This window comes from Helianthus annuus, chromosome 14, assembly GCF_002127325.2.
Source record: "Helianthus annuus cultivar XRQ/B chromosome 14, HanXRQr2.0-SUNRISE, whole genome shotgun sequence".
Taxonomy (NCBI): Eukaryota; Viridiplantae; Streptophyta; class Magnoliopsida; order Asterales; family Asteraceae; genus Helianthus; species Helianthus annuus.
In genome coordinates, this window is record NC_035446.2 from 45,433,722 (window position 1) to 45,505,810 (window position 72,089).

Here is a 72,089-nt window from a genome sequence, read left to right on the forward strand (position 1 = left end):
TATGAAAAGTCATAAGTGTTTAATTAAGCATTCGCGATCCATGCTCCACAACGACCTGCTCGTCCCTGTGCAAGCTCCATGTATCTAACGACCTGCAAGGCATGTAACAGAGGATCAACAACTAGTTGAGCGAGTTCACAGTTTATAGTTCGGTATTTGTAATAGTATAGTAAGCATTGTATTCGTTCATTAAGTCATGTATCGTAATAGTGCGTATTGCGGCCCTTCAGGCATGTATGCGAAGATCAGGGAAAGTTCTCAAGTATTCTAGACTAGGTATATTTGTATCGCGGCCACCCGGCACCTGTGCGAAGTTTAGCGTATAGTTCCCAGCCTTCCTAGGCATGTGTGCGAAGATCAGTCATAATATCGCGGCCAACCCTGGCGTGTATGCGAAGATCAGTTCAATTAGTATCACTAGTCTAGCAGTATCTTAACCAATCACCCTCCTCACCCGAGGATCATATCACCACGTTCCATTATAGATAAGTACCAGTAAATAATCAAATCCCATTCCCACCCTGGGAACCCCATGCCTTGGCTGTGTGAACACACCTTGGTTTGCTCGGTATGCTAGGTTATGCACTCACAAGTAATCAGTCAAGTCCTATTGTGTGTACATGTAATAACTCAGTTAATGTTCGTAATGATACGCAGGTAATCTATGTCACAAAGCGTTTGACAGTTAACATCATGAATCACATAAGCAGCTAATCACATTCATGCAAATCAAGCCTTACATCAAGAGTTTTCTCAGTTTGTTTTGACTTAGTTATTCGTTAACAGTCCGGGTAAACTTAACTGTGTTACAGCGTTGATCAGACTTATTAGAACTAACATGCATAGTTTAACTCAGTTAACAATCTGATAGTGTTAAACACTTAACAACTTGACAGATAATAACAGCTCAGATCATATACAATAAGCATTTAAAGTTCGGACATGATTAAGCATTAGAAAGGTCGGGCCCTTGATTAAACTATAACAATCGGACTTAACATGGATCACCAAAAGTCGGACAAGTGTGATATCCCTAAAACTCGGACCATAGGTCTTGGGGTTAAAGTCGGACACACCCAACAAAAGAACTCGGACAGGTGGAGGGGGTTTGGGGCCAAGAAACTCGGATAGGGGACCTTCACAAGATCGGACAAGAGGGAGGGGCTGCCCCTTTCAAAAACTCGGACCCCCTTTGATCCAACAAAACTCGGACAAAGGTTTGGGTTAAAAACTCGGACCAAATGCCTTTATTCTTAAAAGCTCGGATCACACATTGCACATGAAGTTCGGACCTCAACTACTATTAAAAGTCGGAACCTTATGCTTCTGATAAAAGTCAGACTTCATGTCCTTTTCAAACCTCGGATCATATGAAAAACAATATTCGGACCATGACTTAAAACTCGGACACATAAGCCTTATCATAAAACTCAGATCAACACAATCTTAAAAGGTCGGACTCTACTTGCAATCATCATAAAATTCGGACTTCAAGTCCCCTTAAAACTCGGACCTTTTACATTATTAAAGGTCGGACCACATAATACATGTTAAAAGTCGGACATTCACATCAATTAAAAACTCAGAATCGATTGAACAACTACGATAACATCTAATAAAAAGTTACGTCTTTACATAATCAGGAAACCCTAATTTCTCTGTATTGCAGACATCGAAACAATCATCAACCATTCTATCATTTCAGTCCACTTACATTCATCAGGTAGTTTCACAACGGATACACAATCGATCATAAATCATTTTTCAATCATAGAACTCAATCAATAACCACAGAATTATCATATGAACACTAGGGTTTTAACATCAATCAATTAATCAAAAATTAACATCAAACCATGATTAAACAATTACCTTGATTGATTCTAAATGGATTGGAAGATTAAACTTGTTGCAAGAGGCTTGTGAATCCAAGAATGATGAGAAGATGGTTGTAGAGAGGATTAGAGAATGTGAGGGTACGTGTTTTGATTCTTGTGATGATTAGTGAATGATTAGGGAAAGAGATTAGGGTTAAGTATGATTCAATTTCACTAATAACTCTTTACACCCTTTATTATTATATTTTACAATAGTGCACATCTCAATTAATTTCACAGTTTCACCACCCAGTTTATGCATTAGACAAGTCTTTCACAAGTAACACATAACCAAGCACATTCACACAATACACTTCTTTGTATCAAAACGCTAGAGTTCCAAAACGAACTAAATGTGCAAATAAACTACTAAACAAACAATGAACGTGCAATAAATGCGAAAAAGAAATCTTGGAAATTCGAGTTGTCACAATTGAAATGGTCCGAATTTTTTTGTGTGTTCCATGCTATCCGACCTTTATAACCTAGATGGGGAGTCCGACTTTTTATTTGGACATAGGGGGTCCGAATTTGTGAAGGGGAAGCCCCCTTGTCCGACTTTTAAAGGTGATAGGTCCGACTTTTTCATTGTGCATGGGCTGTCCGAATTCTTTAAGGGTGTGGAAGGTGTCTGAGTTTTGTAATGGTGAAGGGGGTGTCCGAGTTTTAAGAGGGGCAAGCCCCTTGTCTGATTTGGTGAAGGGAAACCCCCCATGTCCGAGTTTTGATTGAAATAGGGTTGGTCTGAGTTATTTAAGGGGGGTGTAGGTCCGAGTTTTTGGTTGTAACACATAGTCCGACCTTTTAATAGTGAAGCATGGCCCGAGTTTCTTAGATAGGCATGGTCCGACCTTTTTACTTGTGATATAGTGTCTGAAATTTCATCTTGATGCCTTGTCTGAGTGTTATGCTTTGGTGGTGGTCAGAATTACATATGTTATGTATAATCAGAACCTTACAAAGTAATGTATGAAACGAGTTACTTGTAAACACCAGTGTATAGAGCTTACTGTATCTTCTGTACATTACAACATGCTACTGTATGCTACTGTGTGTGACGGTGTGATACTGTAGATATGAACAATCTGTGTCACATTATTCTGTACACGAATATCACACGAATCACAAGTGTTTAGACATCAAGGACTTATAAACCCTAATTGAATGTAAACACTTATCTCGAATTTATGTGCAATGTACCCTAGGTCGTGTGTAATGGACTTAAACATTAATTAACTCTAGAAGCAATAACATACCGAGCAAACCAAGGTGAGTTCACACTCTTACTAAGGCATGGGATTCCCAGGGCTTGGGAATGGGATTGAAGGAATGAGATTGAATAGATTCGTACTTACACTGTTACTAGACTACCTACCATCATCCTCGGTTGTGCAGGACACATACGTAAAACCTACGTATACGTTTACTCATCATTGTCCTCAGGTTGCGAAGGACACTCACGTAAAACCTACGTGAACTTATACTCACTACTGCCTCGGTTGTGTCAGGCACTTACGTAAAACCGACGTAAACCCCCGCGTACCCCTGTCCTCGGTTTGTGAAGGACACTTACGTAAATCCTACGTAAACCTTGTACGTACTACTGTTCTCAGGTTAAGAAGAACACTTATGGTTACAAATAGGCTAGTGGATATACAACACGGGAAGCCCCCCACCAATAGAGCATACTACCGGCCCAGTAGAGCCACATGTTACAAACGAACTTCCTATTACGCAACTACTTTCTGTGAACTCGCTCAACTAGTTGTTGACCCTCTGTTACATGCCTTGCAGGTCGTTAGGTACATGGAGCTTGCACAGGGAGGAGCTGGTCGTTGTGGGCACGGATCGTGAATGTTTCGTTAAACACTTTATAACATTTCATACTTTATTATGTTGGGATTTATTTATACGCTTCCGCTAAACAGTGATAACATACTTATATTTTGAACACCTTTCATATTGGTGGTTGAATGGCATTTACTTTTACTTATTAATTACATGTTCAATATGATTGGGGGCTTGATCCTGGTCAGTCACGCTCCCAAGCGGTGATACTCCGCAGGTGGATTTTGGGGGTGTGACGGATTGGTATCAGAGCCATTGGTTATAGAGAACTTGGTTTTAATAAGGGAAAAAACGTTTTTATTAAAACCAGACTATAACCAGTACAGTGCTCAACGATCCACAACAACGCCTCGCTCCACATGCAAGACTCAACATCCTTGGTAATAAGGTTTATGTTTATTGCCTACATGCTAGAATTACATAGAACTTTGCTCGTGGTATGCTTAGATTACATTGCTCACTATTTGTTATTGCTTGAGAACACTTGTGTGCTTACACTCTTCTGTCATCGCACTATTCGCGAACCATTCTCACTTATTCTACTTTTACTATGAAGATCATGTCTGGACGTGTGAACATGACTCAAGCCCAGTTGACGGCTCTTATCAATGAACAAGTAGTTGCGGCACTTGCAGCTGCACAAGCAGGTAGTATACCCTGCGGATGTGATTCACACTAGGATCTTTAGATCCTACATTAACTCTTGTGTTTAACTTTGTCCTATTTGTACACAATAAGTCAACATGCCCCACAACCTGTCTGCACATTCAAGAACTTCATGGACTGTCGTCCAAGCACATTCAGTGGTACAGAGGGAGCAGTGGGACTACTCCATTGGTTCGAAAAGCTCGAGTCGGTATTTGAAATGTGTGAATGCCCTGAGGCTCGCAGGGTGAAGTACGCCACTGGCACGCTGGAAGGAATTGCGCTAACTTGGTGGAACGCGCAAGTTCAGATTTTAGGGTTGGCAGCTGCTAATGCCACCCCTTGGAATGATTTCAAGGAACTGATTAAACGTGAATACTGTACACGGGATGACATCCACAAGATGGAAGATGAGTTTTACCATCTGAAAATGGTAGGGTCGGAAATCGAAGCTTATACTAAACAGTCGAACGAGCTGACAGTTCTGTGTCCAACTATGGTGGACCCTCCAATCAAGCGCATTGAGTTGTACCTCAAAGGGTTAGCGCCAGAAATTCAGAGCCATGTGACATCGGCTAATCTTGACAACATCCAGGCTATCCAACGCCTCGCTCATCGCCTCACGGATCAGGCAGTGGAACAGAATAAGCTGCCTAAACGTATCAGCGCTATTGCCACCGTTACCACTTCTGCTACTCCTGCTACCCCCAGTGACAATAAGAGAAAATCGGAGGGGGATTCCAGCAAGGGATCAGCTTCAGTTCAGTCACAGGCTCAGCAACGAAAGACTGACAGTTATCAGAGTCCCAGTCAGCACTCTTCAGGCAGTCACAGGCAGGGTGGATATCGAGGGAACCTTCCAAGGTGCAACAACTGTAACAGACACCACAGTGGCCAGTGTAACAAGGGTCGCTGTCAAAGATGCCTCAAGATGGGTCATGAGGCCAAGGATTGTAGGAGCCCTCGGCCTGCGAACCAGAATCAGCAGCAGCCACAAGCACAGCAGAATCAGCAACAGGGCAACAAGGGATGTTTTCATTGTGGCGCAGAAGGTCACTTCAAAAGACACTGCCCTCCGTTAAACCGAAACCAGAATAACAACAACAACAATAACAACAATCCGGGCAATGGCAACAACAACAACGGTGGGAACAACAACGACAACGAAGCAAGGGGTCGTGTATTTGTGCTGGGGAGGGGTGAAGCGAGAAATGATCCCAACGTAGTCATGGGTAAGTTTCTTCTTGACGACTTTTATGTTACTGTATTGTTTGATTCGGGTGCGGATACAAGTTATGTGTCTTTGAAAGTTAGCCAAATGTTAAAACGTGCACCAACTCCCCTAAACACCAAACATGTCGTAGAGTTAGCTAATGGTAAAAGTCTAGAGGCCACACACATAGTTCAGGGTTGTAATCTTATCCTCGCTGGTCAGACTTTCTCCATCGACCTCATTCCCATAGTTCTGGGTAGTTTTGTCATCGTCATTGGCATGGATTGGTTATCCAAGCAGCAAGCAGAGATCCTATGTAAGGAGAAGATCATTCGTATTCCTCGTTCTGGTAAGGAACCCCTCGAAGTTCAAGGCGACAAGAGTGGTGCAGTGGTTGGCATCATCTCCTTCTTGAAGGCTTAGAAATGTTTACGAAAGGGGCACACTGCCATTTTGGCACTAGTTACTGATGCAGCGACAAAAGAGAAAAGGATAGATGATATCCCAGTTGTACGCGAATTTCTTCAAGTATTTCCTGAAGATTTACCTGGTCTACCGCCTCATCACCAAGTCGAGTTTCAAGTCGAGCTAGCTCCAGGAACAGCACCTATAGCTCGCGCACCGTACCGTTTAGCTCCAACCGAACTGGAAGAACTGTCTAAGCAACTACAAGAGCTCTTGGATAAGGGCTTTATTCGTCCTAGCTCTTCGCCTTGGGGAGCTCCAGTACTATTCGTGAAAAAAAGGATGGCACTTTCAGGATGTGCATTGATTACCGCGAACTAAACAAGGTCACAGTGAAGAACCGTTATCCTCTTCCTCGTATTGACGACTTATTCGACCAGTTGCAAGGGTCGAGCTACTACTCCAAGATTGATCTAAGGTCTGGTTACCATCAGCTGAGAGTCCGGGATGAGGACGTCTCTAAGACAACATTCAGAACTCGCTACGGCCATTACGAGTTTCTAGTCATGCCATTTGGGCTAACAAACGCGCCTGCAGTTTTCATGGATCTTATGAACAGGGTGTGCAAACCCTATCTAGACAAGTTCGTCATCGTTTTCATCGACGACATCCTGATCTACTCCAAGAGTCAGGAGGAACACGAGCAGCACTTACGTCTTATCTTGGAACTTCTTCGAAAGGAACAACTGTACGCCAAGTTTTCAACATGCGACTTCTGGCTTCGTGAAGTCCACTTCCTAGGCCATGTGGTAAACAAGGATGGGATTCATGTTGATCCATCCAAGGTAGATTCGATCAGGAACTGGCTTGCACCGCGTACACCAACGGAAATACTCCAATTCTTGGGTTTGGCGGGGTACTACAGACAATTCATCAAAGACTTCTCAAAGATCGCACAGCCACTTACAATGCTGACACAGAAAGGTGTTACCTATCGTTGGGGTAATACACAAGAAACGGCTTTTCAGTACCTGAAGGATAGACTATGCAGCGCACCTATTCTCTCACTGCCAGAGGGCATGGATGATTTTGTGGTCTATTGTGACGCATCGATACAGGGGCTTGGTTGTGTATTGATGCAGCGTGATAAAGTTATTGCCTACGCCGCGCGGCAACTCAAAGTTCATGAACGGAACTACACGACGCACGATTTAGAGCTGGGAGCTGTTGTTTTCGCGCTCAAGATATGGCGACACTACCTGTACGGTACCAAGTGCACTATTTACACCGATCACAGGAGTCTCGAGCATATCTTCAAGCAGAAGGAATTGAACATGCATCAACGACGATGGGTCGAGCTGCTTAATGATTACGAATGTGCCATCAAGTACCATCCAGGCAAGGCCAATGTTGTGGCTGACGCTCTCAGTCGAAAGGATACTTTACCTAGGCGTGTACGAGCCTTGCAGCTTACTATTTAGTCTGATCTTCCTGCACAGATACGAGATGCTCAGGTGGAAGCATTGAAACCAGAAAACGCCAGGGCTGAAGCTTTGCGTGGCTCAAGACAACAGCTAGAACAGAAGGAAGACGGCGCCTACTATGTAACAGGACGTATTTGGGTCCCACTATATGGCGGTTTACGAGAACTTGTGATGGATGAAGCTCATAAGTCTCGCTACTCGATACATCCAGGTTCGGATAAAATGTACCACGATCTCAGAACTACATACTGGTGGCCTAGCATGAAGGCCCACATAGCAACTTACGTCGGCAAATGTTTGACTTGTGCGAGAGTCAAGACGGAGTACCAGAAACCCTCAGGCCTACTTCAGCAACCCAAGATACCACAGTGGAAATGGGAAGAAATTTCCATGGATTTTGTTACTGGCCTGCCTAGATCCCAGCGTGGGAATGACACTATTTGGGTGATTGTGGATCGACTTACAAAGTCTGCTCATTTCTTGGCTATCAAAGAAACGGATAAGTTCTCTACTTTAGCAGACATTTACTTGAAAGAAGTTGTTTCGAGGCACGGAGTGCCAACCTCTATTATTTCGGATCGGGATGCACGATTCACTTCAGAACTATGGCAAGCAATGCACAAAGCTTTTGGCTCTCGATTAGACATGAGCACAGCTTATCACCCTCAGACGGATGGGCAGTCTGAGCGCACTATCCAGACTTTAGAAGATACACTTCGGGCGTGTGTTATCGATTTCGGCAACAGCTGGGAAAAACATCTTCCTTTAGTGGAATTTTCATACAACAACAGTTACCACACCAGCATACAAGCCGCTCCATTCGAGGCATTGTACGGACGTAAATGCCGGTCACCTCTCTGTTGGGCAGAGGTGGGGGATAGTCAGATCACAGGTCCAGAAATGGTAGTTGATGCTACTGAACGAATTGCACAGATACGACAACGCATGGCGGCGGCTCGTGATCGCCAGAAAAGCTACGCTGATAAACGCAGAAAACCGCTTGAGTTCCAAGTTGGGGATCGAGTGCTACTCAAAGTCTCACCCTGGAAGGGTGTGGTTCGTTTTGGTAAACGAGGTAAGCTCAATCCACGGTATGTTGGACCTTTCGAAATCACTGAAAGAATAGGCAAGGTAGCCTACAGACTAAACCTACCAGCTGAACTCGGTGCAGTTCACAATGTTTTCCATGTGTCGAATCTGAAGAAGTGTCTGTCAGATGAGACCCTCATAGTTCCTTTTAAGGAACTCACTATCGACGAGCTGTTGTAGTTCGTCGAGGAACCAGTTGAAATCACGGACCGGGATGTTAAGGTCCTCAAGAACACTAGAATACCTCTTGTTCGAGTTCGTTGGAAATCCCGTCGTAGCCCAGAGTATACCTGGGAACGAGAAGATCAAATGGAACTCAAGTATCCCCGGTTATTCGAAAACCGTGCAACCACTATTGAGGCTGAAGCTACCACTACAGAATTTCGGGACGAAATTCCAAATCAACGGGGGGATGATGTGACACCCCAGGAAAACCAGTAAACGATACAACATACCTAGCTTCCTCAGTAACTGCATGCTAAATTTCGGGACGAAATTTCTTTCAAGTTGGGGATAATGTGACAACTCGAGTTTCCAAGATTCCACTTTCGCATTTATTGCACGTTCATTGTTTGTTTAGTTGTTTAATTGCACAGTTTGTTTGCTATGAAGCTGTATACGTTTTGATTCAATAAAGTGTATTGTGATTTTACATGGTTTTGTGTTAAGTGTTGACAAATGTATGAACTTGGTGGTGAAACTGTAAATTATATTGAGATGGGTGTACTTGTGTAAAAGATGATACTTAGGGGTGTATAGAGTAATTAGTGAAATTCTAATCATTCTTAACCCTAATCCCTTTCACTAATCATCACCCAAGAGTCAAAACACGTACTTTCACATTCTCTAATCTTCTCTGGCAATCATCTTCATCATTGGCAAGCTCTCAATCATCACTCTTGATTCCACACTTTATCTAGAATCAATCCAAGGTAATTGTTTATTGATTGTTTGTTATTATCAATTCTTGATTTTCGTGATTCATGTAAACCCTAGTTCTTCATGTGATGATTCTGTGTTATTGATTGAATTCTGATTATTGTGAAATGATTTAGATTAGTGTATAATCATTTGCCTGATGTTAAGATACAAGATATGTTAGAATGATTGATTGATAATTGATTTCTGCTCTGGAAATGTGTGAATTAGGGTTTCCTGATCGTACAAACAAAAACGTAACTGTTATATTGAACTTGGTTAATACGCTTGTTGTTAGTCCGTATATTATGTCAATAGATTATGTCAGGGGTTTTGTGAAGTCACAAAAGTCTGAACTTTGCAAACACATGAGGGTCCGAATTTTAAGTGATGATTAACTTTGTCCGAACTTTGTTTGAGGATTGAAATGGTCTGAATTTTTTTGTGTGTTTCATGCTATCCGACCTTTATAACCTAGATGGGGAGTCCGACTTTTTGTTTGGACATAGGGGGTCCGAATTTGTGAAGGGGAAGCCCCCTTGTCCGACTTTTAAAGGTGATAGGTCCGACTTTTTCATTGTGCATGGGCTGTCCGAATTCTTTAAGGGTGTGGAAGGTGTCCGAGTTTTGTAATGGTGAAGGGGGTGTCCGAGTTTTAAGAGGGGCAAGCCCCTTGTCCGATTTTGTGAAGGGAAACCCCCCATGTCCGAGTTTTGATTGAAATAGGGTTGGTCTGAGTTATTTAAGGGGGGTGTAGGTCCGAGTTTTTGGTTGTAATGTAACAACTGTCCCTAAAATCGATAATTAGGACGATAATTAGTCAATAAGAAAACCCTAATTGAGATACCCAAGTAATTCTGCATTAACCCTAAAATTTTCAGAAGGATCGAAATCAGGATCAGGGCCCCTAAAACTCAAGGGGGCAAACCCTAGTTTCATATTTATCTAAAATTAACGTTGCACAGTTCTGATTAGTTGAAATGTTGAGTCACCAAGGCCAGTCCCGAGCTAGGCAGCCTATAAATTAGACTTCTTAGCTTACGGACCGTAAAGGGTCAGGCTTACGGTCCGTAAGCAAGGCCAAATTTTGGCTATAAATAGCCGACCTTGGGACTTGCACAGGGGAGTTGAAACGACGTAAATTGTCTCTGTGTACGTCGAGTTAGAGCTGTTATACTACAATTAAACACACACGATCACGAGGTGCTGCCGCAATCAGGGTAATAACTCGATCGCTATTACGATTCAACGTCTGATCGATTATAACTATCCAACGATTGTCCGAGTGCTGCTCAAATTGAGCTTATACTTTGTTATTCACTGTGATTTCAACTTGAATGTTTGAGTGCTGTTCGAATTCGGACTATGCTCTGTCATTCGTTGTGAATCCATTGAATTATTAAGTATCGCGCTTGATAATAGTTGTGAGGGTTTAATCTCGTGAATTGACGTAACTGCTGAATTAGTTACTAATCCCGTTTGTGTGTGCATTATTATTTAAATTAGGTTAAAAGGCTAATCAGTAAAGCTTATACTCTGCTCGTAAATCTGCCATGTGAGTCATTCATCTTTTATAAACTCTTTTCTCACAGTTTGTGAGTCAACTGTTTTACAAAACTCCAAGTTATTTTTAAAGTTATAGTTACAGTGATTAAGTCTATGTAATCACCAAGTTACAGCCGGTATGTGGGGTTTTGTATACATTACTTGTTTCCCGTCACACTTGGACAAACGGGTGGCCAAGGGGTGATCTGACCATAGTCATAGGCACCATTGGACAAATGGGCTAGCCAATGGATGGTCGAGTGACAAATACTGTGGGTAGTTGGTTTGATATCAGAAACATTGTAATTCCCCTTAATACTGTAGATTATAACAAATGTGTCGTTTTCAGCAAACTGAATGATTCACTCAGTATTTCCCCGCTGACAAAACCTTTTTCAAACATGTTTCAGGTGATCTGGTATGAGCAAAGAAAAGTGCCGGAGCACTCCCAGCTTAGAAAAGTGGCTCAATATAAATAAATAAATGAACATGTTTTGAAAATAAAGATTTCCCTGAGAAATCACATTACTGTAAATTTCGGGAATTTATCCCTAAGTTATGAAACGAGCAGTTTAAATTATTGAAAGATCCTGTTTTAAAAAGACTTCCGCTGTCGCCTAAATTAAATACCACGGGATTCCTGTCCCGCGGCTCCAGAAACGGGTCAAACCGGGTCGGGGGCCGTGACATGTAACACATAGTCCGACCTTTTAATAGTGAAGCATGGCCCGAGTTTCTTAGATAGGCATGGTCCGAACTTTTTACTTGTGATATAGTGTCTGAACTTTCATCTTGATGCCTTGTCTGAGTGTTATGCTTTGGTGGTGGTCAGAATTACATATGTTATGTATAATCAGAACCTTACAAAGTAATGTATGAAACGAATTACTTGTAAACACCAGTGTATAGAGCCTACTGTATGTTCTGTACATTACAACATGCTACTGTATGCTACTGTGTATGACTGTGTGATACTGTAGATATGAATAATCTGTGTCACATTATTCTGTACACGAATATCACACGAATCACAAGTGTTTAGACATCAAGGACTTATAAACCCTAATTGAATGTAAACACTTATCTCGAATTTATGTGCAATGTACCCTAGGTCGTGTGTAACGGACTTAAACATTAATTAACTCTTGAAGCAATAACATACCGAGCAAACCAAGGTGATTTCACACTCTTACTAAGGCATGGGATTCCCAGGGCTTGGGAATGGGATTGAAGGAATGAGATTGAATAGATTCGTACTTACACTGTTACTAGACTACCTACCATCGTCCTCGGTTGTGCAGGGCTTGGGAATGGGATTGAAGGAATGAGGTTGAATGGTATTTACTTTTAGTTATTAATTACATGTTCAATATGATTGGTGGCTTGATCCTGGTCAGTCACGCTCCCAAGCGGTGATACTCCGCAGGTGGATTTTGGGGGTGTGACATGTGATCGGTCGGGTTGTTGTGCGGTTCAAATTACATAAGTTCACATAACATATCAACATAGCATGTAACATTTATTCATAAAAACAAACACATCGATTAGTCACATGGAGTTCATACACGTTACATTAGACACAAAGACATGTTCTGAAATACGAGTTGTCACATTATCCCCAAGTTGAAAGAAATTTCGTCCCGAAATTTGGTACGTACTCACTGAGGCAGCTAGTTAAGTTGCATGGTTTTCCTGGGGTGTCACATCCTCCCCCCGTTAATCTGGAATTTCGTCCCGAAATTCCGTGGTAGCTTCAGCCTAAGAAGTGGTTGTACTGTTTGCGAACAATTGGGGATACTTTTGCTTCATTTGGTCTTCGCGTTCCCAGGTGAACTTTGGGCCACGACGGGAGTTCCAACAAACTCGAACAAGAGGTATTCTCGTGTGCTTGAGGACCTTAACATCCCGGTCCGTGATTTCAACAGGTTCCTCGACGAATCGCAACTGTTCGTCGATAGTGAGCTCCTTCAGAGGAACTATGAGGGTCTCATCTGACAGACACTTCTTCAGATTCGGCACGTGGAAAACGTTGTGAACTGCACCGAGTTCTGCTGGTAGGTTTAGTTTGTAGGCCACTTTGCCTATTCTTTCTATGATTTCGAACGGTCCGACATACCGTGGATTGAGTTTGCCTCGTTTGCCAAAACGAACCACACCCTTCCAGGGTGAGACTTTGAGTAGCACTCGATCCCCAACTTGGAATTCGAGTGGTTTCCTGCGCTTATCCGTGTAACTTTTCTGACGGTCACGAGCCGCCGCCATGCATTGCCGTATCTGTGCAATCCGTTCAGTAGCATCAACTACCATTTCTGGACTTGTGATTTGACTATCCCCCACCTCTGCCCAACAGAGAGGTGACCGGCATTTACGTCCGTACAATGCCTCGAATGGAGCGGCTTGGATGCTGGTATGGTAACTGTTATTGTACGAGAACTCCACTAACGGGAGATGCTTTTCCCAGCTGCTGCCGAAATCAATAACACAAGCCCGAAGCATGTCTTCTAGAGTTTGAATAGTGCGCTCAGACTGCCCATCCGTCTAAGGGTGGTAAGCTGTGCTCATGTCTAATCGAGAGCCAAAAGATTTGTGCATTGCTTGCCACAATTCTGAAGTAAATCGTGCATCTCGATCAGAGATAATAGTGGTCGGCACTCCGTGCCTTGAGACAACTTCCTTAAGATATAAGTCTGCTAGAGTGGAGAACTTATCCGTTTCCTTAATAGCCAGGAAATGTGCAGACTTTGTGAGTCGATCCACGATCACCCAAATGGTATCGTTCCCACGTTGAGATCTAAGCTGGCCAGTAACAAAATCCATGGAAATTTCCTCCCATTTCCACTGTGGTATCTTGGGTTGTTGAAGTAGGCCTGATGGTTTCTGGTATTCCGACTTGACTCTCGCACAAGTCAAGCACTTGCTAACGTAAGTTGCTATGTGGGCCTTCATGCTAGGCCACCAATACGTAGTCCTGAGATCGTGGTACATCTTATCTGAACCAGGATGTACTAAGTATCGAGACTTATGAGCTTCATCCATTACAAGATCGCGTAAGTTTCCATAATGGAGGACCCAAATGCGTCCCGTTACATAGTAGGCGTCGTCTTCCCTTTGTTCCAACCGTTACCTTGAGCCGCGTAGGGCTTCAGCCCTAACGTTTTCTGGTTTCAATGCTTCTACCTAAGCATCTCGTATCTGGGAAGGAAGACTAGACTGAATAGTGAGCTGTAATGCTCGCACGCGTCTAGGAATAGTATCTTTTCGAATGAGGGCGTCAGCCACAACGTTGGCTTTGCCGGGATGGTACTTGATGGCACATTGGTAAGCATTCAGTAGCTCAACCCATCGACGTTGACGCATGTTCAATTCCTTCTGCTTGAAGATATGCTCGAGACTCCTGTGATCGGTGTAGATAGTGCACTTGGTACCGTACAGGTAGTGTCGCCATATCTTAAGTGCAAAAACAACAGCTCCCAGCTCTAAATCGTGCGTCTTGTAATTCCGTTCATGGACCTTAAGTTGGCGCGAGGCGTAAGCAATGACCTTGTCGCGCTGCATTAGCACACATCCAAGTCCCTGAATGGATGCATCACAATAAACCACAAAATCGTCCATGCCCTCTGGCAATGAAAGAATAGGTGCGCTGCATAATCTATCCTTTAAGTGTTGGAAAGCTGTTTCCTGAGTATTGCCCCAATGATAAGTGACACCCTTCTGTGTCAGTAGTGTAAGCGGCTGTGAAATCTTTGAGAAGTCTTTGATGAACCATCTGTAATAACCCGCCAAACCCAAGAATTGGCATATTTCCGTTGGTGTACGTGGTGCAGGCCAATTCCTGATCGAGTCTACCTTGGATGGATCCACATGAATCCCATCCTTGTTTACCACGTGGCCTAGAAAGTGGACTTCACGAAGCCAGAAGTCGCATTTTGAAAACTTGGCGTATAACTATTTTGTTCGAAGGAGCTTCAAAATAAGTCGCAAATGCTGCTCGTGTTCCTCCTGACTCTTGGAGTAGATCAGGAGGTCGTCGATGAAGACAATCACAAACTTGTCTAAATAAGGCTTGCGCACTCTGTTCATAAGATCCATGAAGACTGCAGGCGCGTTCGTTAGCCCGAATGGCATGACAAGGAACTCGTAGTGGCCGTAGCGAATTCTGAATGCTGTTTTGGAGATGTCCTCATCCCGGACTCTCAACTGATGGTAGCCTGACCTCAGATCTATCTTTGAGTAGTAGCTCGATCCTTGCAACTGATCGAACAAATCATCAATACGTGGAAGAGGATAGCGATTCTTCACTGTCACCTTGTTGAGCTCGCGGTAATCAATGCACATCCTGAAGGTACCGTCCTTCTTTTTCACGAATAATACTGGAGCTCCCCAAGGCGAAGAGCTAGGACGAATAAAACCCTTATCCAAGAGCTCTTGTAGTTGCTTAGATAGTTCTTCCAGCTCAGATGGAGCTAAGCGATACGGTGCACGAGCTATGGGTGCTGCTCCTGGAGCTAGCTCGATCTGGAATTCGACTTGGCGGTGAGGCGGTAGACCAGGTAAATCTTCAGGAAACACCTGAGGAAAGTCGCGTACTACTGGGATGTCCTCCAATCTCTTCTCCTTCGTTGATGCGTCAGTAACAAGCGCTAAAATAGCGGTGTGGCCCTTTCGCAAACACTTTTGAGCCTTCAGGAAGGAGATGATGCCAACCACTGCACCACTCTTGTCGCCTTGAACTTCGAGAGGTTCTTTACCAGAACGGGGAATACGAACAATCTTCTCCTTGCATAAGATCTCTGCTTGCTGTTGGGATAACCAATCCATCTCAATGACGATGTCGAAACTACCCAGAACTATAGGGATAAGATCGATAGAGAAAGTCTGACCAGCGAGGATAAGATTACAACCCTGAACTATGTGTGTGGCCTCTAGACTTTTACCGTTGGCTAACTCAACGACATGCTTAGTGCTCAAAAGTGTGGGTGTACGTTTGAGCATTTGACTAACTTTCAGAGACATATAACTGGTATCCGCACCCGAATCAAATAATACAGTAACATAAAAGTCGTCGAGAAGAAACTTACCCATCACTAAGTTGGGATCATTCCTGGCATCGCCCTGCCCCAGCACAAATGCACGACCCCTAGCGCAGTTGTTCCCATCATTGTTATTCCCCCCGTTGTTGTTTCCGTTGCCTTGGTTATTGTTGTTGTTGTTGTTCTGGTTTCGGTTTAACTGGGGACAGTGTCTTTTGAAGTGACCTTCAACGCCACAATGAAAACATCCCTTGTTGCCCTGTTGCTGATTCTGTGGTGCTTGTTGATGCTGCTGGCGATCCTGAGTTACAGGTCGTGGGCTCCTACAATCCTTGGCCTCATGACCCATCTTGAGACACCTCTAGCAACGACCCTTGTTGCACTGGCCACTGTGGTGTCTGTTACAATTATTGCATCTTGGGAGGTTTCCTCGATATCCACCCTGTCTTTGATTGCCCGAAGATTGCTGACCAGGGCTCTGATAGTTGTCAGTCTTTCGCTGCTGAACCTGAGACTGAACTGTGGCTGAACCCTTGCTGGAATCCCCATCCCATTTCCTCTTGTTGTCACTGGGAGTAGCAGGAGTAGCTGAAGTGGTAGTGATAGCAGTAGCGCTGACACGTTTAGGCAGCCTGTTCTGTTCCACTGCCTGATCCGTGAGGCGATGAGCAAGACGCTGAATATCCTGGATATTATCAAGGTTAGCCGATGTCACATGGCTCTGAATTTCTGGCGCTAGCCCCTTGAGATACAACTCAATGCGCTTGATTGGAGGGTCCACCATAGTTGGACACAAGATGGCCAGCTCGTTTGACCGTTTCGTATAAGCTTCAATTTCCGACCCCGTCATTTTCAAATGAAAGAACTCCACTTCCAACTTGTGGATGTCATCACGTGTGCAGTATTCCCGCTTGATAAGTTCCTTGAAATCATTTCAAGGAGTGGCGTTAGCAGCTGCCAGCCCTAATATCTGAACTTGCGCATTCCACCAAGTCAGCGTAATTCCTTCTAGAGTACCAGTGGCGTACTTCACCCTGCGAGCTTCAGGGCATTCACACATCTCGAACACAGACTCGAGCTTTTCGAACCAATGGAGGAGTCCAGCTGCTCCTTCGGTGCCACTGAACGTGCTTGGACGACAGTCCATGAAATTCTTGAAAGTGCAAACAGGTTGCTGAACGTGTTGACCTATTGTGTATAAGAATAGGACAAGGTAAAACACAAGAGTTGATTTAGGAGTGTAGGATCTAGAGATCCTAGTGTGAGTCACGACTACAGGATATACCTTCTGCTTGGGCGGCTGCAAGTGCCGCAGCAACTTGTTCGTTAATCAGAGCCGTCAACTGGGCTTGAGTCATGTTAACGCGTCCACTCATGATCTTCACATCAAGGGAACATAAGTGAGAGAGGTTCGCAAAAAAATGCGATGACAGAAGAGAGTAAGCACACAAGTGTTCTCAAGCAATAGTGGTTATGTGTATCTAAGCATACCATGAGCAAAGTTCTATGTAATCTAGCAAGTAGGCAATAAAACATATACCATATTACCTAGAATTTTGAGTCTTGCACGTGGAGCGAGGCGTCGTTGTGGATCGTTGAGCACTATTCTGGTTATAGTCCGGTTTTAATAAAAACGTTTTCCCCATATTAAAACCAAGTTCTCTATAACCAATGGCTCTGATACCAATCTGTCACACCCCCAAAATCCACACGCGAAGTACCACTGCATGGAGGCGTGACATGACCAGGATCAAGCCACCAATCATATTGAACGTATATGTAAATAGTAAATGTCATTCATTAAAATGAAAGGTGTTTTCAAAACCAAACATAAACAAGTGTGTAGTGGAAGCATTAATGTAAAAATCCAACATAGGTATCAAGTTCTCAAAATGTAGATGTTTAACATGGAACTCAACCGTCCATGTGCCCACAACGATCGCGCCTCCCGTGCAAGCTCCAAGAGTACCTATGGTCCTGCAAGGCATGTAACAGAGAGTCAACAACTAGTTGAGCGAGTTCACAGTAAGTAAGTTCGTAATAGTAGGTCCGTTGCATCACCATGCGTTATTAACTAAGTCAATTGTATGTTCATTTAGTGGGGGCTTCCCTTGTATGTATGTACTAGACTAGAGGTAACCATAAGTGTTCTTCTTAACCCGAGAATAGTAGTACGTACAAGGTTTACGTAGGTTTTACGTAATGTCCTTCTCAACCCGAGGACAGTGGTACGCGGAGGTTTACGTAGGTTTTACGTAAGTGCCTGTCACAACCCGAGGCAGTAGGTTTTACGTAAGTGTCCTTCGCAACCTGAGGACAGTGGTAAGTACAAGTATACGTAGGTTTTACGTATGGGTCCTTCACATCCGAGGACGATGAGAGATAGTCTAGTAACAGTGTAAGTACAAGTATTTGTTCAATCCCATTCCTTCTATCCCATTCCCTACCCACCGGGAATCCCATGCCTTGGTATGAGTGTGAACTCACCTTGGTTTGCTCGGCAGATACACGAATGGTTTCTTGAGTTATAAGTGGTCAACCACGTCCTAACATGGTTACCATACAAGTCAGGTTTTGGTTTCAAGTAATGCACGTATGTTTACACATAGCCTTACAAGTTACGAACACGTATGGATCATGGCAAACACGTTAACAGTCATGAAACCATTACAACTTGTGCGATTCATTAAAGAAACCCAAATAATACCCAGCCCAACATGTTGTGCGATCCACAACATGTGCGATCCATCATAAACCTGGCCCGACAATATAAACAGTCCAACAACATACTCGGCCCAAATAATAACAAGTAGGGGTCTTGTGCGATCCGAGTGACTTGTGCGACTGATTAGTCTTGTGCGAGTGGGATCTTGGGCTATCCGGCCCAGTAACATCAAAAGTTTACTCGTGTGTGTGTGGTCCAACATATTGTGCGATCGGCACCAGCTTGTGCGATCCACAATATGTTGTGCGATCATGCATAACCTGGTTGTACATTGTGCTTATCTACTTGCATCCCTGTTGTGCGATCATGTTGTGCGAGTGGTCTTGTGCGATCAGGTCGGGTCCCGTGTGACCTGATCTTGTGCGACCGAGAGGTTTGTGAGTTTGATTAACTAATTCCCGTAATTCATGCAATCAGTTACACAATTATCTTGTAAATCAACAGTTTCCTATTTTCCATTCAATCAACTAAATCATCATTAACAGTTTCCCCACATGCACTAATCGATCAAACAGGGGTTTTATCTTCAAATCCTTATGAACCCAAATGGTAGTCAAAGCATAATCAACAACCATAATCATCTTCGCTCAATAACACGGCTCACGATATTGATTTCTAGCATGCATCCTAACAAGTCTAACACAATCGATCATCCGAATGCAAACATATTACAGCCGATAAACATACATCTGATTCTGAACATCATACGATTATCAAATCTACATTGATTTAAATAAGTTACACATGCGAACCGATTTTCATGAACATCAAACCTCATCATTCAATATACAAACAACAATAAGAACACTAACCGGTTATAGATGAGAACAAGGATTGATCCGAACACAAGAGCTTCGGTGGAGGAGGGTGTGTTTGTCGTCGGCTTTGAGAGGAGAGAAAGAGAGGATAAGGTTTGTGTGTGTTGTGTTTTTGTAACTAATGAGGAGTAAACCCTTTTCTCCTAAGTGTTACGTGTGTAAAAGAGAGTGGGCCGGCCCACCACGGGCTGCCCTTTGGTCCGAATACAGGAAGTACGGCCTAGCTGGGCTTGTGTGATCGATCAGGTTGTTGTGCGGTTCGAATTACATAAGTTCACATAACATACCAACATAGCATGTAACATTTATTCATAAAAACAAACACATCGATTAGTCACATGGAGTTCATACACGTTACATTAGACACAAAGACATGATCTGAAATACGAGCTATCACAAGAACACCGTGCTTATATGGATCGATTTGAGGAGCTCAGTTTGTTGTGTCCCACTATGGTTACCCCACTAGAGAAAGCAATCGAGAGGTATATCGATGGTTTACCCGATTCCATACAGGATATTGTGACCGGCGTTAATCCTACTACCGTCCGTCATGCAACCGAGTTGTCTGCTACCCTGACTGAGTCTCAAGTCAGAAAGGGTAAACTCACCAGCAAGGGTGATAAAAAGAAGTCGACGGATTCTGACAAGGAAAAGGGTAAGGGTAAGAAGCAGGGTGAGTCTTCTAAAAAGTCAAGGAAGCGCAAGGCTTCCCAAAACTTTGTTGTCACCAATCAAACTGCTCAAAACCCACCGACTCAACCTCCTGCAAAGAAAGCATATGCTGGTACCGCACCTCACTGTGCTCGATGTAATGGTCACCATGTTGCCCAACAGGCCTGTAAAACGTGTGGTAGACTTGGGCATTTGGCCAACATTTGTCGTTTTGGCCAAAATCAAGCTGCTCAGGTTCCAACACAAGCTCAAGGGAATGCTGTGAGATTCCCACCTGGTTCGTGTTTTAATTGCGGAGAAATGGGTCATTTCCGCAACAATTGCCCGAGATTGGTAAATGCGAATGCGAATTCGAATGTCAACGTGAACGCAAATGTGAATCCCACTTGTGGACGAGCATTCAATCTGAATGTGCATGAGGCGAGGGCGGACAACGAGGTTCTTAACGGTACGTTCCTTGTTAACAATCAACTTGCGTCTGTCCTTTTCGATTCTGGTGCCGATAGGAGTTTTGTTTGGTTATCCTTTGAGCCTTTACTTGCGATACCTAGAACTAAACTAAGGAAGCCCTTATCTGTCAAAGTTGCTACTAGTAAACCTCTCGTAATCGATTCTGTTCTTCGTGATTGTCAATTAAACTTCGATAACCATTTTTTTCCTATTGACCTCACGCCGATGCAACTTGGGAGCTTCGACATTATCGTGGGAATGGATTGGTTAACCAAACATCATGCCGAGGTTGTTTGTTTTGATAAGATCATTCGTATTCCTCTTTCGTCTGGTGATGTTCTAGAGGTTCGTGGTGAGAAACCATCTGGTGGATTGAAACTCATGTCATGTATGAAAGCTCATAGCTATCTTCGAAAAGGATATGTTGCTTTCCTGGCACATGTCACCGAGGAGAAAGGCAAGAACAAGAGTATTCAGGATATTCCAATTGTTCGGGACTATCCAGAGGTGTTTCCTGATGAACTGCCTGGTTTGCCTCCAGTTCGTCAAGCCGAATTTCATATTGATCTTGTACCCAATGCCAACCCGATTGCTAAAGCGCCTTATCGACTTGCACCGTTTGAGATGCAAGAGTTATCGAAACAGCTTCAAGAGTTATCTGATAAAGGATTCATCCGACCGAGTTATTCACCTTGGGGAGCTCCTGTCCTCTTTGTGAAAAAGAAAGATGGATCATTTCGAATGTGTATCGATTATCATGAGCTTAATAAGCTTACCATCAAGAATCGATATCCCCTACCTCGAATTGATGATCTCTTTGATCAGCTGCAAGGTGCTACCTGTTTTTCCAAGATCGATCTGCGTTCTGGGTATCATTAACTTCGTGTATTCGAAGAAGATATTCCCAAAACTGCTTTCCGCACGAGATATGGGCACTATGAGTTTACTGTCATGCCTTTTGGTTTGACGAATGCCCCAGCTATCTTCATGGACTTAATGAATAGGGTTTGTAAACCTTATTTATACAAGTTCATCATTGTGTTCATCGACGATATTCTTATTTATTCAAAGTCTCGAGCCGATCACGAGCAACACCTTCGTTTGACTCTGGAACTCCTGAAGAAGGAACAACTTTTTGCTAACTTCTCCAAGTGTGAATTTTGGCTTAAAGAAGTTCAGTTTTTGGGACATATAGTCAACGAGCAAGGTATTCATGTGAATCCATCCAAGATTGTTGCTATTAGAGTCTGGAATACACCAACGACACCCACAAAAGTTTGTTCTTTTCTCGGACTTGCTGGGTATTATCAACGGTTTATTTCAAACTTCTCGAAGATCGCAGTTCCACTCACTGCTTTGACTCAGAAGAATAAGCCTTTTGAGTGGGGACCCAAGCAAGAAGAAGCGTTTCAAACGCTGAAATAGCTGTGCAATGCTCCTGTTCTATCTTTGCCCGAGGGAAACGATGATTTCGTTGTCTATTGCGATGCATCCAACTTAGGCCTTGGTTGTGTTCTTATGCAACGAGGTAAAGTTATAGCATATGCGTCTAGACAATTGAAAGTTCACGAGAAGAACTACACGACTCATGATCTCGAATTAGGAGCTATAGTCTTTGCTCTAAAAATCTGGAGACACTATCTTTATGGCACGAAGTGTGTGGTTTTCACAGACCACAAAAGTCTCCAGCATATTCTCAATCAGAAGGAGTTGAACATGAGGCAACGACGTTGGGTTGAACTCTTAAACGATTATGATTGCGAGATTCGCTACCATCCTGGTAAGGCGAATGTCGTAGCCGATGCGCTTAGTCGAAAGGAGCGAGTCAAGCTTCATTCTGTTTAAACTCTATCTGATATTCAAACTCGTGTTCTTCAAGCTCAGCAATCTTGTGTTTCACAAAATTTGTTGGGTAAGGAATTACCACATCAGCTTGAGCTTAAACTCGAAGCGAAGGGCGATGGTTTGCTTTATTTCAAGGATCGTTTGTGGATTCCGAAACAAGACGATCTTCGCACCTTGGTGATGGACGAATCTCACAAGTCTCGATATTCTATCCATCCTGGTGCTGATAAAATGTACAAGGATCTTCGTACTAAGTTCTGGTGGCCTGGTATAAAGAAAGATGTTGCCTTGTATGTATTGAAATGCCTAACTTGTCTCAAAGTCAAGGCTGAACATCAACGACCTTCTGGTTTGCTTGTACAACCAGAGATACCGGTTTGGAAGTGGGAGAACATTGCGATGGATCTCATCACTAAATTACCACGTACATCTAAAGGTCACGATGCTATTTGGGTTGTCATCGATCGATTAACGAAGTCAGCTCATTTTATTGCGATTCGCGAGGATCTATTTGCTGATAAACTTGCAAAGATTTATGTTGATGAGATTATATCTCGACATGGTGTTCCTTTGGATATCATTTTCGATCGTGATGCTCGATTTTCATCTCATTTTTGGAGAACCATGCGATCTGCTATGGGAACCCAACTAAATCTAAGCACTGCTTATCATCCCCAAACAGATGGAAAATCCGAGAGGACGATTCAAACTTTGGAGGATATGCTTAGAGCATGCGTGATAGACTTTGGTGGTAACTGGGATTCTCATCTGCCATTGATCGAGTTCTCTTACAACAATAGTTATCATGCTGTTCGAAGCTCTTTACGGTCGAAAATGTCATTCACATGTCTGTTGGAATGAGATCGGTGAAGCTCAGCTTACTGGACCTGAGCTCATTCTGGAAACAACAGACAAAATCAAGAAAATTCGCGATAATCTTGTGACAGCTAGAAGCCGTCAAAAGAGTTATGCGGATATGCGACGCAAGCCCCTAGAATTTCAAGTCGGAGACCATATCCTACACAAGGTGTCACCTTGGAAGGGAGTGGTGAGATTTGGAAAGAAAGGAAAACTTGTACCCCGATATGTTGGACCATTTAAGATTGTTGAAAGAGTTGGGAAGGTTGCCTATCGACTAGAGCTACCTCCAGAGCTTGGAAATATTCACCCGACTTTTCACGTGTCCAATTTGCAAAAGTGTTTAGCTGACGCTGATCTTCACATTCCTCTCGACGAGATCCAAATCGATGAAACAATGCACTTTGTCGAGAAACCTGTGGAGATAGTGGACCGTACATTCAAACAGTTGAAGAACAAAAGGATTCGATTGGTAAAAGTTCGCTGGGAATCCAAACGTGGCCCAGAGTTTACATGGGAATGTGAGGACCAAATGAAGGCGAAATATCCGCAATTTTTCTCACAAGTTTCCTCTAGTTAAAATTTCGGGACGAAATTTCCTAAAGTAGGGGAGACTGTGACAACTGTGCTCTTTAATCAATGAACAATGCAAAACAAAGTTAATTATTAATAATAAAATGTGCTTTGGTGTTATTATATGTGTTTTATGTGTGTATTTGTGTTTGATGATTTTACAATTTGATTTGATTCGATTCAAAGCTTTAAATCGCTTTCTGGAAAGTTATACGCAAACTGGTGCGCAAACGCAGTCAGTTTAACGCGACAAACACTCCGGGATAGTGAAATAGGCGTAACATACCTTAAATAACCTTCACATAACTTAGAAATATGTATTGGATGGTTTGGTGTGTTGAAATCAAGTTTGTTCGATCGCAGGGACTATTTGTGTCAAACTGCAAAACTATACCGATTTGTATAGTAACGAACATTCTGGAACTTGTTCATAAGTTAAATATGTCCTAAATATCCTTTACATAGCTTAGAAATAAGCTTTGAGGTGTTTGGTACGCAAAAATAAACTTATTGGTCATTCAGGGACTAAAAGCGTCAAAAAGTGCATAAGTTTGCATTTTCGCGCATATCTTTCGTTCTGAATATATCCGGACACCCAAAAATTTATGTAATCATTAAAATATTTTATTTTAGTGATTGGCATGATAAAATTTCATCCATCGCTTAATTTGGATCGTTTTTGCGTCCGTTACGACTTTCATCGTAATTAATCGAACAACGCGATCGTACGACCAAACGAACTGACATCCGAGATATTTTTGAGCATATTTTGAGTTCCCAATACTTTAACTTCATTTTAGAGCCTTGAAATGAGGTTAACGGGGCTTAAACGTGTCAAAAATGAGCTGAAATGCAAGTTTTTGAAGTTCAGGGACTAAAACTGTCAATCTGCCAAAGATGCCCAGGCGGGGCGCGTAAGCCCAAGCCATATCTTATGTGGGGCGCGTGGGCATGCCAGATAGAAACATTGAATCTGGTCATTTAGCTCGTTTTTGATGGTTTTGATCAATGGTTTTCAATGCTATGGGCTGGTTTGTGTGGAGAACAAGTCCCCCAATCAGTCCTTAACACTTGTATGGCCTAGATCATTCCCTCTTCTCCAAGAAATGATCCTAACGGTTTTGCGAAAACTATATAAGGCCATCTCCCTCATTCATTTTCCTTGCATTTGGTCTGAGATTTCTCTAAGTGGTTGTGATTATTCACTACCTACCTGAGAATAATTGGAACCAAATCTATTTGGACCCTTTGTAAGTCCTCTTTCGTTCTTTTATCGCTTTCTAGGTTAAAAGTCAAACTCTGTTTGACTTTCAGCTTTGACCACAAGTTGGTCAATGAGAAGTTCGTTTGAACTTCACAACATGAGCGTAATCACGATGGTTATAGTCCTTAGTGACTATACCTACTGATTACCACGTTGACTAGGCGTAGTGATGAGTCGTAGTTTCGGTCAAAATGCGCATTTAAGCGTATTTTGCAACCAGACTACTCTTGGTATCAAAAACACTTTGTTTTGATATCAAAACCTATTTTCTAACTTAGTTAAGCATGTTTTAACATGCTTAGCTCGTCACTTTTAGTTTAGTGCTTGTTTAGAGTCGTAAGTCAAGCGGTCTAAACCACCGCTTAGACTTTCGAACTCGACCCATTTGGTCGATCATTAGGATCCGACCAAGCATATTTAGTGACCATAGTTGCATAGGGAATAACCTTCCGAGGTTATACCTTATGGTCACCTAGTTTAAGTAGTTGAATGATAGGTAGTTTATATGCCTTAGATAATTTACCAAAATGCCCTTTTCATGCATAATTGGACTTTAAGCATATGTAACCTAAACATTTGTCACCTAACTGATTATGCAACATATTTAAACATGTTAGGGCATATAATACTTGTCATAGGACTAGTTAGACATCTCGAACGCGCGTTTGCGCGAACGACGCGTTTAAGTAGCGTAAGCTACCTAAACGGGTCGTATCGGGTCGAAAGTACTTAGGTTAGGTTTCAATTTAGGATGTAGGCTTTGTTAAACTATATCACATGAGTTCCAACACTCATTTGGTTTACAAGATCTCATTCTATCCGATCTTCCGAATAAGGCGTCTATTGTTTGACTAGTGATTCGTTTATTATGTGTTGCTTGAGTTTCCTTGGTTTGATTGAGCTTGTTGAGTTCTTTAGATTGAGGATACTTTGCACTTCGATGTGAGTACATAGTTCCCCTATTTTACTGTTTTCAATTATTTTGGAGTTATTCATATGTACAAAATGATTTTCAAGGTTTAAACGATGTTTTCAAAAACGATTAAGATGGTTTATACAAAACTAATAACGATTTCAATAAAGTGAACAAACTTGTTGGTTGTAGTTACATAACAAATGACATTCATTAGCATTGATCAAGCCGACCAGTATTAGGTTATGGTACCATAGGATCTGATAAATCCCGTTATCAGACTACACCCATGGTTATGTGTGGGGGTTATGTAGGTAACGACCGAATCTGTGATTGTTAACTTACCCTTTGGTGGTTTGTTAATACGAGAAGCGAGATAGTCGAGTCACGAAGGTTTGAATGTTATTAGCGAGATGACCAAAAGTAGTTTCACTATTAAAACGAATACGATTTTGGGACGAGTTAAACGATTTGAGACGACTTAAACGAGATAAACGATTTAGAAAAACGATTGGTTTTAGGTAGTGATTAGATAATGGGACGGGTGTAGTGTGATAGAATCATGGTAGATACGCCGCTGGTACATCTTATATATAAGTGCTTCTATCATATTACATTGCGTGTCGTTATCTATTTCACTTGGGAAAATGATTTGAAACGATGTCACACAACGAGGTTTTCAGACTGTAACCAGGTCCATACGGTCCGTAAGGGCCTTGTTTGCTGGCAGCAACTTTCACAAAATGGCAGAACAGGCCCCTGTGTCTCCAAACTTGATTTTTGATGCGTTTTGGCACGTTTAAGCCTCGTTAACCTCATTTTAAGGCTCCATAAGGATGTTATAACATGGAGAACAGGAAATATGCTCAAAAACATCTCGTATGTCGGTTCGTTTGGTCGTACGGTTGCGTTGTTCTGTTAATTACGACGGAAGTCGTAACGAATGCAAAAACGATCCAAATTAAGCGACGAATGGATTGTTATCAAGCCAATCACTAAAACACAATATTTTAATGATTACATAAATTTTTGGCTGTCCAGATATATTCAGAACGTAAGATATGCGCGAAAATGCAAACTTGTGCACTTTTTGACGCTTTTAGTCCCTGTTGATCAAGAAAGTTTATTTTTGCGCACGGAACACCTCAAAGCCTATTTATAAGCTATGTAAAGGATATTTAGGGCGTATTTAACTTATGATCAAGTTCCGGAATGTTCGTTACAGTACAAATCGACATACTTTCGCAGTTTGTCGATTTTAGTCCTTGTAAGCGAGTAAACTTGATTTCGACACACCAAACCATCAAAACTTATTTCTAAGTTATGTAAAGGTTATTTAAGGTATGTTAAGCCTATGTCACTGTTCTGGAGTGTTTGTTGCATTAAACTGGTTATATTTACGCATCAGATCGCGTATAACCTCCAGAAAGCGATTTAAAGCTCGAAATCGAACAAGATCTGGTATGTGCAAACGATACACATATTTTTAACAAATCCCAATTATGAAACACAATATTTCATTAATTTGGTATTTGTTTTATGGTCGCTGAGGCACAGGTGTCACGGTCTCCCCTACTTTACGAAATTTGGTCGCGAAATTTATTCGTAAGAGTCTGTCTGTGACGCTGTGTTAAATAATTGTCTTGCATGGAATCTAGGGTGTTTATCTATTTGCGTAGAATAGCCCATCAAAGATATGCAAGGCATAATCCTGTTATTTCTCTCAACGGACATTCTTCAGAAACGAAAATGATCGGACAGAGTCATTTTCCTCAATGGGTATTCTTCAGATTGGAAATGAAGGAAAAATCAAGGATATTCATTTCCCTCGATGGATATTCTTCAGAAACGAAAATGAACGGAATGAGTCATTTTCCTCAATGGGTATTCTTTAGAAATGGAAATGAAGGAAAAATCAAGGATATTCATTTCCCTCGATGGATATTCTTCAGAAACGAAAATGAACGGAATGAGTCATTTTCCTTAATGGGTATTCTTCAGAAACAGAAATGAAGGAATAATCAAGGATATTCATTTCCCTCGATGGATATTCTTCAGAAACGAAAATGAATGGAATGAGTCATTTTCCTCAATGGGTATTCTTCAGAAATGGAAATGAATAGGGTCAATTCTAGACACATGACAAAACTTGTTGTGGTTTCTGTGCACTAAATTCTATAATTATGTACGCGTCCATAATTACGTAATTCCTTGCACAGTCCGCACAGTGCATTTCATAATGTGTAGGGGAATAAAATCAAACCTGTGATGAGTGTGAGTAGACTACCATAGGGTCCTGTTAATTAGATCGACAAATGATCTCTTTAATTAGACCACCAAGGAGTCTTTTTAGCAATATCATCGCATGATATTCCTAACCAAATTTTTGGATCAATCTGTTTAACTAGACCACTCAAGGGGTCTAATTATGGAATAGTACTTCATAACCCAAGGGACCTAACTACAACGTAGAAGTTCATTAAGGATTTAAGATAGTACCTTTGGATATCCTACTATGAATCCCTTATACGAAGATATGGAAGATTCTACAAGGACTTGGATAACAAAATTTTTGGATCACACAAAAACATAAAAGGGAACACATAAGCACATAATCACATAATTGTTTAACTTAACCTTTAATTTGTTATCTTTGGACACGAATATTTAAAGCACACCAGGAATCCAATCCGCGGATTTCATTTGGCACTTTAATCATTTTCAAGAATCTATCTATGAAGGTAGGAAAATCTTAATAGGAATTCGGCTTTGTCCTTATTGAATCAAAATGTATGTATTGAATCATACAAAGAATTCAATTAAGGGCTCCGATGAATGATACCCATTCTTAAGGATCTAATTATGAGGATAGAAAGATCCTATATGGATTTTGGAATTTGTGTAACGAGAGGTGTTTCGACACCTCGCACTAGGCATGCTTAAGTCGATACACAAGGTAGAAAGTTCATGAGGTTGAGGCGCTAGATATGCCAAGGCGACATATGAAGCAGAATTTTGAAGGTTGAGCAGCAGCAGGATTTGTAACAGCTTTGCTTTGGATTGCAAAGCGGCACATGTTAACCAAATGTCCCCATCGTCCATCGTGGGTACATTTGAAACAGGGTATTTGATTCGGATGATGACGGTGGCATTGATTGCACCAAGGAGCAGTTCCCTTATACGGCTTCATCCCTGAGGCGAGTCATGGTGATAGTTAAATCAATGGTCCTCGGGAGTACGACGCCTATTTGCTTGGTAATTGTAGCACCTGTTTCGGACATTTGAGTGTTGTTGCAATGAAGAGGCATCTTGAAGATAATGGAAGGTATAGGAGGAAACAAGCGAAAGATAGTCAAAAGAGAATGACAACGCATGAAGATTGTGACCATTTGTTTGTTACCAAAGGCAAACAAATGAGACGGTGATTAATCAAAGTAAGCGGGTCCCATTAATGTATCGCGAAGACATGCGTTAGCCTATAAGTGGACACTCACTCCAAGAGTTCCCAGGTAAGAATGACTAGTCCGATTATGTGGATTTGTATGAACACTCTAGCCTTAGAAAGAAAACTCAGAGTACAGGCGTCCACCCTTCCAGATTGCACGTATTCACATTATAAGACCCAAACTTTGACGGGATCTTGAAAACTTTGAAGGTTCAAAACCTTATAATAAATCATCCTAGAACAGATGATTAGTTTTCAAAGCAAATTCAAAATTTATGTTCTTGTTGTGGTTGTCACCTAAGGATAAGTGACGGTATTGTTTTAAGATCTAAACACAAGAATCTTGTGTTAGGGTCCTTGGAAGGTTATAGATTAGGTCAAACCATTACTAATAACCTAATTCCCTATAACCATTGGCTCTGATACCAACTTTTCTGTCACACCCCGACCACGTAAAACAACCAAATGTGGCGGAAATGTCGGGGAGTGTTGTAACAGAATCATTGTTTCACAACCATGGATTAAACAGTTTCTTTTATTAAATTAAATGTATTACATTACATTGGAATTAGAAACAAAACATAAACAAATAGACTTTCATTGTTATTAAGTCACTAAGGCCTCGTCCATTCCTATGTGAGCATACACAAATATCATCATCAAACGTCATCAACTATGGTACCTGAAACACATATGAAAATACGTCAGCATAAAAATGCCAGCGAGTACATAGGTTTTATATGAGTGTCAGATTCATGGCTCGTTTTACATGTTGCAATACTTATTTAAAAACCTTGTTTTGATAAGTATAGTATTGCGACATAATTAACCAACTCAAATCAAGTTGGTTATAATTTATAAAATCTCGTAGCCATGATTCTTAACTCCAAAACATTTGTTTTATTAAATCAAATTGTAAAACATCTCATAAAAACTCGTTAACAAAACTCGTATGGTTTATATTATTCAGAAAACATCATTGTGTGACATCGTTTCAAAATCGTTTACCCAAGTGATCTAGATAACGCAACGATATATAATGTGTTAAAAGCACTTATATATAGGAAGTACCAGCGGCGTATCCACCATGCTTTTAACACATTACATCCGCCCTGTTACCTAATCACTTCCCTAACCCAATGGTTCAAACAGTTACAAATGGTTCACATAAATCAATGGTTACAAACGGTTCACATAAATCAAACGGTTACAAATGGTTCACATACATCAACCGATTACAAATGGTTCACATACATCAAATGGTTACAAATGATTCACATACATCCAACGATTACAAATGGTTCACATACATCCAATGATTTCAAATGGTTCAAAATGTAAAACAATTGCGCTAGCATGTTAAGTAAACATACATAGCAAAACATAATGAAATCATGTACTAGTAGTGTACTAATGAACATAGCAAGTATATGATATGAAAACATGGAAAACACGAAAGTAACAAGTAGGCACATGTGTTTAACCCCACAACAGTTTGAAAACAGTAAAGAGGGGACTATGTACTCACTTGAGGATGCTTAGAAGTCTTTAATAACTACCAAGCAATGCTAGAGGGATCACGGAAATCAAACGGCACCTAAAATAGGTAACTAAGTTAATAAACGGACCTAAATCGGCAGATCGGATAGTACGAGGTTTTGTAAACCAAATGATTATTGGAACTCATATGATATGGTTTAACAAAGCCTACATACTAAAATGAAACCTAACCTAAGTGCTTACGACCCATTACGACTCGTTTAGGAAGCTTATGCTACTTTAACGCGTCGTTCGCGTAAAACACCTTCGAAACGCCTAACTAGTCCTATGACAAGTATTATATGCCTAAACATGTTTAATTATGTTGCATAATCAGTTAAGTGACAAAAGTTTGGGTTACATATGCTTAAATATCAATTATGCATAAAAAGGGCATTTTGGTCATTTTCCTAAGGCATACAAACTACCTATCATATAACTACATAAACGAAGGGGACCATAAGGTATAATCTCGGAAGGTTATTCCCTATACAACTATGGTCACAAAACATGTTTGGTCAGATCCTAATGATCGACCAAACGGGTCTAGTTCGAAAGTCTAAGCGGTTGTTTAGACCACTTATCTTACGACCCTACATAAGCACTAAACCTAAAGTGACGAGCTAAACATGTTGAAACATGTTTAACTAAGTTAGAAAACAGGTTTTGATATCAAAACAAATAGTTTTGATACCCAAGAGTAGTTTGGTTACAAAATACGCATGAATACGCATTTTGGCCGAAACGACGACTCGTCACTACACCTAATCAACGTGGTAATCAGTAGGTATAGTCACTAGAGACTATAATCATCGTGACTACGCTCACGTTGCGAAGTTCAAACGAACTTCATGTTGACCAAAGACTGGTCAAAGCAGAAAGTCAAACACTGTTTGACTTTCACGCTAGAAAAGCGATAAAAGAATGAAGGAAGCTTACAAAGGGTCCAAGCAAGGTAATCTTGATCCAAATTACTCAAGTATGAGGTGATAAGCCCCAACTTAGAGCAAAAGGATCAGATTTGTGAGGAATCAAGTGAAAACATGAGGGGTATTTATAGTTTTTGGACAACCGTTAAGATCGTTCCTCAATTCCCGAGCTTTAATCTCAACCATCCATGTGGGCACACTGATTTGGTAAACTAGGGGAGTCCAAAACCAGCCCACAAGATGAAAGAAACCATGTGCAAAACCATGGGAGTAGCTATGTTTAAGAAAAATGAAGTCTGTTGATTTGGGAAGGGCTTACGCACCGTAACCAGGTCCATACGGTCCGTAAGGGCCTTGTTTGCTGGCAACAACTTTCACAAAATGGCAGAACAGGCCCCTGTGTTTCCAAACTTGATTTTTGATGCGTTTTGGCATGTTTAAGCCCCATTAACCTCATTTTAAGGCTCCATAAGGATGTTATAACATGGGTAACATGAAATATGCTCAAAAAAATCTCGAATGTCGGTTGGTTTAGTCGTACAATTGCGTTGTTCGGTTAATTACGACAGAAGTCGTAATGAATGCAAAAACGATCCAAATTAAGTGACGAATGGATTTTTATCAAGACAATCACTAAACATAATATTTTAATGATTACATAAATTTTTGTATGTCCGGATATATTCAGAACGTAAGATATGCGCGAAAATGCAAACTTGTGCACTTTTTGACGCTTTTAGTCCCTATTGATCAAGAAAGTTTATTTTTGCGCACAAAACACCTCAAAGCCTATTTCTAAGCTATGTAAAGGATATTTAGGGCATATTTAACTTATGATCAAGTTCCAGAATGTTCGTTACAGTACAAATCGGCATACTTTCGCAGTTTGTCGATTTTAGTCCCTGTAAGCGAATAAACTTGATTTCGACACACCAAACCATCCAAAACTTATTTCTAAGTTATGTAAAGGTTATTTAAGGTATGTTAAGCCTATGTCACTATTCCGGAGTGTTTGTTGCATTAAACTGGTTATATTTACGCATTAGGTCGCGTATAACCTTCTAGAAAGCGATTTAAAGCTCGAAATCGAACAAGAACGGATATGTGCAAACGATACACATATTTTTAACAAATCCCAATTATGAAACACAATATTTAATTAATTTGGTATTTGTTTGATGGTCACTGAGGCACAGGTGTCACACAAAACATAACATTTGAATTAAACTTCGGTTTATTCAAAAACCTTGTTTTGTACATTTTCTTATGAGGTTGAGTAATTACTAGTTATTCACCATACATGACATTTGTTTTCACATTGACATTATCAAATAGTTTGTGTAAGATACTTTCTACTTGCTATGCATTTCATTTGGTTATACATGATACATGTACACATGACATTGAACATGGTTTACACATAAACATTTTGACATTGAACAAGACATTTTGGTTGGTTATTGATAAGTAACTTATGTAACGGGGCTATGTGTTATATGATAAAAGCATGGTGGATACGCCGCTGGTACTTCCAATATATAAGTGCTTTTATTATATTATACATTGTCGCGTTATCTAAATCACTTGACAAAGACATGAAACATTTTATACAAAGACACAACATTGTTTTACAAATTACATATTTTATACAAAATTCACTTTTACTTGGTTATTCATTTAACCGTGCATTGTCCTTTTTTATCATTTGATTTTTACATTGATTTTCATATGATCTTATAAAGGAAAACATTTTATAAGGTTCATGACTACATTTTTGTAAAACATTTCTTTTAACGACAAGTTACGAACCTTGCATAAACAAAACCTATGTATCTCACAGGCATTTTCATGCTGACGTACCTATTTTTCGCATGTGTTTCAGGTGCTAATGCATGATGATGTTTGTGCTTCACTTAGGCGGACTTGGGCCTTAGTGACATGGTCGTTGAAACAATAATACATAACTTTAATTACCATGGTTGTTGAAACAATAATTCTGTCGCTCCACTCACCGACGTTTCTGCCACAGTTTGTTGTTTTACGCGGTCAGGGTGTGACAGAAGAGTTGGTATCAGAGCGAATGGTTATAGGGAATTAGGTTATTAGTAATGCTTTGACCTAGAATATAACTTTCTAGGACCCTAACACAAGTTATCTTGTATTTAGATTTTAAAACAATACACGTCACCTATCCCTTAGGTGATTACCAAAACATGAACACAATTTCCAAAATGATTTTGAAATCAATCGTCTATCCTTAGATGATTTCTTTTGGCTTAATGCCTTCCAAATTTTCAAAATCTCGTCAAAGTTTGGGTCTAAATAATGTGAACACGTGAAAACTAGAAGGGTGAATGCCTGTATCCTGAGTTTTCTGTCTAAGGCTAGAGTGTTCATACAAATCCGCAGTATCGGACCAGTCACTCTTACATGGGAACTCTTGGGGTGAGTGTTCACTTATAGGCGAGCATGTCTTCGGTGATACATTATTATGACTCATTTACTTTTATTTGTCATTGTGTGCTGTTTGATTGCTTTGTGATAACAAACAAATGGCCACCATCCTTGCATTTTGTCGATTTTATTGTTATCTCATTTTTCATCACATCATCTCACTCGTTTTCTCTCATGTTTCCTCTTTTAGAATGCCTCCTCGACGTAACGTTCAGCAACCTGATGCCGAACTGGCAGCTATTATAGCACAGCAAATGGATGCTATGCTACCGAATCTCATAACTCAAATAAACCAAGCCAACAATAACAATGTTAATGCACCTGCTCCGTGCAACTTCAAAAGTTTTAACTCGGCTAAACCGCTCAAGTTTAGTGGTTCTGAAGGAGCAACTGGGCTCCTACAGTGGTTTGAGAGTCTTGAGAGCAACCTTCGCCATGTTCAGTTTCCTAACAATCGTAAGGTCGAGTTTGCTTTGAGTGTATTTCAAAAGAGGGCTCTTACCTGGTGGAATAGGGTAATGAGAGATAGAGGTGTTGATGTTGCTTTGGGTCAGACATGGGAGGAACTTAGAGCTCTCATGATGAGAGAGTTTTGTCCTCCTCACGAGCAGAGGGCACTTGAAAATGAGTTCCATGACCTGAAACAAGACAGTGGTGAACACCGGGCTTACACTGACAGATAGAGGAGTTAAGCTTGCTCTGTCCTACAATGGTCACGCCTTTGGATAAGGCCATTGAGAAATACATAGACGGTTTGCCAGATCCTGTTCAGGATATTGTCATTGGCAGTAACCCTACTATCGTCCGACAGGCCATTGAGCTAGCTGCAACCCTTACTGAATCGCAAGTCAAAAAGGGTAAACTCCATAGGAAAGGTGATACGAAGCAAAAACAGTCTGATAGCACCAATGAGAAAAAGGGCAAGAAGGCTGCTGAGTCTTCAAAGAAATCTAGGAATCGTAAGGCTTCTAAGAATTTTGCTGTCACCGCTCAGGCAAACCAGGCTGCTCCTAATCAGCCTGCACAACTTGCCGCTAAGAGGCAGTATGCTGTGAATGCACCTCTGTGAAAAAGTGTAATAGCCATCATCAGCCACAGGTGCAATGCCGCATCTGCACAAATTGTGGCAAGTCTGGTCATCTTGCGAATACCTGTCGTTTTGCTCCAAACCAAAATCAGGCAGCTCAAAATCAAGCAGTACAGAACCCTACCCAGAATCCTGCACGACCTCACTATCCGCCTGGTTCATGTTTCAACTGTGGGGATCTGACCCACTACAGGAACAACTGCCCGAGGTTGGAAAACGCAAATCAGGCACAGGCTCGTGGTAGAGCTTTCAACCTTAATGCAAACGAGGCATGTGCGGATAACGAAGTGGTGAACGGTACATTCTTTGTTAAAAACCATCCTGCTTTTGTTCTATTTGATTCGGGTGCCGATAAGAATTTTGTGTCATTAGCTTTTGAGCCTTTGCTTTCGATGACTAGAACAAAACTAGGAAAGCCCTTGATAGTAGAAGTAGCTAGTGGTGAACCTGTTGTACTCAACTCCGTTTTTCGAAATTGCTAGTTGAACCTTAATAAACATCTTTTCCCTATTGACCTCACACCGATGCAACTCGGGAGCTTCGATGTTATAGTAGGAATGGATTGGTTATCCAAGTACCATGCTGAGGTGGTATGTTTTGAGTAGTTGGTCTGTATACCGCTTTTTACTGGTGAGATCTTAGAAGTTCGTGGGAAGAAACCCGTTGGTGGTCTTAAGCTCATGTCTTGTGCCCAGGCCCAAAAATACCTACGAAAGAGCTATGTTGCTTTCTTGGCACATGTTGTAGAGGAGAAAGGCAAAGGTAAGACTATCCAAGATATCCCTGTTGTTTGGGATTATCCTGAGGTATTTCCTGAAGAATTACCTGGTTTACCACCTATACGCCAAGTTGAGTTCCGTATCGATCTTGTACCTGGTGCAAATCCTGTTGCTAAATCACCTTACCGTCTTGCACCATCTGAGATGCAAGTGTTGTCTAAGCAGCTTCAGAAGCTATCTGACAAAGGATTCATTCGTCCAAGCTTTTCACCTTGGGGCGCTCCTGTCCTATTTGTGAAAAAGAAAGATGGATCTTTCAGGATGTGTATCGATTATCGTGAGCTTAACAAGCTTACCATCAAGAATCGATATCCCTTACCTCGCATTGATGACCCCTTTGATCAGTTACAGGGTGCTACTTACTTTTCAAAGATTGATCTACGTTCTGGGTATCATCAACTTCGAGTTCTCGAAGAAGATATTCCCAAGACTGCTTTTCGTACTCGATATGGGCATTATGAGTTTACTGTTATGCCCTTTGGTCTAACTAATGCTCCTGCTGTTTTCATGGACTTGATAAATAGGGTTTGTAAGCCTTATTTGGAAAAATTCATCATCGTTTTCATTGATGATATTTTGATCTATTCTAAGACTCGAGCTGATCATGAGCAACATCTTCGTCTTACAATGGAGCTCCTGAAGAAAGAGCAGCTTTTCACCAAATTCTCCAAGTGCGAATTCTGGCTTAAGGAAGTTCAATTTTTGGGGCACATCGTTAATGAACAAGGTATTCATGTAGATCCCGCCAAAATCAGTGCGATTAAGGATTGGGATACTCCTACTACACCTACCGAGGTTCGTTAATTTTTGGTCTAGCGGGTTATTACCATCGATTCATTGAAAACTTCTCCAAGATTGTGGTTCCTCTCACTGCTTTAACTTAGAAGAATAAACCTTTTGAGTGGGGATCCAAACAGGAAGAAGCTTTCTAGACCTTGAAACAAAAACTCTGCGATGCACCTATTCTATCTTTACCAGAGGGCAACGACGATTTTGTTGTGTATTGTGATGCATCCAATTTAGGCCTTGGCTGCGTTCTTATGCATAGAAATAAAGTCATAGCTTATGCATCAAGACAGCTGAAGGTACACGAGAAGAACTACACCACTCATGATCTTGAGTTAGGTGCAGTAGTTTTTGCTCTCAAAATTTGGAGACATTACCTGTATGGTACAAAGTGTGTAGTGTTTATTGACCACAAGAGTCTCCAGCATATCTTCAATCAGAAAGAACTAAACATGAGGCAACGGCATTGGGTTGAACTTCTAAACGACTACGATTGCGAAATTCGCTACCATCCTGGTAAGGCGAATGTCGTGGCTGACGCATTGAGTCGTAAGGAACGTGTCAAGCTTCACTGTGTTCAGGTTCGATCTCATATTCAAACCCGCATTTCTCAAGCTCAACATACTTGTGCTACACAAGACTTGATAGGCAAAGAATTATCGTGTCACATTAAGCCTGAGCTTGAATTGAAAGACTTTGGGATATTCTATTTCGTGGGCCGTTTGTGGGTCCCAAGTATAGACGATCTTCGCACCTTGCTTATGGATGAAGCTCACAAGTCTCGTTATTCTAGTCATCCGGGTGCAGACAAAATGTATAAGGATCTTCGAACCCAGTATTGGTGGCCGAGTATGAAGAAATCAATTGCCTTATATGTTTCAAAATGCCTTACTTATCTTAAGGTTAAGGCAGAACATCAACATCCCTCTGGATTATTGGAGCAACCAGAGATTCCAGTTTGGAAATGGGAAAACATTGCTATGGATCTCATTACCAAGATGTCGCGCACTAAAAGAGGTCATGATGCCATTTGGGTAATCTTTGATCGTCTTAATAAGTCAGCACATTTATTGCCAATCCGTGAGGATCTATCTGCTGACAAGCTTGCTAAGATCTATGTGGATGAGATTGTATCCTGACATGGTGTTCCTTTGAACATTATATCTGACAGAGATGCTCGATTCTCGTCTCACTTTTGGAGAACCATGCAATCTGCCATGGGTACCCAACTTAATTTGAGCACAGCATATCATCCTCAATCGGATGGTCAATCTGAGAGAATAATCCAGACACTGGAGGATATGCTTAGAGCTTGTGTGATCGATTTTGGTGGTAGTTGGGATTCGCATCTACCATTGATCGAATTCTCCTACAACAATAGTTATCACTCTAGCATCAACATGGCTCCTTTCGAAGCTTTATACAGTCGAAAATTTCGTTCACCAGTCTACTGGAATGCGATAGGTGAAGCTCAGCTTACTGGACCTGAACTCATTCTAGAGACTACAGATAAGGTCAAGAAGATTCGAGATAACCTTTAGACAGCTAGAAGCCGTCAAAAGAGTTATGCGGATCGACGATGCAAGCCCTTAGAATTTCAAGTCGGTGATCACGTCCTAATCAAGGTATCCCCTTGGAAAGGTGTGATTAGATTTGGAAAGAAATGAAAACCTGCACCACGCTATGTTGGACCATTCAAGATCGTTGAAAGAATCGGAAAAGTAGCCTACAGACTTGAGCTACCTCCTGAACTTGGAAATGTTCATCCAACTTTCCACGTGTCCAATCTCAAAAAGTGTTTAGCTGATGAGAACCTCCATATACCACTTGATGAAATTCGTGTTGATAACATGATGCACTTCGTTGAGAAACCTATGGAAATCATGGACCGTGAAGTCAAAAAGCTGAAACACAAGTGCATACCTATTGTCAAAGTTTGCTGGGAATCTAAACGTGGCCCAGAATTTACTTGGGAGCGTGAAGATCAGATGAAAGCGAAATATCCGCATCTATTCTCACAAGTTTCCTCTAAATAAATTTTGGGACGAAATTTCCTAAAGTAGGGGAGACTGTGACATCTGTGCTTGTGTAATCATTGTATAATCTCCGAACAATTCAATATCAATAAAACAATGTATTTTGATCCCAATGTTTGTTAATAAGGTTTGACATTTTGTGCGTTTTGATTTTTGATCGATTTTAAACTCTATATCGCTTTCTAGGAAGTTATACGCGAACTGATGCGTAAACGTAATAAGTTTAACGCGACAAACACTCTGGAACAGCAACATAACCTTAACATACCTTAAATAACCTTTACATAACTTAGAAATAAGCTTTGAGTGGTTCGGTGTGCGAAAATATGCTTATTTGATCTTACGGGGACTAAAAGTGTCAAAAACGGCGTAAGTTTGCATTTACGTGCATATCTTACGTTCTGACCACATCTGGACATCCAAAATTTTTATAGACACTAAAATATTTTTATTTTAGTGATCGGCATGCAAAAATACCATTCGTTGCGCAATTTGGATCATTTTTGAGTTTGTTACGATTTCGGTCATAATTAACCGAACAACGCAACCGTACAGCCAAACAAACCGACATCCGTAACATTTTTGAGCAAATTCAAGTTAAATATACTTTAACTTCATTATGGAGCTTGAAAATGGGCTTGACGAGTGTTAGAAGTGCCAAAACGCGTCGAAACAAGCTCAGGGGCTGAAACTGTCAATATGTGAAAGTTGCTGGTCTGCAGACTGCATGCGGACCGTATCCACATACCCATACGATCCGTAAGCAGTTACCAGCACCACAGATTTCAGAAACTTCCAATTCAGCTCCTGTTTTGCAAACCAGGCCCTTGTATGCAATTTTTCTTTTTTGGGGATCAAGTTAACACCTCTCCATGGCTTCTAATCTGCTCTTAACACATGTATGGCTAGGATTTTATGCTTGGAAGTTACACAAACACTTGGAGTGATCTTGTGAACTCATGATAAGTATAAATACCCATGACATTCATTTTTTTCAACTCACCCTTGATCTAAATTCTCTAAGTTATAGTTACAATACTTCATACCTGAGAATTATAAGATCAAGTTCTCCCTAGCAAGGACCCTTTGTAAGCTTCCTTCGTTCTTTTATCGGTTTCCTAGCGTAAAAGTCAACAGTGTTTGCAACGTGATTGTAATCACGATGGTTATAATCCTTAGCGATTATACTTATGTGTGCAAAATGCAACATATAAATTACATCAATTCTGGCATAAAACAAACCCTTTTTTAGTACTAATTTTGGAGAAAGTGTGCTTTTGTCTTCCTTTTGAATTTTCAGGATTAAATGAGCTCAAATGAAAAAAAGAAGCAAAAAGGCAGCTAAATCTAACATAAATACAAGAAAAGGAATAAACGTGGCATGCCCGACCCCTCGACAGCATCCTCCCAAACAAGAACAAGAGAACAGAAGGCTGAACACGCCCCGTGCTCAATGAGCACGGGGGCATGCCCAAGTATCTGCAGAAAAGACAAAGTTGTAGAAACTTCTATCACCCACCACGGGGGCGTGCCCAGCGGACACGGGGCCGTGGTCAACTCTAAGATTCGCAGAATCTAGGGAAATCATGATAGTACAGATACGCTTCTGCACACGGGACCGTGCCTAGCAGACACGGGGGCGTGGTCAACTAATGCAGACAAACTGTATTTAATGAAGAAAGAGAAAAGGGTGGACACGGGGCTGTGCCTAATGGACACGGGGCCGTGTCCGGGCTTCTGTGCAGGCTATAAATAGGGGTGCTTGGCTCACTTGCAAATCATCCCTTGGCAAACCACCTCTCTCACACTTCACCCACACTCCACCACCACCACAACACCATCATCCATCATCCATCATAGAGTGTGTGAGTAGTCTCGGGATCCAAGATTGATAGTAAGAGTTCTTGACAATCAAAGGCCATGTTTGCCTAAGTCTCTTACATCACTTGGTGAAGACAAGCATTTAGTGTAATACTTTTTATTTTTAATCTTTTCGCACTTTTTATTTGGTTATGTATTAATGACTTTAATAACTAGTTTCTTATGTTGAAGGTGAATCTTCCTTATCATTTGTCCGTGGTGTCTTGGCATTATCTTACTGTCTATATAAAATAAAAGATTTTCACCATTCATATCTCCACGGTCTATATGGGGATATGTTGGCTACCTGGTCATGGGTTAAGGGAATGGTTTGGTAAGAGTCTTGCCTTGTTCAGTGTATAGATCCTGCAAGGACCTGGGTCAAATTTAGTAGGACCTCCTTCAATACCCAATGCTATTGGATGGCGGGGGTCCAAACTCTTTGATCCCCTCATATGTAAACTACTATTAAAACTTTAACCCGGCTACTTAGGACTGTATCCCTGCTGACTCAGACTACTTAGCCGAGGGTAACATCACCTTCAAAAGAGGGGTCTGCCACATTACGCATTAATAAGTTAATTAATTATCTTTCAATAATCCGACCCTTTAGGATTGTATCCTTGCTGACTCAAACTACTGGGTTGAGGGTAACGTCGCCTTCAAAAGAGGGGCCTACTACAATAACTAAGATAATCTCTTAAAAAGTGCAAAAGTGCGGAAATAATCAAAGGTTACACTAAAGGCGAGTCGGATCCAAGTGATTCATCTTATCTATCTGTTTTTATTTTATTTTATTTTTATTTTCAGCATTTTAGTTTTTATTTTCTAGTTTAAAACCTTTTTCTAAATTTTTGATTTGATTAGACGTTGAGGATAAACCGGTATTAAAAGCTCTTATGTCCTTGGACGACCTCGGTATCTTACCAACACTATACTACGCTCACGATGGGTGCACTTGCCCATATGTGTGTTTGGTGTTAGTAAATATCGTGTTTTATAAATTTAAAACTTGACTAAAGTGGTTAAAAGGGCTACAAATATATATAAAAATATATCACACCACACACGCATCAAGTTTTTTGTGCCGTTGTCGGGGACACAAGGATTTTAAGAAAGCTTAAAATCAACGGCCTAATAGTTTTTCTTATTTTCTATTTTTTTTAGGATTTTCTTAATTTTTCAGCTTCTACAGAGCTCAGCACGGGCCGTGCCTGGTCGGACACGGGCCGTGCCCAGCGTTGTTACTGGCAGTTTTTATTTTCCGAGTTACAGAGAGCTGAGCACGGGGCCGTGTCGGTGGAACACGGGGCCGTGTCAAACTCCCCAGTAACAGGGATCCGGAAAACAATTATTGTATCTCTGACCACGAGCCGTGTTCATTGAGCACGGGGCCGTGGTGAACCTTCTGACCAACTTTCTTTTTCGTTTTTATTGCAGGACTTGGAGCCCAGGCGCCACACCTGAACTCTCAACGTAGTGTATGAGCTCCAGTTCCAGCAGAGATATAAAAGAGCCCCTAGATGAACCCGAACGCTTTCTAAGAAAAAGACGTAAAGCTAAAAACCAAGAGAAAGTCTCGGGGGACCTACTTCCGATGGCGGACCAACGTACCCTCATGGATTACCTACTGTCACACCCTGGCTTTTGCGGAAGCGTGGGTTTATTTGGTGTGACTTCTTAATACGATAGCACAATCATAACAATGCTATATGAAATAAAACACAAGATAGTCATCCATTCATTAAGTTTTAAAAGTTACCACATCGTCATTGTTTTGAAAGTCGACACATAAAATAAAATACAACCATGACATAATTAAAACACGTTCATACGTCACAACAGAAGACTTGAATAAAAACATGGTTTAAGACTTGTAACCCGTCCAGGCAAGGGTCACACTTCCTAAACCTGGATGACCTCATTATTCCCTACGCAGCTTGACACGATTGCATACTTCGCCAGATCCACTAATTTCCTGAAATACATGTAGTTTGAAAAATCAACAAAAGTTGAGCGAGTTCATGTAAAAGTGAGTATGTATAAACCTTTCGTGTATGAATAAAAGTCCCTGGTATGTAGGAATAAGGAAAAAGAGATCACCAATGGGTTGCAAAACCACTGGTATGTGTGAAAATGTCACACCCCCAAAATCCACACGCGGAGTACCACCGCTTGGGAGCGTGACATGACCAGGATCAAGCCATCAATCATATCAAACATAGCATTTAATAATAATAAAAGTCATTAAAGTAGTTCATCATGACATGATCGATGTTTCAAAACCAAGCATTGTTTAAGTAGCGGAAGCATTGTTGTAAACCCAAGTTAAAAATACTAAAATGTCATAAGTGTCCAACAAGGTAATACGATCCTTGTCCACAACGACCGGCTCCTCTTTGTGCAAGCTCCATGTACCTAACGATCTGCAAGGCATGTAACAGAATGATCAACAAACTAGTTGAGCGAGTTCACAGTAAGTAAGTGCGTAACAGTAAGTAACAGGTGGCTCTACTGGGCCGATAGTAAGTTGTATAGGTGGGGGCTTCCCATGTTATGTGACCACTAGACTATTCGTATCAACTACTCGTATCATCCCTGTTCTTCTTCCGAGAACAGTAGCGCGTATGGGGTGTACGTAGGTTTTACGCACGTATCCTTCACAACCGAGGATAGGAGACGCGGGGGTGTACGTGGGTTTCACGTACGTATCCTTTGTACCGAGGATAGAAGTAAGTAATGCGTACACGTAGGTTTTACGTGCGTGCCTGACATCCGAGGCAGTGATTGGCATATGACCACGTAGGTGTTATTCTAACCTACAGAACCGTCCTGACATCCGAGGATCATGGTAGGTGATAGTCTAGGAAAAGCATATGTACGTTCTTTGTCAATTGTAACCTTTATCCCATCCCCACGACCCGGAAATCCCATGCCTTAGTAGGAGTGTGAACTCACCTGGGTTTGCTCGGCAGACAATAAAATGCTCAAGTATATAGTAAGAGATCAACCACGTCCTATCATGGTTACTTATGCAAGTTAGGTTCGTACTCAACTATTGCACGTAGGTTACTTATCACGTATGTATACACATATAATCATGGCAAGAATCATGTATGCATGTGAACAGGTAAGAGCATAGCATTAACATTCATGTGCGATCCAATGTCTAAGTCCGAAATACAAACAGCCCAAATATCATGTCGGCCCAAACAGATAAGCAGTCCAATAGCATAACAGTCATAAGATTGGGCCCGGACAGTGTAGGCCCAAAATAGTGTACGTGCAGCTAGTCTCGAGTCCCAACCGGCGATCTCGAGTCGCAACCGGGATTACGAGTCACAACAGCTGATTACGAGTCGCAACAGGAGGTTGCGAGTCGCAATGGTGATTTCGGCTCATCATGGTCCGGTTACGAGTCGCAACGGGACTCGCAACCATGGTCTCGGCTTGTGCTGTTGTGGTCTCGAGTCGAGACTGTGACGTTTCGACTCGCAATCTGAGTCGCAACCGTGTGTGTAACTGGTTCCCATAATTCCTGTAACAATCATTCCGTGATTCTAGCAAACAACTTAGGCAGTTTCGGAAATCAGATCAAACAATGTTTATTCAGCATTCAATCGTAATCATAACACCTTCACAATCATCATCATTAGCATGTTCATAACAGCATCAAACAATTAATCGGATTAGCATGCACCCTAACCGGTTATCATTCATACAAAAGCCCGATCACATCTATCATCTTACAATCAATCCGAGGATCAAGCATAAACAACATAATCTAATCGACCAATAATCTAACCGATCCTAGTTTAATATCATGCAACTCTAATCGGTTTAACATATACTTGGACCGATTGATCAAACCATACATGACATCACAAGAAAACAGAAAATCATAAACTCAAACTAACCGAGATGGAGAGATGGGATCCGGATTCAGCAAGCTTCGATGCGTGGATCACTTCGGCAGCCCTTGGTTCCGAGTTGAGAGAGAGAAAGTTTGTGTGTGTGTGTGTTCTTGGTTGCAAGGAGAATTGTGAAAACTAGCAACCCTAGTTGTGTATGCATACGTATAAGAGGAGTGGGCCGGAACCTCACTTGGGCCGCCTTGTGGTCTCGAGTTGGGTGTGTGGCCCGAATGGGCTTGTATGCGGTTGGGTTAACATTTGATTCACATAACATATGAATTCACATTAAATCATATAGCACATAATAACACGCGTAGTTACATAATTATAAAATCAAGTTTACGTAGTACGTAACATCATAACATTCGTTAACTCAAAGTGTCGTATAAGCACGTAACGTTACATCACAATAAGTCTAAAGTTCGAGTTGTCACATTATCCCCAACTAATTGGAAATTTCGTCCCGAAATTTGGTATGCACTCACTGAGGAAGCTAGGTAAGCTATATTGTTCACTGATTTTCCTGGGGTGTCACATCCTCCCCCCGTTGATCTGGAATTTCGTCCCGAAATTCCGAGGTAGTAGCTTCGGCCTCAGTAGTGGTTGCATTGGTTTCGAATAACTGGGGTACTTTTCTGTCATCCTGTCTTCGCGTTCCCAGGTGTACTCTGGACCACGTTTGGAGTTCCAACGAACTCGAACAAGAGGGATTCTCTTGTGTTTGAGGACCTTCACATCCCGGTCCGTGATTTCTACTGGCTCCTCGACGAACTGCAACCGCTCGTCGATAGTGAGTTCCTTAAAAGGAATGATGAGGGTTTCATCTGATAAGCACTTCTTTAGGTTCGACACATGAAAGACATTGTGAACTGCACCGAGTTCAGCTGGTAGGTTCAACTTGTAGGCTACTTTGCCAATCTTTTCGATGATTTCGAATGGTCCGACGTACCGCGGATTCAGTTTGCCCCTTTTTCCAAAACGTACCACACGCTTCCAGGGTGAGACTTTCAATAATACCCGGTCCCCGACCTGAAATTCCAAAGGCTTTCTACGCTTGTCCGCGTAGGCTTTCTGACGGTCGCGTGCTGCCGCCATGCGTTGTCGTATCTGTGCTATCTTTTCTGTGGCGTCCACTACAATCTCTGGACCCGTAATTTGACTATCCCCCACCTCTGCCCAACAGAGAGGTGACCGGCATTTACGTCCGTACAATGCCTCGAATGGAGCGGCTTGAATGCTGGTATGATAACTATTATTATAAGAGAACTCCACCAAAGGGAGATGCTTTTCCCAGCTGTTGCCGAAATCGATAACGCATGCCCGAAGCATGTCTTTGAGAGTTTGGATCGTACGCTCAGACTGCCCATCCGTCTGAGGGTGGTATGCTGTGCTCATGTCTAGCCGTGAGCCGAAGGATTTATGCATCGCTTGCCATAGCTCTGACGTGAATCGTGCATCGCGATCCGAAATAATAGAGGTGGGCACTCCGTGCCTCGAAACAACTTCTTTAAGATAGACGTATGCGAGAGTGGAGAACTTGTCCGTTTCCTTAATCGGCAGGAAGTGTGCAGACTTGGTGAGTCGATCCACGATCACCCATATAGTATCATTCCCACGCTGATATCTAGGTAAGCCTGTAACAAAATCCATGGAAATTTCTTCCCATTTCCATTGCGGTATCTTAGGCTGCTGAAGTAGACCAGCTGGTTTCTGATATTCAACCTTGACTCTTGCACAGGTCAAGCATTTTCCAACATACGTAGCGATGTGGGCCTTCATACTAGGCCACCAATAAGTAGTGCTGATGTCGTGGTACATTTTATCCGACCCTGGATGTACCGAGTAGCGAGACTTGTGAGCTTCATCCATTACAAGTTCGCGTAGACCGCCATAAAGTGGGACCCAAATCCGGCCCGTTACATAGTAGGCGCCGTCTTCCTTTTGTTCCATTTGTTGTCGTGAGCCGCGTAAGGCTTCAGCCTTGACGTTTTCGGGCTTCAATGCTTCTACCTGAGCATTTCGTATCTGTGCTGGAAGGTTAGACTGAATCGTAAGCTGTAGCGCTCGCACGCGCTTCGGTAAGGTGTCCTTTCGACTTAGAGCGTCAGCCACAACATTGGCTTTGCCTGGATGGTACTTGATAGCGCATTCGTAATCGTTAAGTAACTCGACCCATCGTCCTTGACGCATGTTCAAATCCTTCTGCTTAAGAATATGCTCGAGACTCCTGTGATCGGTGTAAATCGTGCACCTGGTACCGTACAGGTAGTGTCGCCATATCTTAAGCGCGAAAACAACAGCTCCCAGCTCTAAATCGTGCGTCGTGTAGTTCCGTTCATGAACCTTTAGTTGGCGAGAGGCGTAGGCAATAACTTTATCCCGCTGCATCAATACGCAACCCAGACCCTGTATTGATGCGTCACAATATACTACGAAGTCATCTGTGCCCTCTGGCAATGAAAGAATAGGTGCGCTGCATAGCCTATCCTTTAGATACTGAAAAGTAGTTTCCTGCGTGTTGCCCCAACGGTAGGTGACACCCTTCTGTGTCAGTAGTGTAAGCGGCTGAGCAATCTTCGAGAAATCCTTGATAAACCGTCTGTAGTAACCTGCCAAACCCAAGAATTGGCGTATTTCTGTCGGTGTACGCGGTGCAGGCCAATTTCTGATTGAATCTATCTTGGATGGATCGACGTGAATCCCATCCTGGTTTACCACGTGGCCTAAGAAGTGGACTTCACGAAGCCAGAAGTCGCATTTTGAAAGCTTGGCGTACAACTGTTCCTTTCGAAGGAGTTCCAAAATAAGGCGAAGATGCTGCTCGTGCTCCTCCTGACTCTTGGAGTAAATCAGGATGTCGTCGATGAAAACAATGACGAACTTGTCGAGATAGGGTTTGCACAACCTGTTCATAAGATCCATGAATACTGCAGGTGCGTTCGTAAGTCCGAACGGCATAACCAAGAACTCGTAGTGACCATAGCGAGTTCTGAATGCTGTCTTAGAGACGTCCTCCTCGTGGACTCTCAGTTGATGATATCCTGACCGTAGGTCGATCTTAGAATAGTAACACGACCCTTGCAACTGATCGAATAAGTCGTCTATGCGTGGAAGAGGATAACGGTTCTTCACCGTCACCTTGTTCAGTTCCCTGTAGTCTATACACATCCTGAACGTACCGTCTTTCTTTTTCACGAAAAGCACTGGAGCTCCCCAAGGCGAAGAGCTTGGACGAATGAAGCCCTTTTCCAAGAGCTCTTGTAGCTGCTTTGACAATTCTTCCAATTCTGATGGAGCTAGACGATATGGTGCGCGAGCTATGGGTGCTGCTCCTGGAGCGAGCTCGATCTGAAATTCAACCTGACGATGAGGCGGTAAGCCAGGTAAATCTTCAGGAAACACCTGAGGGAAGTCACGTACGACTGGTATATCCTCCAATTTCTTTTCCTTTGCTGATGCGTCTGAAACAAGAGCCAAAATGGCTGTGTGACCTTTACGTAAGCACTTCTGAGCCTTCAAGAATGAGATGATGCCAACCACAGCACCACTCTTGTCGCCTTGGACTTCGAGAGGTTCTTGACCAGAACATGGAATACGAATGATCTTCTCACTGCATAAGATTTCTGCCTGGTGTTGGGATAACCAATCCATCCCAATCACGACGTCGAAACTTCCCAAAACTATGGGAATGAGATCAATAGAGAAGGCTTGACCAGCTAGGATAAGATTACAACCCTGAACTACGTGCGTGGCTTCTAGACTTTTACCGTTAGCTAACTCTACTACATGTTTGGTGGGTAAAAGTGTTGGTGCACGTTTTAGCAGTTGACACATTTTCACAGACATATAGCTTGTATCCGCACCCGAATCAAACAAAACAGTAACGTAAATATTGTCGAGGAGAAACTTACCCATAACAACGTTGGGATCATTCACTGCGTCACCTCGACCTAGCACAAAAGCACGACCCCGAGCTTCGTTGCCGTTGTTATTTCCTCCGTTGTTGTTGTTGCCGTTGCCCTGGTTGTTGTTGTTGTTGTTCTGGTTCCTGTTGAGCTGTGGGCAGTGTCTCTTGATGTGGCCTTCTGCACCACAATTGTAGCATCCCTTGTTGCCCTGTTGTTGGTTAGGCTGAGCGTGAGGCTGCTGCTGATTTTGGTTCGCAGGACGAAGGCTTCTGCAGTCTTTGGCCTCGTGACCCATCTTGAGGCATCTTTGACAACGACCCTTGGTACACTGGCCGTTGTGGTGCCTGTTGCAGTTGTTGCACTTTGGAAGATTTCCGCGATATCCACCCTGCCTGTGGCTACCTGACGACTGCTGGTTAGGGCTTTGATAGTTGTCAGTCTTTCGCTGCTGATTCTGGGACTGAACCGAAACTGATGCTTTGCTTGAATCCCCCTCCCATTTCCTCTTGTTGTCACTGAGGGTAACGGGAGTAGCTGAAGGAGTGACTGTAGCTGTAGCGCTGACACGCTTAGGCAGTTTATTCTGATCCACTGCCTGATCGGTGATGCGATGAGCGAGACGCTGGATTTCCTGGATGTTGTCAAGATTAGCCGAGGTAACGTGGCTCTGGATTTCTGGTGCCAACCCCTTGAGATACATCTCGATACGCTTGTATGGAGGGTCTACCATAGTTGGACACAGCACGGCCAGCTCATTTGACCGCTTGGTATACGCTTCAATCTCCGACCCAACCATTTTCAGATTATACAGCTCGTCTTCTAGCTTGTGAATATCTTCACGCGTACAATACTCCCTCTTGATAAGTTCCTTGAAATCGTTCCAGGGTGTGGCGTTAGCAGCTGCCAACCCCAGAATTTGCACCTGCGCGTTCCACCAGGTTAGCGCGATTCCTTCTAGAGTGCCGGTGGCGTATTTCACCCTGCGTGCCTCAGGGCATTCACACATTTCGAATACTGATTCTAGCTTCTCGAACCAGTGGAGGAGTCCAACCGCTCCTTCTGTGCCGCTGAACGTGCCGGGACGGCAGTCCATAAAGTTCTTGAATGTGCAGACAGGCTGCTGCGCGTGTTGACCTATTGTGTACGAATAGGACGAAGTTAAATACAAGAGTTAATGTAGGATCTAAAGATCCTAGTGTGTGCCTATACTGCAGGATATACTACCTGCTTGAGCTGCTGCAACTGCCGCAGCAACTTGAGCTTGAACGAGAGCCTCTAACTGGGCTTGTGTCATGTTAATTCTTCCAGCCATTAATCTTCATGTCAAAGGCGAAATAGGTGAGAAAAGTTCACGAATAGTGCGATGACAGAAAAGTGTAAGCACGTAAGGGTTCTCAAGCAATAGCAAATAGTGAGCATTGTAGTCTAAGCATACCACGAGCAAAGTTCTAAGTAATTCTAGCAAGTAGGCAATAAACATAAACCTTATTACCTATAATGTCGAGTCTTGCACGTGGAGCGAAGCGTCGTTGTGGATCGTTGAGAGCACTGTTCGGGTTATAGTCTGGTTTTAATAAAAACTTTTTCCCGTATTAAAACCAAGTTCTCTATAACCAATGGCTCTGATACCAATCGGTCACACCCCCAAAATCCACACGCGGAGTACCACCGCTTGGGAGCGTGACATGACCAGGATCAAGCCATCAATCATATCAAACATAGCATTTAATAATAATAAAAGTCATTAAAGTAGTTCATCATGACATGATCGATGTTTCAAAACCAAGCATTGTTTAAGTAGCGGAAGCATTGTTGTAAACCCAAGTTAAAAATACTAAAATGTCATAAGTGTCCAACAAGGTAATACGATCCTTGTCCACAACGACCGGCTCCTCTTTGTGCAAGCTCCATGTACCTAACGATCTGCAAGGCATGTAACAGAATGATCCACAAACTAGTTGAGCGAGTTCACAGTAAGTAAGTGCGTAACAGTAAGTAACGGGTGGCTCTACTGGGCCGATAGTAAGTTGTATAGGTGGGGGCTTCCCATGTTATGTGACCACTAGACTATTCGTATCAACTACTCGTATCATCCCTGTTCTTCTTCCGAGAACAGTAGCGCGTATGGGGTGTACGTAGGTTTTACGCACGTATCCTTCACAACCGAGGATAGGAGACGCGGGGGTGTACGTGGGTTTCACGTACGTATCCTTTGTACCGAGGATAGAAGTAAGTAATGCGTACACGTAGGTTTTACGTGCGTGCCTGACATCCGAGGCAGTGATTGGCATATGACCACGTAGGTGTTATTCTAACCTATAGAACCGTCCTGACATCCGAGGATCATGGTAGGTGATAGTCTAGGAAAAGCATATGTACGTTCTTTGTCAATTGTAACCTGTATCCCATCCCCACGACCCGGAAATCCCATGCCTTAGTAGGAGTGTGAACTCACCTGGGTTTGCTCGGCAGACAATAAAATGCTCAAGTATATAGTAAGAGATCAACCACGTCCTATCATGGTTACTTATGCAAGTTAGGTTCGTACTCAAATATTGCACGTAGGTTACTTATCACGTATGTATACACATATAATCATGGCAAGAATCATGTATGCATGTGAACAGGTAAGAGCATAGCATTAACATTCATGTGCGATCCAATGTCTAAGTCCGAAATACAAACAGCCCAAATATCATGTCGGCCCAAACAGATAAGCAGTCCAATAGCATAACAGTCATAAGATTGGGCCCGTGACAGTGTAGGCCCAAAACAGTGTACGTGCAGCTAGTCTCGAGTCGCAACCGGCGATCTCGAGTCGCAACCGGGATTACGAGTCACAACAGCTGATTACGAGTCGCAACAGGAGGTTGCGAGTCGCAATGGTGATTTCGGCTCATCATGGTCCGGTTACGAGTCGCAACGGGACTCGCAACCATGGTCTCGGCTTGTGCTGTTGTGGTCTCGTCGAGACTGTGACGTTTCGACTCGCAATCTGAGTCGCAACCGTGTGTGTAACTGGTTCCCGTAATTCCTGTAACAATCATTCCGTGATTCTAGCAAACAACTTAGGCAGTTTCGGAAATCAGATCAAACAATGTTTATTCAGCATTCAATCGTAATCATAACACCTTCACAATCATCATCATTAGCATGTTCATAACAGCATCAAACAATTAATCGGATTAGCATGCACCCTAACCGGTTATCATTCATACAAAAGCCCGATCACATCTATCATCTTACAATCAATCCGAGGATCAAGCATAAACAACATAATCTAATCGACCAATAATCTAACCGGCCCTAGTTTAATATCATGCAACTCTAATCGGTTTAACATATACTTGGACCGATTGATCAAACCATACACGACATCACAACAAAACAGAAAATCATAAACTCAAACTAACCGAGATGGAGAGAAGGGATCCGGATTCAGCAAGCTTCGATGCGTGGATCACTTCGGCAGCCCTTGGTTCCGAGTTGAGAGAGAGAGTTTGTGCGTGTGTGTGTTCTTGGTTGCAAGGAGAATTGTGAAAACTTGCAACCCTAGTTGTGTATGCATACGTATAAGAGGAGTGGGCCGGAACCTCACTTGGGCCGCCTTGTGGTCTCGAGTTGGGTGTGTGGCCCGAATGGGCTTGTATGCGGTTGGGTTAACATTTGATTCACATAACATATGCATTCACATTAAATCATATAGCACATAATAACACGCGTAGTTACATAATTATAAAATCAAGTTTACGTAGTACGTAACATCATAACATTCGTTAACTCAAAGTGTCGTATAAGCACGTAACGTTACATCACAGTAAGTCTAAAGTTCGAGTTGTCACAGAAAAGGTGCAGGAAAACTCAAACCTAGCAAATTTGTTACCGGGCTTCGGCGGTAAGACACAGTCACCTCTATGGGCCACCCCGGCCTCACGGGTGTGGGCTCGCTACACCAAAATAGATCTATCACTCTTGTGTCCCTCGGTCCTAACAACGAGGATTAATGGCCTTAAGTGTTGTACCCACCCCTCACATGATCTAGTAGTAAACCCTCCCTATGCTAACCATACCATGTAAATAAATGTTTGTAATAATTGTCGCATGTATTTCACCCCCGAAGTATAAAATTGAAAACAGTAAAGAGAAAAGGGGGACATGAACTCACAGAAGTGCGTATCCTGTAACGTCAACCTCAAACTCGATCTGCTGCGTGACGACCTACACGTACTAATGTCTATTAGACGAACGGGCCGTGCCTTGGCTTTGGGTTTAGTGTTTTGAGTTGCGTTACTTTAATATTATACTTGTTAAAATAATAATAATAATTATTTTAACTTAACTTTTGTTTTTAGGAAAAATAGTTAGGCAACTATTTCGTATTTCACACTTCTCAAGTATTTATATGTGTATTTCCTTCCCAAGGATGGGGGTATTATACATGTACACTTTGTAATTCCGAAAAATATATTTTAAGTCCCACTAAAAAAAATATATTTAAATTATTTGTCTAAAACATCTTAAGTCAAAATATATATATTTTCCCAAAAATATTATATTTTACTACATAGATTTTCCAAAATAATATTTTACCAAAAGTATACGTATAAGAGTATTTTTCCGAAATATTACATAAGTAACGTTTTGGAGTTTCGCATTGCAATAATAATTGCGTAACTTAAATATTTATTTCGTAAGAGTTTTTTTATTATTTTGGAGTCGATATTTTATGGTATATACAAGTTATATTATTTTATCCTAAAAATAATATAACTAATTCACAAAATAAACAAACAATCACACAAGTGTTTTAGTATAAAATATATATTCTAAATATATATTTATCAAGTTTTGTTTATGAAAATCAACCTCTGGCACTTAATATTTGTAATAAAAATCATGGCGATGTTTATTTTGAAAACCAAGTTAAAAATATATGTGTAAACACTTACTTAGAAAAATATTTTCTAAGTGTTGAAATTTTAGAAAATTTTCGTCAGAGTTTCCTTTGTAAATGGAGGCGTCTATGCTTACTAGCATATCATTTTCTTTTGTAAAATCATTCAATCAATTCTCAATCATCAACATACAACCTCTATTTATGAAACTTTGTCAAAAATAAGCATAAATCATAAACTCATGAACTTGAATATTTATGAAAACATGTAGTAACTCACTAGCACATTTAGTAAGTCTTGTTACCTTCCAAAATGTAGTTGGTTCTTTAAGAACTTCATTTTTAATGAGTTTGTATTTTCACAACTTCTAGTCATATTTTCTAAAAATATTTCTTTGTGAAATTTTCTTGTTAAACAGGTGTTTCTACACTTGTTTATCAACTAAAAATGTGTTAAGTTTATGTAGGATCCAAGTTTTAACAAAACTCACACTTTTCACTTGATTCTTTCGAAAAACCACTCATGGATCTTTAGATCTACAAGGTTACAACCTACTTTGATCTTTATTTTTCAAGAAAACATGTATTTATTCAAGTTCATAGTTTATGTGTGGATGATTCCATCATCCAACACATTTCTAACTTTCACATCTTGCTAGTTGGTGTTTTTAATAATGATCTAGTAAGTCCATATGATGATCCATATCATTTTTACTAACAAAAACCATTCAACAAATATAACAACATAAATAACATGATTTCATCATCATTTTAACCATACTTCATCACTAGTTAGTTTATGTTCCAAGACTTGTTTATGTTTCTTTAGAGTTCTTATCTTTTCATTATTCTTTTAACTATTAACCATCAAAAATAGGAAGAGGATGAAGATCGAAGACACTTACTACTAGCACAAGGCTATGGGAGTTCAAGAGTGTAAATGTGGTGGATAAAAGAAAACGGGAGAGGTCCTTGAGCTTCCGAACACACCAAGCTTGCTTGTAGGATCTCTAACACCTTTGGATGCCCTTGGATTGCTTGAAAGAAACTTGAACGTGGTGATGGTGTGTGTGGTGGTTCTCGGCCGAACACACAAGGAAGAGAGGAATGAAGTGTTAGAACCCTTGTGCCTTTTTATAATCCAACTTCACCTTAAACCTTTGTGTAATGTGTTCTTAACAATCCAACATAATCAAATAAAATATTGAAGGAAATCCATGGGTGGGGACACCCATGGTAACCGTCCCAGGGGGGGGGGGAATAGGGTTGGGTTTCCATGGTTAAGTTACTAGTTTATTCAGAATCAAATGTTCTAGTTAATGTGTTATGGTGTATTATTAATTATATAGTGTGTTAGGGTGTTCGGGGACCCTAACTAGCTCAGAAAAATAAAAACAATGTGTTTGGCAATATTTTTGTGTTCCGGGTAAAGTCCGGTTGTTCGGTTGGGTGTTGTTTCGTTAAAGTGCTAAATTAATCCATAAAGTGTCTTTTATGTTACTTTTAGTGACGTATTTAATTCCCAACACTTTGGAATGTATCTAGGAGTATTTTGCCAAGTTTTTGCACCTTACTAGCATAGTTAAATGCTGAATTTTGTTTATTAAGTGCAGAATTCTGCATTTAAAGTGTGTTTTAGGCACTTCCCGGCACTATAACTATCACCTAGTGACGCAGTTTTATGGTCCTCACTTCCCTACACTCCCTACTAGTGTAGTATTCTATCTCTAGCTCATAATGGCCTAAAAAACATTGTCTGTCTAGGTGCTGGCATTGTCAGCATATTTTCTGGGTTATCCGTTTAGTGTGCTAATTGTGCTTTGTGCATCAAGTTTGTCACTAATGTTTGTATGAATTAAATAAAGTGACAGTATGAAATGTGATGCATATGTATGTATGTAACAGAAAACAGAAAGCAGTTTAATCACAGTTGATATCAAGCACAGTCATTAAGCACAAATTAAATATTAATTAATTGTACGGATACCTGTAAATGTGAGGGTTGTCACATTCTCCCCTCGTTAAGAAAATTTCGTCCCGAAATTTTAGGTTCTACTTCTAGTTGCAGGGGTCTTGGGAAATAAATGGGGGTATTTCTCCTTCATACGATCCTCACGTTCCCACGTGAACTCTGGGCCGTGTCTTGCATTCCATTGTACTTTGACGAGCTTGACACTACTCTGGCGTGTCTTGTTAATCTTCCAGTCGGTGACCTCAACTAGTTCTTTGACAAAGTGGAGTGTGTCGTCAATATGAACTTCGTCGGCTGGAATGACAACTGTCTCTTGAGTCGGACTCTTTTTCAGGTTTAATACATGGAATGTATCATGAACGCCATTGAGTTCAGTAGGTAAGTCCAACTTGTATGCTACCAGCCCAATCCTTTGCAGCATTCTGAACGGGCCAATGTAACGTGGATTCAGCTTCCCACGCTTTCCAAAGCGTGCCACACCCTTCCAGGGTGAAACTTTCAATAAAACCATATCTCCTACCTCAAATTCCAGAGGTTTCCTCCTTCAGTCCGCATAACACTTTTGTCGATCGCGAGCCGCCTTGATGCGTTCTTGGATCTGTGCAATCTTGTCTGTCGTTTCCTGGACAAATTTCGGACCAACTAGTTGTCTATCACCTGCGTCGGCCCAACAAACCGGTGATCAACATTTGCGTCCATAAAGAGCTTCGAACGGTGCGGCTTGAATACTTGCGTGATAACTGTTATTGTATGAAAATTCAACCAATGGTAGGTGAGTGTCCCAATTTCCACCTAAATCCATTACGCAAACTCGCAGCATGTCTTCTAATGTCTGGATTGTTCGTCCACTCTGTCGATCCGTTTGCGGGTGAAAAGCTGTACTTAGATTCAGCTGAGAACCAAATGCTTCTTGAAAGGACTGCCAAATCCTTGACACAAATCTTCCATCCCTATTAGAGATGATTAAGAGAGGCACTCCATGTCGTGCAACGATCTCTCTCATGTATATCTCAGCTAGTTTACTTGTGTCATCTTTTTCCCTGATTGGCAAGAAATGCGTAGATTTCGTTAAACGGTCCACTATTACCCAAATTGTATCATGGCCTTTGGGCGTCCTTGGCAATTTCGTTATGAAATCCATTGAAATCTGTTCCCATTTCCATTTGGGTATTTCAGGTTGCTGTAGAAGACCTGAAGGCTTTTGGTATTCGACCTTTACCTTGGCGCACGTTAAACATTAGCTAACATATACTGCAACATTGCCTTTCATCTTAGGCCACCAGTAGAAATCCTTAAGGTCTTGGTACATTTTATCCGCTCCTGGATGAATCGAGTACCGTGACTTGTGAGCTTCATCGAAAATGACCTTTCTCAATCCACCAAACAGAGGAACCCAAATTCGTCTCATGAAGCATAAAGTTCCTTCCTCATTTGGTACCAACTGCTTCTCCATCCCACGGAGATACTCGTCCTCAATATTCCTTTCTTTCAGAGCTTCTCTCTGCGCGACATGAATGCGCAATGAGAGGTCTGTCTGGACAATCATCTCCAAAGCCCTAACCTTTATGGGCTTGATCCTTTCTTTTCGACTTAGGGCATAGGCGACTACATTCGCCTTCCCTGGATGATACTTGATCTCGCAATCATAGTCGTTCAACAGTTCTACCCAGCGTCTTTGTCTCATGTTAAGCTCCTTTTGATCGAATATGTGTTGTAGGCTCTTATGATTAGTGAAGATTGTACATCGCGTACCATACAAATAATGTCGCCAAATCTTCAACGCAAGTACCACAACGCCTAATTCCAAGTCGTGCGTGGTATAGTTTTTCTCGTGAACCTTTAATTGGCGAGAAGCATACGCAATAACTTTCTGTCGTTGCATCAACATGCAACCCAAACCTTGACGCGAAGCATCGCAATATACCATGAAATCGTCCGTTCCTTCGGGTAGCGATAAGATCGGTGCATCGCAAAGCTTGTTCTTCGACAACTGAAACACTTCTTCTTGTTTGTCTCCCCAATCGAACTTCTTATCTTTCTGCGTGAGGGAAGTCAAAGGTTGAGCGATTTTTGAGAAATCCTCAATGAACCTTCGATAATAACCAGCCAAACCTAGGAATTATCGAATCTCGGTTGGCGTCTTTGGAGTTTCCCAGTTCTTTATCGCTTTGATCTTTGTGGGATCCACATGGAGTCCATCTCCATTAACCACATGTCCAAGAAATTGGACTTCGCATAACCAGAACTCGCACTTCGAGAACTTGGCATACAATTTCTCCTTTTTAAGTAGCTCCAAAATAGTTCTTAAATGCTGTTCGTGCTCATCCTTCGTTTTCGAGTAGATCAAAATATCATCGATGAACACAATCACAAACTTGTCGAGGTACGACTTACAAACTCTGTTCATCAAGTCCATGAAAACTGCCGGTGCGTTTGTCAGCCCAAACGGCATAATCAGGAACTCGTAATGTCCATAACGAGTCCTAAAAGTAGTCTTAGGAATACTTTCCTCTTGAATTCTCAACTGATGATATCCTGATCGCAAATCGATCTTTGAGTAGTAACTTGAACCTTGCAGCTGATCAAATAGGTCATCAATTCTCGGCAGAGGATATCTTTTCTTAATTGTCAACTTGTTAAGTTCCCGTTAGTCGATACACATGCGAAAGCTACCATCCTTCTTCTTAACAAACAAAACTGGAGCTCCCCAAGGCGAGAAGCTTGGTCTGATAAATCCCTTGTCTAACAACTCCTGAAGTTGCATCGAAAACTCCTGCATTTCCGAAGGCGCAAGTCGGGTGGGTGCCTTAGCCACAGGTGCGGCGCCTGGAACTAAGTCAATGTGGAACTCGACTTGTCTTTGCGGTGGTAACCCTAGTAAGTCTTCTGGAAAGACTTCAGGATATTCCTTTACAACTGGAATGTCTTCGATGTTTGGCTCAACAGCTTCTTTATCCACGATGTGTGCCAAGAAGGCAACACATCCCTTCTGTAAACACTTTCTAGCTTTCAGACAGCTAATGATTCTCAGAGGTGTATCACGCTTTTCTCCATGAACTACGATCGTCTCTCCATCTTCTATTGGGATGCGGATGGTCTTTTCTTGACAAACAATCTCGGCTTTGTTGCTTGACAACCAATCCATCCCTACCACCACGTCGAAACTTCCCAACTCGACTGGTAGTAGATCCCAAGTGAACTCGCGTTCTCCCGGCTCAATTACGCATCCTCGGATAACTTCATTCGCTTCAACTTGCTTTCCATTAGCTAGTTCAATTGAGTACGGAATATCTAACTTACTAGCGGTTAATCCAAGCATGTTCTTAAATTCTAACGATACGAAACTATAATCGGCATCAGTATCAAACAGAACAGATGCAAAGTGTTGGTTTATAGGAAACGTACCAGTGACAATGTTTGGATCCTGGCGTGCTTCCCTTGCTCCAATGTTGAATACTCTCCCACGAGCTTGATTCAGTTTTGGGCATTCCCTCTTAAAGTGTCCAACGTCTCCACAATTGAAACATCCCGGTCCTCAACCATTTCCATTTCCATTTCCATTTCCACCTTGAGTGTTGTTTTGGTTGCGATTTCCATTCCCAGCTTGATTCGCAACATTCCACGGTTTCCATTTCCGCCATTTCCTCCTTGTTGGCGGTTTCCATTACCATTCCCATAACCTCGATTACCAACACGCCCAGCACCGGTTCCGGCCCAACACGTATCCTTCGTGTGGCCGTTCTTTCCACATGATTCGCACTTCCTCAATCTGCACTGACCAGAATGATGGCGCTGGCACGTATCACACTTGGGCAGAGTACCCATGTAACCCTTTGCTTTGTTTTCGACACCGGTTGTGGCTCTGGCCGGTGTGCTTGATTCACTCTTCTTGTTCACATTGCTTGTACCTTGCTTGAAGTTTGAAAATTTCCTTTTGTTTTCACCAGACGACTCCACATGAGTCTCTTTCTTCTTTGGCTCAGTAACTGAAAACTTGTTCAATCTAATAGCTTCCTCAGTAAGTGCCACACTAAGATCGATAGCTTCCGTGATCGTTACTGGCTTGGATGTGGTAACCATACTCATGATCTGGGGTGCCAATCCCCAGATAGAGCTCAACACGTTTAAACTCAGGCGTGACCATATACGGCACCACATGGGACAAATCGTGAAACCTTTGAACATATTCTTCAATCTTAGAACCTTCCATCCATAGGTGCCAGAACTCAGTCTCTAGCCTCTGAATTTTAGCACGCGAATAATACTTCCTCCTCATGAGCTCCTTCAGCTCATTCCATGATAACGCATAAGCGGCCGCTTCTCCTAAAGTTTGCACTTGCAGATTCCACCATGATAGGGCACCATCTAGAAACATCCCTGAGATGTAGATCACTTGTTGCTCGGGAGCACACTTGCCCATCCTTAGGACAGAGTCTGTCTTTGCAGCCCACCTTACAAACGCAACAGCACCTCCAGTGCCGTCGAAATTCACGGGCTTACAGTCGAGGAATTGCTTGTAGGTGCACCCTGCACATACGTTATTTACAAATGATATTAGCGGCCGTGCTATAAATATCCAAATGTATCTAGTATATCTCAAACGACTTAACATTACCATTAGGTGGATTGTTATTGCCGTTGTTGTTCGAGATATTTCCGTTTGTTTCGGCATGAGAGGCCGCATACTGGGCTATAGCCGCGGCGATTATCCCTTGGAGTTCCGCCTCAGTAGTAGGCATGTGCGGGTCGCGTCGTGGAGGCATCTTCTAAAAGACGATCATGTCGGTCAGGTCATAGTAAGTATAATATATATATATATATAGTAACATTCATCAATCACATAACATCTCATGTTATAAAATTAAAACATATAATCCAACAAAGCATGTAGTGAGAACGTTGCCATTGAGCTTTCATTAATCACGACCACAATATTGTTTTTACAAGTTTTATAATACATCATACATCCAAAGATATCATAGGGTCACATCACCCTCAAAAATACAAGTTAAACTACACCTATCATATATAAAAAGTGTGATCTCTCAAAAGTTCTTCGTAAGCTGGCTCAATCGCGACTTTCTCACCAAAATGATCGACCTACATCAAACCAAAAATATCTATGCTGATGGCGGAGGAGGAGGAGGAGGAAAATGAGAGAAAAGTAAGCAACGCATGTGCAACCAGTCCTCCTCAAGTGCGCGACAGACGCGCAGCAAATATGCAATCTGCTGCTCAGAAGTCAAGAAACGAACATCTGAATCGGGGGAAAGCGGACGGGGAGTGTGCGGTGCTGCAAAGGGGGTCTGACAGTGACAAGGTGGACGTGGAGCCCTCTCCAACTCCTGAATACGACGGCTCAAGGCGTCCTGCTGTAGCTGCAGCGACGCAAGTATATCCTCCGTAGTGTACCCCACATGAAATGGGTGGTACGGGTAAGATAATGGCATAACAGGGGGCGTAGTCCACAAAAATGGCTCGCTCGATGGTATGAAAGATGGTGCAGCAGGTGGTACAACATGAGGAAACTGTGACAGAAACGAAAAAGATGATGACACAAGGGGAATGAAAGCAGGTCGTTGCCTCGATGAACCCTCTCTAGGACGAGGTGGCGATATGTCCTGGAGGAATGTGATGGGAAGATCAGTGCGATGGATGCCAGTGGTGTGTGGGTGGAACAATGGAAACTCGGTGGGTGCAGAAACAGGTGCTACGGTAGGGGTGACAGATAGCACAAACGGTGGGTAGTCGTCATCATCCTCGATCCACCCGTTACGGGTGTCAGCATAACGAGGATCTATGTGAGTGGCGAAAGGTGCATGGTCAACCAAAGCCGACACAGGATCAGGTAAAGGTGCATCAACAACAGGATCATCCACCAATGGTGGAGCAACAATGGGAAGATCAGCAATGGGTGGTGCAAGAGCTGGTGCATCATCAAGAACAAGGTCGTGCTCTGGTGCAGGATCAGGAGCAACAACAGGCTCAGGGGCCATGACAGGCTCAGGGTCAGCAAGATCCATATCAAAATCGACATGGATGTCATGTCACACCCCCAAATTCCACACGCGGAGTATGACCGCATGGAGGTGTGACATGACCAGGATCAAGCCACCAATCATATTGAACAATGTAAATAGTAACTGTAATTCAACCAAACCAATATGGAAGGTGTTCAAAACATAAGTATTTTCAATGTTTAGCGGAAGCATAAATGTAAACCCAACATAAGTATAAAGTTTGAAATGTCATAAATGTTTAACAACGCATCCATGATCCATGTCCACAACGACCGCGCCTCCCTGTGCAAGCTCCATGTGTACCTAACGACCTGCAAGGCATGTAACAGAGAGTCAACAACTAGTTGAGCGAGTTCACAGTTGGTTGTTTAGTTATAGTGCTCGTTTCGTGTATCATATGTTTGTTTAGTAAACCATGTATCGTTTATACTTGTATCGCGGCCCTCCAGGCATGTTTGCGAAGATTAGTGGGAGTTTCCCATGTATTGTAGACTAGTTATATTTGTATCGCTGCCCTCCAGGCATGTGTGCGAAGTTTAGTATTAGTATCGCGGCCATTCCAGGCATGTGTGCGAAGATTCGTATTCGTATCGCGGCCATTCCAGGCATGTGTGCGAAGAGTAGTATTTGTATCACTAGTCTAGCAGTATCTATAAGTGACCTTCCCCTAACGAGGTCAGTGATCCGTAATTCCCAATAACAATGTAAGTGCAAGTAATCATTCAATCCCATTTCCCTACCCCGGGAATCCCATGCCTTGGTAAGAGTGTGAACTCACCTTGGTTTGCTCGGTATGCTAAGGTATGGGCTCAAAGTTAATCAATCAAGTCCAAGAGTACGCATGTGTACAAAAATTAGTTTATACTCACCAAGTTCACGCATGCTTAAACAATCATAGTGGTATTGAAACAATGATCATCAAGTAGCACAAAACACGTATTCATTCTCATACAAGTTATGCTTAACATTTAACAGCAGTTAGTTAATCCAGTTAACACTTAACAGAGTTAAATTAAGTTACCGTGCAAAATTACCCAACCGGCGAAACACCCCCTGTTTCGCCGTGAACCCTCTTCGACGAAACACCCTTGATTCGTCGCTATGTGTTTCGTCGACATCAGTGTTTCATCGTATAGATATTCTCGGCGAAACACCCCTGTTTTGCCGTGAGTTCTGTTTCGTGAGTATGTCCGTTTCGTCACGTATCAGTTACAATTTCAGAAACCCTAATCATTGCTACCAGCCGTCAACAGCATCCTCAATCATACAGTCATCAATATTCATCCGAAATCATAACATAATCATCACAGTACTAACTACTAGCATGAATCCTAGTTTATGTGTACGACAAGCCGATTAACATAATAACTCACATCCTCGAACCCTATTAGCATACTATCGTGCATTGAGATCATACCAATCAACATTCATGGTCAAGTATTCGATCGTATAAATCCGGGTTCCGCATAGAGTTAATACACAACTGATCATTAGAACCCTAAGTCATTTATTAGTTTTCGTATAGAGTTACGTATCCGACTAAATCATGCATAACGAAATCAAGATCATCATACTCATATAATCACATCTATTCCAGAAATCAAACAAGCATATACACAAACACGTATCGAGTAATCAAAGCATCATGACACATATTTAACAAACACGCACTAACCGAGATAGATGAAGGTTTGATCGCTAAAGAAGCTTGGGGAAACACACACAGTTACCATCGCCCTTGGGAAAGAGTTCTAGGGTTTTCAATTCTGCTAAAGTGTGACGAATGAAGCCGTTCCGTGTAATTTATACGCACACAAGTGTACTGGGCCTTAATGGGCTTCGGCGAAACTCTGGGCCGGTGAAACACTCTGTTTCGTCGGAGGCGTGTGTGACGAAACACACACTTGTTTCGTGGAGAAGCTTATGGCGAAACACTACTTGTTTCATCTACTAGTTTCGTCAGGTAGGTTTGGGCGAAACACACTTGTGTTTCGTGGGTTGTTCAAGTCTTAAACAGTTTGCAGTTTACAAGTTCACAAGCCAAACACTTTATCTAAAACACGTAGTATATCAACAATCATCTTGAATTAAAATCCAGTGTACAGTTACAAAGAAATCAATCAAGCAACTAAACAGTCAATCATGCAATAAATGCGAATGAGGAATCTTGGAAACTCGAGTTGTCAAATTATCCCCATCTTGAAAGAAATTTTGTCCCGAAATTTAGCATGCGGTTACTGAGGAAGCTAGTTAAGTTGTATCGTTTACTGGTTTTCCTGGGGTGTCACATCATCCCCACGTTGATTTGGAATTTCGTCCTGAAATTCTGTAGTAGCTTCAGCCTCAGTAGTGGTTGCATTGTTCTGGAATAACTGGGGATATTTGAGTTCCATTTGGTCTTCTCATTCCCAGGTAAACTCTGGGCCACGACGGAAGTTCCAACGAACTCGAACAAGTGGTATTCTGGTGTTCTTGAGGACCTTAACATCCCGGTCCGTGATTTCAACTGGTTCCTCGACAAAATGTAACCGTTCGTCGATAGTGAGCTCCTTCAAAGGAACTATGAGGGTCTCATCTGACAGACACTTCTTCAGATTCGACAAGTGGAAAACGTTGTGAGCTGCACCGAGTTCTGCTGGTAGGTTCAGTTTGTAGGCCACTTTGCCTATTCTTTCTATGATTTCGAATGGTCCGACGTAACGTGGATTGAGTTTGCCTCATTTGCCAAAACGAACTACACCTTTCCAAGGTGAGACTTTGAGTAGCACTCGATCCCCAACCTGGAACTCGAGTGGTTTCCTGCGCTTATCAGCGTAGCTTTTCTGACGGTCACGAGCTGCAGCCATGCGTTGTCGTATCTGTGCAATCCGTTCGGTAGCATCAACTACAAGTTCCGGACCTGTGATCTGACTATCACCCACCTCTGCCCAACAGAGAGGTGATCGACATTTACGTCCGTATAATTCCTCGAATGGAGCGGCTTGAATGCTGGTGTGGTAACTTTTATTGTACGAGAACTCCACTAACGGGAGATGCTTTTCCCAGCTGTTTCCGAAATCGATAACACATGCCCGATGCATGTCTTCGAGAGTCTGGATAGTGCGCTCAGACTGCCCATCCGTCTGAGGGTGATAAGCCGTGCTCATGTCTAATCGTGAGCCAAAAGCTTTGTGCATTGCTTGCCACAGTTCTGAAGTGAATCGTGCATCACGATCCGAAATAATAGAGGTTAGCACTCCGTGCCTAGAAACCACTTCTTTAAGGTAAACATCTGCTAATGTGGAGAACTTATCCGTTTCCTTGATAGCCAAGAAGTGTGCAGACTTTGTGAGTCGATCCACGATCACCCAAATAGTATCGTTCCCACGCTGGGATCTAGGTAGGCCAGTAACAAAATCCATGGAAATTTCCTCCCATTTCCATTTTGGTATCTTGGGTTGCTGAAGTAGGCCCGATGGTTTCTGATATTCTGTCTTGACTCTCGCACAAGTCAAACATTTGCCGACGTAAGTTGCGATGTGGGCTTTCACACTAGGCCACCAATATGTAGTTCTGAGATCGTGGTACATTTTATCCGAACCCGGATGTACCGAGTAGCGAGACTTATGTGCTTCATCCATTACAAGCTCGCGTAAGTTGCCATAAAGTGGGACCCAAATGCGTCCTGTTACGTAATAAGCGCCGTCTTCCTTTTGTTCTAATCGTTGCCTTGAGCCGCGTAATGCTTCAGCCCTGACGTTCTCTGGTTTCAATGCTTCTACCTGAGCATCTCGTATCTGTGCAGGAAGACTAGACTGAATAGTAAGTTGCAATGCTCGTACGCGTCTAGGCGTACTATCCTTTCGACTGAGGGCGTCGGCCACAACATTGGCTTTGCCCGGATGGTACCTGATGGCACATTCGTAATCGTTTAAAAGTTCGACCCATCGGCGTTGACGCATATTCAATTCCTTCTGCTTGAAGATATGCTCGAGACTCCTGTGATCGGTGTAAATGGTGCACTTGGTACCGTACAGGTAGTGTCGCCATGTCTTGAGCGCGAAAACAACAGCTCCCAGCTCTAAATCGTGTGTAGTATAATTCCTTTCGTGAATCTTAAGTTGGCGCGAAGCATAGGCAATGACTTTATCCCTTTGCATCAATACACAACCAAGACCCTGAATTGATGCGTCGCAGTAAACCACAAAGTCGTCTGTGCCTCCTGGCAATGAAAGAATAGGTGCGCCGCAAAGTCTATCCTTTAGATGCTGAAAAGCGGTTTCCTGTGTATTACCCAACGATAAGTAACACCTTTCTGTGTCAGTAGTGTAAGCGGCTGTGCAATCTTTGAGAAGTCTTTGATGAACCGTCTGTAATAACCCGCCAAACCCAAGAATTGGCGTATTTCTATTGGTGTACGTGGTGCAGGCCAGTTCTTAATCGAGTCTACCTTGGATGGATCCACATGAATCCCGTCCTTGTTTACCACATGGCCTAGAAAATGGACTTCACGAAGCCAGAAGTCGCATTTCGAAAACTTGGCGTATAACTGTTCTGTTCGAAGGAGCTTCAAAATAAGTCGCAAATGCTGCTCGTGTTCCTCATGACTCTTTGAGTAGATCAGGATGTCGTCAATGAAGACAATCACAAACTTGTCCAAGTAAGGTTTACACACCCTGTTCATAAGATCCATAAAGACCGCAGGCGCGTTTGTTAACCCGAATGGCATAACCGGAAACTCGTAATGGCCGTAGCGAGTTCTGAATGCGGTTTTGGAGACGTCCTCATCCCGGACTCTCAGTTGATGGTAGCCTGACCTCAGGTCAATCTTCGAGTAGTAGCTCGACCCTTGCAGCTGGTCGAACAAATCATCAATACGTGGAAGAGGATAGCGGTTCTTCACTGTCACCTTGTTTAATTCGCGGTAGTCTATGCACATACGGAAGGTACCGTCCTTCTTTTTCACAAATAACACTGGAGCTCCCCAAGGCGAAGAGCTAGGACGAATAAAACCCTTATCCAAGAGTTCTTGCAGTTGCTTAGACAGTTCTTCCAGTTCAGTTGGAGCTAATCGATACGGTGCACATGCTATCGGTGCTGCTCCTGGAGCTAGTTCAGTCTGGAATTCGACCTGGCGATGAGGCGGTTGCCCAGGTAAATCTTCAGGAAACACTTGAGGAAAATCGCATACAACTGGGATATCCTCCAATCTCTTCTCTTTCGTTGATGCATCAGTAACAAGTGCCAGAATGGCAGTGTGGCCCTTTCGCAAACACTTCTGGGCCTTCAGGAAGGAGATGATGCCAACCACGGCACCACTCTTGTCGCCTTGAACTTCGAGAGGTTCTTTACCAGAACGGGGAATACGAACAATCTTCTCCTTGCATAAGATCTCTGATTGTTGTTGGGATAACCAATCCATACCAATGACGATGTCGAAACTTCCCTGAACTATAGGAATGAGATCGATGGAGAAAGTCTGACCCACTAAGACGATGTTACAACCCTTGACTACATGTGTGGCCTCTAAACTTTTACCATTGGCTAACTCTACGACATGTTTGGTGTTTAAGGGTGTTGGTGTACGTTTTAACATTTGACTAACTTTTAGAGACACATAACTGGTATCCGCACCCGAATCAAACAAAACAGTAACATAAAAGTCGTCGAGAAGAAACTTACCCATAACCATGTTGGGATCATTCCTTGCATCACCCTGCCCCAGTACGAACACACGACCCCTAGCATCGTTGCCGTTGTTGTTTCCCCCGTTGTTGTTCCCATTGCTCGGATTATTGTTGTTGTTGTTGTTGTTGTTGTTCTGGTTCTGGTTTAACTGGGGGCAGTCACGCTTGAAGTGGCCTTCAGCACCACATTGATAGCATCCCCTGTTGCCTCGTTGTTGTTGTTGTTGCTGGTTTCGTGGAGCAGGTGGTTGTTGTTGTTGATTCTGATTCGCAGGCCGTGAGCTCCTACAATCTTTAGCCTCATGACCCATCTTGAGGCACCGCTGACAACGACCCTTGTTGCACTGGCCGTTGTGGTGCTTGTTGCAAGTGTTCCATCTTGGGAGGTTCCCTCGATATCCACCCTGTCGTTGATTACCCAAAGATTGCTGACCAGGGCTCTGGTAGTTATCTGTCTTTCGCTGCTGAACCTGAGACTGAGCTGTAGTTGAACCTTTGCTGGAATCCCCATCCCATTTCCGCTTGTTGTCACTGGGAGTAACGGAAGTAGTAGCATCGGTAGCACTGATACGTTTAGGCAGCCTGTTCTGTTCCACTGCCTGATCTGTGAGGCGATGGGCAAGACGTTGAATATCCTGGATATTATCAAGGTTGGCCGAGGTCACATGGCTTTGGATTTCTAGTGCTAGCCCTTTGAGATACAAATCTATACTCTTGATAGGAGGGTCCACCATAGTTGGACACAGGATGGCCAGCTCGTTTGACTGTTTAGTATATGCCTCAATTTCCGACCCCGTCATTTTCAAATGAAAGAACTCCACTTCTAACTTGTGGATGTCATCACGTGTGCAGTATTCCCGTTTGATCAGTTCCTTGAAATCATTCCAAGGGGTGGCGTTAGCAGCTGCCAGCCCTAACATCTGAACTTGCGCGTTCCACCAAGTCAGCGCAATGACTTCTAAAGTACCAGTGGCGTACTTCACCCTGCGAGCCTCAGGGCATTCACACATCTCAAATACGGACTCGAGCTTTTCAAACCAATGGAGGAGTCCAACTGCTCCTTCAGTGCCACTAAACGTGCTAGGACGACAGTCCATGAAATTCTTGAAAGTGCAAACAGGTGGCTGAGCGTGTTGACCTGTTGTGTATAAGAACAGGACAAGGTTAAACACAAGAGTTGGTTTAGGAGTGTAGGATCTAAGGATCCTAGTGTGAGTTACGACTGCAGGGTATACCTCCTGCTTGTGTGGCTGCAAGTGCCGCAGCAACTTGTTCGTTAATGAGAGCCGTCAACTGGGCTTGTGTCACACCCCGACCACGTAGGACAACAAACCGTGGCGGAAACGTCGGGGAGTGTTGCAACAGAATAATTGTTTCACAACCATGGATTCAAAAATAGTTTCGTTTTATTGATAATATCAAACATTACATTGTCTTAACATAAAACAAACAAGTTTCTTATCAACTATCATAGTTTTAAAGTCACTAAGGCCTCGTCCAGGTCCTACGTGACGCATGCATCCTAGAAAATCACATCATTCAACCACACCTGAAACATATGTAAAAACAAAGTCAGCAAAGAAATTGCTGGCGAGTACATAGGTTTTATAAGGGTATTGGAATCATGGCTTGTTTGTATGGTGCAATACTTTATTAGACTTACAAGAGTCGAAATACAAACCTCGTTTTGAAAAGTGTATTGCAACATAGTTAACCAACTCAAATCAAGTTGGTTAAGTTTATAAAATCTCGTAGCCATAATTCTTAACCCCAAGACATTTTGTTTTTAGAAAAACATCTTGTAAAACATCATTGTGTGACATCGTTTTAAATATCGTTTACCCAAGTGAACTAAATAACGCCACGGTATGTAATATGATGAAAACACTTATATATAAGAAGTACCAGCGGCGTATCTACCATGTTTTCACCACATTACCCCCGTCTCGTTATCTAAACACTTAACCAAAAACCAGTCGTTTATCGAAATCGTTTAACATCGTTTCCAAATCGTTTAACATCGTTTCCAAATCGTTTAACATCGTTTCCAAATCGTTTAACATCGTTTCCAAATCGTTTAACATCGTTTCCAAATCGTTTAACATCGTTTCCAAATCGTTTACTCGTTCGTATTCGTTTTTAATAGTGAAACTACTTTTGGTCGTCTCGTTAACAACATTCAAACCTTCGTGACTCGTCTAACTCGTTTCTCGTTTCGTATTAACAAACCACCAAAGGGTAAGTTAACAATCATCAGATTCAGTCGTTACCCACAACCCCCACACATAACTATGGGTGCAGTGCAATAACGGGATTTGTCAGATCCTATGGTACCATAACCTAATACTGGTCGGCTTGATCAATGCTAATGAATGTCATTCGTTATGTATTTACAACCAACAAGTCGTGTACACCTTATCGAAATCGTTATTAGTTTAGTAAAATCGTTATAATTGTTTTTGAAACCATCGTTTAAGCTTTGAAAACATTTGGTACATATGAATCACCCCAAAACATTTAAAACAGTAAAATAGGGGAACTATGTACTCACATGTAGTGCAAAGTATCCTTGATCAAATAGAACTTCAACAAACTCGAGCAAACCAGAGAAATCAAGTAGTTCCTAATAATCGAACCACTAGTCAAACAATAGGCGCCTAAATCGGGAGATCGGATAGAATGAGGTCTTGTAAACCAAATGAGTGTTGGAACTCTTGTGATATGGTTTAACAAAGCCTACATCCTAAATCGGAACCTAACCTAAGTGCTTTCGACCCATCGCGACCCATTAAGGTGGCTTACGCTACTTTAATGCGTCGTGCGCGCAAAAGCGCGTTCGAGGCGTCTAACTAGTCCTATGACGAGTATTATATGCCCATATATGTTTAATTATGTTACATAATCAGTTACGTGTCAAAAATTTAAGTTACATATGCTTAATTACCAATTATGTATAAAGAGGGTATTTTGGTAATTTACCAAGGGCACATAAACTACTTATCATGCGACTAATCAAATCTAAGTGACCATAAGGTATATCCCCGGAAGGTTATTCCCTACGCTACTATGGTCACAACACATGTTTGGTCGAATCCTAATGATCGACCAAACGGGTCGTGTTCGAAAGTCTAAGCGGGTGTTTAGTCCGCTTGACTTACGACTCTACATAAGCACAAAACTAACAAGTGACGAGCTAAACATGTCGAAACATGTTTAGTTAAGTTAGAAAACAGGTTTGGTATCAAAACAAATGGTTTTGATACCTACAAGTAGCTTGGTTACAAAATACGCGAGAAAACGCATCCTGGCCGAAGCTATGACTCGTCACTGAGCCTAGATAACGTGGTAATCAGTAGGTATAGTCACTAGGGACTATAACCATCGTGATTACGCTCACGTTATGAAGTTCAAATGAACTTCGCGTTGACCATAAACTGGTCAAAGCAGAAAGTCAAACACAGTTTGACTTTAACGCTAAAACGAATGAAAAACGCGAAAGAATACTTACAGAAGGTCCCCGCAAGATTGAACTTCCGAGTATTCTCAGGTATGAAGTGTTAAAACACCCCAACTTAGAGAACAAACTCAGAATTCAAGTGGGGAGAAATGAAGTTGGGTTGGGTATTTATAGGAAATCCACAACCGTTAGGATCGTTTCTTGTTCCCCAAGCGTTTAATCTCGGCCCTACACTTGTACCCACTGATTTGGAATACTATGGGCATCAAAAACCAGCCCATAGATTGCTCAAACCATGTGCAAAACAATGGGGAACAGCTGGGTTTTAAAAATAAAGTTTGCTGATCTGGGGAGGCTTTACGGACCATAAGCACATGCCCATACGGTCCGTAAGGGACCTGCAGACCAGCACTTTCATAAAATGACAGTTTAGCCCCTGAACTTGCAAAACTTGCATTTCGGCTTATTTTTGAGACGTTTAAGCCCCGTTAACCTCATTTCAAGGCTCTAAAATGAAGTTAAAGTATAGGGAACTCAAAACATGCTAAAAAATATCTCGGATGTCGGTTCGTTTGGTCGTACGGTTGCGTTGTTCGGTTAATTACGACGGGAGTCGTAACGAACGCAAAAACGGTCCAAATTGCGCGACGAATGGATTTTTATTATGCCAAACATTAAAACATAATATTTTAATGCTTACATAAATTTTTGGATGTCCGGATGTATTCAGAACGTAAGATATGCGCGAATATGCAAACTTGTGCATTTTTTGACGCTTTTAGTCCCTATTGATCAATAAAGTTTATTTTAGCATACCGAACCCCTCAAAGCCTATTTCTAAGCTATGTAAAGGTTATTTAGGGTATGTTTAACTTATGATCAAGTTCCGGAGTGTTCGTTATTATACAAATCGGTATAGTTTCGCGATTTGACACAAATAGTCCCTGCGATCGAACAAACTTGTTTTCGACACACCAAACCATCCAAAACTTGTTTCTAAGTTATGTGGAGGTTATTTAAGGTATGTTAAGCCTATTTCACTATTCCCGAATGTTTGTTGCATTAAACTGGTTATATTTACACATTAGAGCGCGTATAACCTTCCAGAAAGCGATTTAGAGCTTGAAATTGGAATCGAGTCGAATTGTAAAATTACCAAACACAAATA